This window comes from Triticum urartu, chromosome 4A, assembly GCF_056163025.1.
Source record: "Triticum urartu cultivar PI428250 chromosome 4A, HENAU_Tu73, whole genome shotgun sequence".
NCBI classification, from domain to species: domain Eukaryota; kingdom Viridiplantae; phylum Streptophyta; class Magnoliopsida; order Poales; family Poaceae; genus Triticum; species Triticum urartu.
The window spans coordinates 380,086,285-380,158,373 of NC_141876.1; positions in this window are offsets into that span (position 1 = coordinate 380,086,285).

Genomic DNA, 72,089 nt, shown 5'->3' on the forward strand with positions numbered 1-72,089 from the left:
AATCATTTCTAGTTACATAACTACCTATTTAATCATAAATACATGGTTTTATGGCGATATGTCAAGGTTTGGCGGTGGCCGAGGGCCCCAACTCTAGAGCGCGTAAACTCGCATGCTCGTCGCGTGGTCACAGCGTGACCGTGGCGTTGCCATGTGTTCTGGGTGGCCTAGGTATGTCTAGTGGGTTGGGCACTCCCCACGTATGTGCTAGGAAGAAAACTACAACATAAGATTCTCACGAGGGGACCGATCGATGCTCAAACATGAATTAGCAGCCAAGTGTTTGATTAGCAGTACGGGAAATGTACATGGCTAATGGACGTGAGTTTTGGCTGAGGATGATCAGTTACTAAGAAGACCGTCTTCAAAAATTTTCAGCTCAAAAGGAGGAGCCTAGGTGGTACTTGCTTTGCAAAGTACCACACTGGACATAAATACGAATGTTGAAGCTGGGCTCAAAATAATGAATGGATTGAGCTGGCATTTGGTGGAGGATGGTTATTTGGGCATAGGAAAGCACCATAGAAAATGGATACTATTTGGACATGCCAAAGTGGTACTTCCTTCACAAAGTGTTGTTTTGAACAGAATAGGAAAATGAATATTGTTGAATTATTTTTGAACTAGGCAAGGAAGGTTTTTTACATATTTGCTGAAGATATGACCCAAAGAATTTATGAGATTTTTTGGGAATTTTGGGAATGACAAAAATATAGGTTGCTTCACAACCTGGGGCAAAAATTGCCACAGGGACATGACACAGGCAAAACTGATGAGGTGGCGCCTAGTCATAGCAACCCACCACAATTTACAAGGTTATGACCATCTATATTGGTCGTGATCAGCTAGAAATAATGCAGCGGACCAGTGCTATCTGCTTTATGACCATTTTGTGTAAGTAAATAACGACCTTTCTGACCGAAATGGTCGTTATAGTTTAGGGTTTGGAGCCCCCCGAACAGCTTTTGACCAATTGGTCTGAAATGGTCATAGATCTATGACCAATTCTTCAAGGGTCACTAGTTGACATAGTTCTTGTAGTGAGAACAGGCAGGCTTTAAGGCCCACGAGGAGGCGTTCGATATTCATCACTTCTATAAATGGGCTACAAACTGACTTTCTTCTTCACGCCAACCCTTTCCTCAACCTCTCCAAACTCGAGTTCCAGCACCCAAGGTTCAATCTAATTGCTTCGAGCTTCCCCGTCATGTCAGAACATAGCCTTCAAGGCCGGTGGGTGGCTTCCTCTGTCACAGAGGAGGATATTGCGAAGCACCGGGCGGCAAAGTACCTGACCGTGGAAATCCCCCATAGGCTCCCTGCTCAAGGGCAGATTATTCCTACTACCAGATCCGGTGAGAGGGTCATATTCATCTCCCACTTCCTCCGAGGGCTAGGATCCTTCACGAAATCTTCCAACTTATGGGAACGAGAGTGGTTTTACATCACTGAACCCCGTGGTACCAAGTGGGCAGCTACACCTGCGTTTCGATCCGGCCCTCCAATTCAGCTCGCATCATGGATTAACAAGGGGCTGGATTGGGGATCAATCGACAAAGTGCAGACTCTACGGAGCCGCATTCGAAGTCTCCTTGAGAGCGATACCAGTCTCGTCGACGTGATTCAAGTAATGTTAGTCTGCCTGGTCCTCCCCTGCCAGCGACGGCCCCTTCGTATGTGGGAGTTTAATCCGGAAGGACCAAAAACCCTTCAACAATTCTTCGGTACAACGCATAGAGGAATGTGGAAGTTATTCTTCGGGACACGGAAACAGTGGTCGGACACTACCGAGGACATCTGCCTTGATTGCAATCATCCGGATTCCTCGGTAAGCGCTCGATTCTTGAACAGCTTAACTAAACATCCCGTGATGAGAGGCTGAGAAAACCATCTTTTTCCAGGGTTAGACGAAGAAGGCGGAGAGAATTAGGTGTTCGGCCCCTCTTCCCGAAGACTCAGCTAGTCCTGTGCTAAGAGGGATGCTGGTCCCGGCACCATTCCAGGTGCCGGTGAGAAAGGACAATGAAGAGAGCAGGGAGGCCAAAGGTGGCCTCCATTCCGAAGATACACCGAACACTGTGTTCGGGGAGACTAAAGTTCCTTCTTCCAAAAAAAAGGGAAGGAGAAGCTGACATCCCTTCCCCCATGGTAAGAAAAGGGCCGTCTCCGAAGGTTGGGAGGTAAAGGCTCCTAAGCAAGGTAAGACGCTCCTATCAGGCGATTCGGGTTTAGAAGACGATGCTGTCGCATAGTTCCTTCGTAAGGACAAGCCTTTAGCCGAATGTAAGTGAACAAGGGTGTTTTAAACATATCCCGTTCATTTTCCTGTCACAAGATTAACGTCTAGAATATATGTTTTGCAGTCCGGCGCGCAGTCTTCGAGGTGTCGTCCCGAAGGATTCCTCTCCCAATAGGGCGAACGACTTTGAGTTGTCATCCCGAAGGATCTCTCCCGATTAACAGTAGGTGCAGAGGATGATGAAGACAATGCCCCAAGGTGAAACCTCGGTTGTGCAGGGTCCGAGGTGTATGGTCCCTATGGGGACCAATGATAAAGGACCCGAACTATCCGGTTTACATCCAGATATGACTCTGGGGTTGGGCAGGCATATCCCTTCAAAGGGAGTCCATACTCCCACCGCCACTTCCTAGGATCTGGAGGCGCCGGATACATTGATGGGCATGTTGCGATATTCGTCCGTCTCAGAGGAACATCATACCTTGATGGGTATGGTGGCTGAGAGGATTATGTCCGGGAGAAGCGGATTGAATGAAGCTTTCACGGCCTGCTAAGAGGCTTTGAGGTACGTAATGTAATATTTTCGATCATGCTTTATACGCAAAGTGGACCTGTGTATAGATAGTAGCCCCTGAGACTCTGGTTGGCATCCAAAGGGAGGCATTCAGAGGATCGAAAGAGATATGCACAGGAAACAATCTAATTGGTTGGTACACAGGCTGTTACATCCACGAGGACTGCCCACGCTACGGAGGTTGCAGGTCTGGAGCTGAAACTTGATGCGGCGAATGACGACATCGTGCTTATTAACCTGCGGCTCGACGAGGCACAAGGTATGTTTTTAAGGCGGTCAGTGTATATATGTGTAATAACCTGAGCGCGAAGCTGAGAATTATATGCATAATTGCAGATAGTGCTGCCGCAGTAGAGGCCCTTTGGGCTGAACTTGCCCGAGCCAAGGAGCATGTCCGGATGAGTAACGTGGCTGCCAAGAAGGCAGCTGATGAGTTAAGAGCCGAATAGGCTGCTCGGCGCCAGTGCGAGGAGAGGATGTCTACCATGGCGCGTGAGCTAAAGGAAACCATTGTCCAGTGTGAATTCCTTGAGAAGGATAACAAAGCCAAAATGGCCGATCTTGACAATGCCTTACGAGAGGCGAGGGAAGCACGATCCGAGTCTAGGGCGGCTCGGGAGGAGATCCGGCAAGCTGGGGAGATAGCAACCGGTAAGCCTTTCTTATTACAGAATAAATTCGGCGATCCGAAGTATGCCCCGCTTAATCAAATGTGGAGCTCTCCAGACGTGTTCTTGGACTTGCCAAAGAGCGCCTCCGATGCAGCGCAATTTTACCAAGCACAAGAAGGGTATGCAACGGAGAAGCTTTCTGGACACAATTCGGCATCAAAAGTGCCCGGTGTTGCTAAACGAACAGATGGCCCAGTGGGCCGAGCTCCACAAGATATCCGGTTCTGCCATTAGGGACGTTGTGGTCCGGCTGTGGCCAACTGAGCCAATTCCGAATAGTTATTTCGGTTTGGTACAGCGACTTATGGATGTGGTGTCACGTATCGACACCGTGAAGCGATCAGCATGCATTGAAGGTGCACGGATGGACTTTGCCCGTGTCAAGACATATTGGGCGAAGATGAAGGCCATCGATATTGCGGCGAAGAGTCCACCCGGGCAAGGACAAACACATGCCGGAGCATTATTTTGAAGATGTCCTAGAGGGCGCCCGCTTAATAGAGGTTCAATGCTTGAAGGATATGTTCTTCGAGTGAATGTGCCTAAATTGTAAAAACATATTATGATATTATAAGACTATGCCTAAAAGTTTTGGCTCCTCCTGTGTGGCCATTTTGTATATAATCTGAAAGTTTTCCAGTCGTCGGCTTCAGCCCCCTTGCATAAAAAATAAGGGGGTGTTCGGAAAAGCAGTTGATCACTCTTGACCCAACGTCTTGGTCCATGAAAGAGATGTCAATACGGTGAACTAGGCAATCGGACTATAGGGCGTTAACACTTTCACTTAGCCATAGGAGTTTGATGGTGGGTCTACGATATAGCCCATGGTATGTACGCGGCTATTCTAATACGTTGCGTTACATAGGTGACCGGAAGAACGGTCCTTCGTGTAATACGGAAGGAATCGCAAAAGATTCTGATAAGTCATCGAGTGGTTGACCAGCTCTCGCCGCATCATGCAGTTAGTTTTCGGCTTTCTCTACTGAGGTGCTCATCCGGATAAACCAGGACACAATCGCAGTAGTTCTCCCTTTACTACCCTAGCCAATAGAGCAGAACGTAAGGTAGTAAGCACAGGAGCCGGGCAACCCAACTATTGACCAAAGACATGATTCAGAGCTGATGCACATAAGGCCGAACTCGTGATGCCGAAGTGTGCTATAAAGCTGTTCGGACTTGTTGGCAATTTATTTGTTCCCATATTGAGCCCCTGGAAATTTGTACCGAGGTGCGTGTGTGAAACAACCGGAAAAATTCAGCTCTTTTGTTTAAAAAAAGGTGAATACTGAATACGGATTATGTTTGCTGTAACCTGATTGATATGCCAATTGCCATTTTACATGGAATAACGCCACGACCCAGGCTATTTGACATGCCGATGGTCGAAGGCTGAGGGAGAAGGCACTTTACAGGCTCTAAATAGAGAGTGCGATCTACAAAGAATTACTTGGACCTCCTGTCGCACGTCTGCGCCGCCTTGCCTTGGTGAAAGGAGTCGTTAACAGGAGTAGCCTTTGGGTAGGTGAACAAAGCCGAACTCTGAAAGAGTCCGGAGATAACCACCTGCGGTAAAAGATAAAGAAAGTAGTTAGAAAATAAAATAAAAGGAAAGGAGACTATGGGAGTGCTTGTAGGCATGTCCGTGTTATGCCTCTGCCAATGACCGGGATATTTTAAGTACAGAATTATGTCCGCGCGGTACAAACTTTGCGGGTATATGAGGCAAACGACGGAGGCCGGACTACTAATCCAGCTCTGAGATTGATTTGTCCCATTTAATGGAGACCGTCGACTTAATGGCCGACGAGATATGCGGTTTTATGAGGCTGCTTTGTAGTTCAACTGTGGTAGCCGCAGTATGATCCTCTATATGGGGGAGTGTTTCGTATTTCCATTTATTGTTATGACCCGCATGGACCGGGTTTCAGTATCCTGGTAGAGGAGATTAAGGTTGCATCCGCCATCCATAAGTACTTTCGTGAGATGGAATCCATCGATAATTGGGTCGATGATCAGAGCCTCCGAACCTTCGGGACGGATATTGTGAAATTTTTGGGGGTAACGGCTCTATGTCGTATGAGTCCCGGGGTGCGCGTCTGCGCTCAGCTAGAGGGGTGTGCATCACATATACCATATTTACGGTTTTTACTTTGGGAGGGACATTCCTTCGGACCCTCGATATTCAGCTGGCAAGTCTCTTCATCATCACTGTCACTGGGCGGCCCCTTGCCCTTGTGCTCAGCATTAAGCTTGCTGGCTTGTTTGAATACCCAACAGGCTGTTGGTGTGAGTAGCTGGTTTATCGGGGGTGCCATGAATCTCGCAGGACCGATCCAGTATTTTGTCTAGATTGGATGGTCCGTCTCTATTTGCCTTGAATGGCTTTTTCCGTTGACCAGGCTTGGAGCCGCTGAATCCGGCGTTGACCGCCTTGTCTTGCGTTCTTTCATTGTTATTGCGACGCTTGTGTTTATTGCGTCGTGGCTTGCCGTTGCCGTCTCGGACTTCAGAAGTGCCCGGATCGCTGGCGTTGTTGATTCGATGAGTGAGTCAGCTGTCTTATCCCGCGCAAAAACGGGTCATTAGAGGGGTATGGGCTGCCATGGATTTTGGTTTTTCTTGACCAAGGTGGAGGGCGAGCCACTCATCCCGGCGTTTGGACAATCGACAATTTGGTTCTTTTTAATTTGGAACCTAGCCCAGAGCTTCTTGGTGATTCTCCGGGCTGCTGGATGATGTGACTTAAGTCATCAGCATCTGGTGTTCGAACATATGTACCTTGGAAGTTATCGCAAAAGGCATCTTCCAGGTCTTCCCAGCTACGAACAGAGTTCTTTGGAAGGCTATTTAACTAGTGTCGTGCTGGTCCCTTTAGTTTTAGTGGGATGTATTTGATGGCGTGGAGATCATCACCGCGGGCCATGTGGATATGGAGAAGGAAATCTTCAATCCATACCGCAGGATCTGTTGTTCCATTGTATGATTCGATATTCATAGGTTTAAATCCTTCTGGGAATTCGTGCTCCATTACTTCATCAATGTAGCAAAGGGGGTGTGCGGCGCCTCCATATCGGGCTAGGTCGCGACGTATCTCGGATGGAGTCCATCTGCGATTTTCGGCTCAGATGTAACTGTGCTTGCCATGTTCGGCTCGATAGCCATCGTCGCACGTCGGGGCACGGCCCTGTGATCCATAGATCGATCTGGCCGGACCTGCTTTATTCATCAGGCCCTGCCGGAGATCATATGTGTATCCCTGAGCAGTTTTGTATCTGTCTTTATGGCGAGGTGGTACAGGCTGGTGTGCAACTTGGGTTGCCACTTTGTCCTGACCACGTGGTGGTCGGTCAGCCGCATTGTGCGTTGATGGCACAGGCTCCAACGCCTCGTCATCGAATTGAGGTAGTAATTTGCGCTTCGGGTAACTTTTGAGTGGTCGCTTGAGGCCATACTCCTCGGCTTCTAGGACGTTAGTCCATCTATCGTTGAGAAGATCTTGATCAGCTTGAAGCTGTTGCTGCTTCTTTTTCAAGCTCCTTGCAGTGGCTATTAGCCGGCGCTTGAAGCGCTCCTACTCGAGAGGTTCCTCAGGCATGATAAAATCCTCTTTGCCGAGGCTCACCTCATCCTCGAAGAGTGGAAGATAATTGTTGTCCTCCGAGTCTTCGTGCGCGGCCTGTTCATCAGGGCTGACTTGCCAATCTTCCCATTCATCTTGTTCGGAAGTTTCCTCAACGGGGTCTTCATTATCTTTGGTACCGTCCGGAGTGTTATGTTCTCCTGTGCCGGTGTTGCTGTCTTTGCTGCGGCATGATTTAGAGCGGCGCCGCTGGCGCCGGCATTTTGGTTGTATCCAGGAGGTTTATCCTCAACTGGATATTCCTTGTCATTGCCACTATTCTCGTTTGGTGCATCTACCATGTATACATCGTATGAGGAGGTGGCCATCCATCATTCGGTGAACAGTGGGTTTTCAGCCTGCTTCTCTCCAGCATCGTCGTCCATACCGTCGATGTCTTCGGAGCCGTAATCGAGCATGTCGGTTAAGTCTTCGATAGTGGCTATTAAGTGGGTGGGGGTGGGAAGCGGAATTTTCCATCGTCGGCCTCTAGTTCAAACCGGATATAATTCGGCTGAGAGTCCCCCGCTAAGTAGAGTGTTTTTAATGAGTTTAGCACATCGCCTAAAGGTGAGTGCCGAAATATGTCCGCGGTGCTGAATTCGACGATCGATGCCTGATCAAGCTCGTCGGGCGCGGATGCACATGGTTCGGAACTTGTAGCCAGAAATGGGTCCGAGGTTCCGGTGACACGGATCCTACTCGAGGTTGGGTCGGTGTGCGGCTCTGACACCACTGAGTCTGCGGTTCTCGTGGCGGGGTTGAGCCTCCCGTTCGGATGGCGCAATCTGCTCCGTATCTAGGGCCAGAGCAGTTACAGGCTATATCCCCTGGGCATGGTTCGATGACGGATTTATGTCATGTTCATCATGGCGATAGGGAGCGGCTTCCGTGGTCTCGAATCCGTCGAAGATCAAGTCTCCACGGATATGCGCGATGTAGTTCAAGCTTCCAAATCTGACCTAACAGCAGGGGCGTAGCTATCGATCTGCTCTAGATGGCCATGCGAGTTGGCCCGCAATGCGAAGCCGCCGAACCTGGGAGGAAGGTTTCTCCCTGGACAACTTTGTTGTAGACGATTGACGGGGCCATCGAACCTCCTAACGATGACACAGCAGAACTCTCAATAAGAGCACCAATGTCAGTGTCAAAACTGGCAGATCTCGGGTAGGGGGTCCCGAACTATGCGTCTGAGATTTATGGTAACAGGAGACAGGGAACACAATGTTTACCCAGGTTCGAGCCCTCTCGATGGAGGCAAAACCCTATGTCCTGTTAGATTAATATTGATGAGTATGGGGGTTACAAGAGTTGATATACCACGAGATCGCAATGGCTAAAACCCTAGAAGTCTAGCCTATCTGATTATGATTGTCGCTGCAGACTAAGCCCTCCGGTTTATATAGACACTGAAGGGGACTAGGGTTATACAAAGTCGGTTACAGAGAAAGGAATCTTTATATCCGAAAGCTAAGCTTGCCATCCACGCCAAGGAGAGTCCCATCCGGACACGGGTGAGAGTCTTCGGTCTTGTATCTTCGTAGCCCATCAGTCCAGCCCATGTCCAACAGGCCGGACGCCCGAGGACCCCTTAGTACAGGGCTCCCTCAGGGGACTCCTAAGCATCGCGACTCAGGAGCCTAACTGATCACGTAGCCCCTCACTCCTTGGTCCGTCCTGGTGATCCAGACGGCCCAATGGCGGCCGAGGTATGCGCGGGGTCGGGCCCTGCCGACGTAGAACGTAAAGCACATGGAATGGAAATCGTAGAATTTCAAAGCAAATATTACAAGACATATTGTTCTCCTAAAACCAAACGCGAGTTTAACGCCTCCACGAGGCATGGTGCATATTGCAGAAACTAAACAAGAAAGGAGCAGCTAGCAAAGTCATCCCGTCATCCCTAGACACCGTTGTCGCCTGCAAGGGATGCTTCTCCTTCAGCGGCGTCGCCTTCAGCTGTACCACCAGCCGGAGTTGCAGGATCAGTAGCATCGCCGGTCGGGGGCGCGGGAGCGAAAGCGCGAAACTTCTTCAGCAGGGCTTCCACCTAACCCTTCACGACAGCGGCAGCGGCCGCGAAATGCTCGTCGTCCACAGGCTCAAGCAGCTCGTCAAGGCGGGTGGCAGGATCGCGGAGATGGAGGTGGCTGAAGACACGCGTCAGTGCGGCTGAGGAAACAACACGGGCTTCTTCCTCTGCCATGGGGCCGATACCGCTCACGACGTCCACAAGCGCATCGACCAGATAAGGAAGCAGCTGGGCGGGGCCATCGTCGCTGGCGGCCAGCGGCTCCTCCAAGCCCTTCTCGTAGAGTGATCACGGGACCGTCAAAGACCTCTCCTTAAGGAGCTTGAAGACCGCGCGGTCCTCGGCCAGGACCTTCGCCTTGGCTTCAAGCTCGGCCCTCTCCGCCTTCAGCTTCTGCTCCAGCTCCTCCAGCAGGCTGAGCTCCGTGGCCTACGCCTTCACCAACTGCTCCAGCTCGGCGTCACGATCCCTGATGGCATCCTCTTAGGCCTAACCTAGCTTCCCAACAGTGGTCGACGCCCAAGTCTGGCACAACACAAGGAACCAGCTCCGGAATGCCAAGATAAGTCTCGCGCCTACATCAACCCAGCGCTACAGCATAGGATCCTCACCTGCAGCAGCCTTGTTATGGTGACATCGCAACCCTTTCCTGTCTCTCGGTAGTTGCTTGAGCACTAAAGGCGACCTCTTGAGCATCGCGCCTCAGGAGCTCTTACTGGACCTCAGGCCGCTCACCTCCTGGCCTTGACCACAACATCGCGACCTGGCATACCAGCGACGGTTGCAGCCTTCCTAGGGACCGGGACCTGTCGGCGTAGAGCAGCAAGCTACCGTGGGGTTGGAAAGGGGAGACCAAGCCAAAACAAGACATGCGATCGCAAAATTTCATAATAGGGATAATATGAACAGAAGACATTACAGACCCTTTACACGCCCCCACAGGGTCCATTCGATTCCTCGCAGGGAACAAAAAGAAGGGAGTTCCTAAGAGCTCTATCTACATGCGCCGGGGTAGCTGACGCCATAATCAACAGTGGGCCATGGGAGGCCGGCGCCAACCCCATCCAGATCAGCGATGACGGCGGCTGGACGCTGCAGCCTTGCTCCGGGCCTGGCGAGAGCTTGGGGGCACGTAGCTGTCGTCGCTTGTCTCCGGAGTCTCGACGATCTCGGGAAAGTCACTGTACCACCAGGAGTCACCGCTGTCGCTGGAGGAGTTGCTGGCGAGGCCTGTGGCAGTCTTGGCCTTGGCCGCTGCGCCGTCCTGGTGACCCCCTTCAGGGCAGCACTCCAAGCGGCAGCCTTCCTCGTCGAAGGCCTTGAAGTACATCATGGAGACGCCGTCGTACTCAAAGTGGATGGCGAGGGCGCCTTCCGCACGACAGACTCGAGTGACCTCGCCCCAACCACGAGTCATGAAGATCCTCCCAGAGGAGACGGCTTCAATCTCCGCTCAAGACGCCGGGGCTTCGTAGTCGGCGTGCTGCAGCCAAAGCTCAAGGGCCCCCAGTGGCATCTCGACGGAGAAGAACTGCGGGAAATGGATTCAAGTTCCCAAAGGCATCGTCACCCACATCATGAGTTCGCGCGAGGAGTCCGCGGCGTGGACTCCTGGGGCGACGGCGTGCTTCACTGCAGCACGGTGACCACGGCCCTAGTGCGGGTGGCGGCGCTCATCGCCCTCCCTCCGGAGCCCTCAGCTTGGGCGTACAAAGGCAGCAGGTACCCGGGAGGAGGCCTCTTGTACCATGGCCGCAACACTTCCGGCCTCACGACTATGTCGCGACGATGGGACCGCCTCTTCTTCAGAGGAAGTGGCTCGGGCTTGCCGAGGGGAGTCTTTCCCTTCTCCGTGGCCGAGAACCTCCATATCGGTGCCATGGTCGATGCAGCAAGCGATGAAGCAAAGAAGAAGAAGGAGTGGGAGAAGCGAAGGATGAGTTGGGTGATAGGGGCTCTGCCCCCTATTCCCATTTATTGCCAAGGGGAGGCCAACCGCCAGCCTCCATGATCTAAGGTAATAATTATCTTTTGCTGCATGCAGCAAGGACTCGTCAAGTCAGGCAGTTACCTAGGCGGCGTGGGGAAGCGGAGACTCTATCACAGCCCTAGCCTTAGCCTTTGCTTGACCTTGCATGATCATCATGTCATCATGTTTAAGTTTTATGAAACTCTGAAATGGGGATGATCAAGCCCTAGCACAAATGCAATTCAAATAGTTCCAAATAAAAATAATTTCAATGAACTCAAAATGCCTTTTAAAAATGTTCATCATCTCTGGTTTAAGGTGGAAGCATCTACCCAAGATGATTGGCATTTTTGCTGGACACATTTGGGCTTTGAATTAAATCCCTAGGTATTTGAATTTGGGCATTTAATCAATATAAATATTTGAAATGCTCGAATAATCCTGGAAACAATTTTGGGCAGTTGTAAATATTTCAAATAGAGCCCAAAATATATCCCAGGATTTATGGAAATGAGTTAGTATTATTACTAATTCAAAACAAATCAAATAAATAGAAAACAGAAAACTAATAGAAAGACAGAGAGAGAGTTTCCTTACCTCACGCCCACCTAGCGGCCCAGCTGGCCCAGCCAGCCCACCAGGGGCATGGGCGTCTTCTTCCCCGTGCCAGCGCACGAAGCAGCTCGCTGGAGCACGCCGACGACGCGCTGGCCACCTCTTGCTTGCCGCCGAGCGGTTGGACGCGTGGCTGAACCGCCTCGACGACGACCCGAACCCGCCTGGCCCGTCTTTCCTCTCCATCACTCTCTCCCTCGCCCCTGCTCGCCATGGCCGACGCTGTCGCGTCCGCGTCGCCGTGAAACCGCGGCCACCGCCTTCCCCATGCCCCGCTGACATGCCCATGGGCTCCGCGATGTCGCCCACGTCCTCTCCGTCGAGACGGACAACGCCGAACGCCACGAAACACTGCCACCGCCGTCTCCTTCAACGCTGGCCGCCAGAGATCGCCACCAAGGCCACGATGCCATCTGTGCTTCACCGAGCCCATTGGCCTGCTCATCATGACCGTCGTGAACCCTTGTCCGTTTCCCCTCCATCAATTTCTTGCTTCCCGTACCATAGCACCCTCGCCCATGTGACTGAGCGCTGCCGTCCGCCATTGCTGTCGTGCCGCCGTTGCAGCCACTGCCGCTCGCGTCCGAGCGCGTCGCCGCGCTCCACGTGGTCCCAGGAGCACGCAACGCAATTCACCCACTCTTCTAACACACTACAACACCGTCCCCACTCACGCCCGAACGCGGTCCCAGGAGCTCGCCGGAACTGAGCTCCGGCCACCCTGTGACCCGCTGCTGCCTCTGCTCGATGCAGCCGAGCGAGGGCTCCCCTCTGGTGCCCTCAGCACACCCAGCCACCGCCCCTAGCGCCATTCCGGCGAACTTCCGCCGCATTCCTGGTCGCCGCTGACGTAACTCCGGTGAGCTGATGTGGCTTCATTAGTTTAGCGCTAACCCCTGCCACTTAGGCCTCAACAGACGCTGACAGTAGGCTCCAAAGTGGGTCAAAGCCTAGTTAGCGTCGGGTTTGACCCGAGGTTGACCTCTGTTTGACCCTTGAGTCACTGGCATGCGGGCCTTGCCCGGCTAATGCAGTTAGTTGTAGCTAAACTTAATTAAGTTTGTTTAGTTAGTCACTGACAAGTGGGCCCAGTGTTGTTTAGTTAGTCTAGTTAACCCAAATAGTTAACTATGAGACTGACTAGTGGGGCCCAGCCGGTAGGTTTGACCTGGGCTGGCGCCTTTGACCTGCTGACGTCACTCAGGCATCATGCTGATGCAGTAATGTTTTCTGGGATTTAAATAAATTAGAAATGATTTATTTATTTCAGGAAATGCCCATTACTTCTAAAAATCACAGAAAATAATCTATAACTCAGATGGAAATAATTTATATATGAAAAATTATCAGAAAAATGCAAGGAATCTATTTATGGCATTTTCGTGCATGTTAGAACAACTTATGGTTGCTGTTTAGGGCAAAACACATAAATTGCATCTAAATAATTATATATGGACTTTGAATTTGAATCTTGTATTCAAACCAACTTCATCTAAATCATTGCTAGTTGCATTAGCTCAAATCACAGCATATCACCATGTCATAAACATGCATAATATTGTTGCATTGCATTTTATTGTGTTCTTTCTCAGTTGCCGGTGTTTGTCCCCTCTCGATAGACGTGCTTCCGACGATGAGTTCGATGACACCGATGAAGAACTATACTATCTTTAGAAGTGCCAGGCAAGCAAAAACCCCTTGTTCATTCCGATACAATCCCACTCTCTCGCTCCTGCTCTCTTTTACTGCATTAGGACAACAACGATTCAACTGTTACATGCTGCGTTAGTTGAACCCTTTTCCTCTGCATGACCTGTCATTGCCATAGTAAATAGATGAAACCCACTAGCATGAGTAGGAGTTGTTTGAGCCCTGATGTGCCTACTCATTCATGCTTGTTTGTCATGCCTGCTATTGCATAGAATTGTGTCAGGTCTGATTCATCGGGGATGAATCGGAGGTGTGTGAACATGTCCTACTGTGTGTGAGCTAAGTGTGTGAACACAATTTGGTAAAGGTAGCGGTGAGAGGCCATGTAGGAGTACATGGTGGGTTGTCTCATTGAAACCGTCCTTAGGAACTGAGTTCTGTGTTTGTGATCCATGAACAGCTACTACCATGCATTGGGCCCGAAACCAATGAACCCTCTCGACTTATTAACTACCCTTGCCCTCTGTCCAGGAGTTGCAACTAGTTTCTGGTGTTTGTAGGATATGTGTTGGCGGCCGTGCGTAGCGCTGACCCTAGGGGTGGGCTATGATGCGGTAGATACACCGTGGCACGGTGTACCGGGCGCCTGTTTGGTGTCCCGGGAACCCTGCACACATCGTTTGGGGCTGTGAGCGAAACTTCGGCCGGATCTCCTCGCGGATGGAACCCGAATAGGCGATAAACCTGGACTAGAGACTTGTGTGGTTAGTCTGGTCATGGCCGACTCCCTCGCCAGGCTTCTGCTTGAAGGTTGCCGAGATACACGACGTGTACATGGTGGTAAGTGGCGAGAGCGTGTGTGAAGAAGTACACCCCTGCAGGGTTATAAATGATCTATTCGAATAGCCGTGTCCACGGTAAAGTACTTCTGGGTTGCCTATAACAGTTCATAGACAAGTGAAAGTGGATACTCTAAAACTCGCAAGATAAGTGTGAGTGTTGTGGATGGCCTTCTCGTAGGGAGACGGGAGCGGTTCCATGGTGGTGTATTGAATGGTGAATATGTGGACTCGTGTGCGCCACCTCAAAAGAGTTGCTGGCAGTCATAGTTCAGGTTAGCCACTGAGTCAAAGCTGGCTTGCTGCAGTTAAACTCCACTACCCCCTTTGTTGATAGCGATGCATATGTAGTTAGTTCTGATGTAAGTCTTGCTGAGTACAATTGTACTCACGTTTGCTTAATTTATGTTTTGCAGAGAGACGTCAGTCTCGCTAGTAGTTCCGTGTGGGCTTTGACGATCTTGTGCCCTCAGCGGGATCTGGTAGATAGTCAGGCTTCTTAGCCTTTTTCATTTGTAGATGTTTGTACTCAAACATGTTAAGCTTTCGCATGTGCTTAATTTGTATGCTATGATTGTCGGGTCATGAGACCCATGTTTGTAATATCTCGCTCCTCGGAGCCTAATGAATAAATGTTTGAGTCGTAGAGTCTTGTTGTGATGCCATGTTGTATTTACACATGTCGAGCATATTGTGTGTATGATTGAAATGCTTGGTATGTGTGGGATCCAACAATATAGTTGTTTATCCTTGGCAGCCTCTCTTATGGGGAAATGTAGTCTTGTGCTTCCATGAGCCATAGTAGTCCGCTACAGCCCGGTTCACCAGAGTCCTGCTAGCCCACCACTACTGCTCTGGAACACTTGACTGGCCGGCATGTGTTTCACTTTGTTCCTGTGTCTGTCCCTTCGGGGAAATGTCACGCGGTGACGTCCGGAGTCCTGCCTAGCCTACTACAGCCCGGGTTCCCGGAGTCCTGTTAGCCCAGTGCTATAGCCCGGATTCAAACACTGCTAACCGACATGCTCGATGTGATTCATGTATGCCTGTCCCCATAGGTTAGTGCCGCTTCGGGTTCACGACTAGCCATGTCGGCCCGGGTTCTCTATCATATGGATGCTAGCGACACTATCATATACGTGAGCCAAAAGGCGCAAATGGTCCCGGGCCATGGTAAGGCGACACCCATGGGAATACCGTGCGTGAGGCCGCAAAGTGATATGAGGTGTTACCGGCTAGATCGATGTGGCTTGGAATCGGGGTCTTGACAGCTTTGGTATCAGAGCCTGACTGCCTGTAGGATTATCAAGCCGAACTAGTCGAAGTTGAGTCTAGAAATGCTTTAGTTATATAAGGAAATTGATTGTGGGATGGAACGTAAGGCTCTTTTTACTCCTTATATCTCATGCCCTCTGATCTGAGTCACCCTCTTCCTTTCTACGGGCTTAAGAAACTAGGCCTTCTCATCTATCTATCAGGATGACGTGTTACTAACCCGTTGACTTATAGGATTGATGGATTCATGCCGCAGTTCAGTTTCCAGTACTTCCGTGTGTTCATAATTGGTCTCGGAACCTTTATATTGTGATATTGAGTGGTTATGCCACCATTTTGCAGGATGTCTCAAATCTTTTGAGCATTTACAGCCGTTATGCTGTCCGGGTCATCCCAGGTCTCTAACTAGTCTGATGCATTTGCAATCCTTTCTTCCCGTTTTCGATGTCCTTTTGGGCCAGATTAAGCACACTAACGGTCTGTTGAGGTACTCTACTACCTCGACATATATGTTGGAGCTATTATTATGACCCTAGGTGTTTTAGGGAGTCACCTAGTAATCTAGCCATGTTTTGTGTTCCCGGTGTGATGATTCTGGCCACCATTCTCGAAAGCATCCCGTGATTCCATTTAAAGTAGGTATTCTACTCCTGGGTTCTTGACCCAAGATTCACCCTACTTACCTCATGTTGATAGTGTTGCTAGTTCCTTTAGGATATTAGTAACCTTTGCGATAGTCCTCGAGGTTCGTGGTACATCCTTCTTCCAATTATCATGAACCATTCTTGGCAGGAGTTCTTTTGAACCAAAAGGTCATGTCAGAGTGCTCCTGATGAGTTCTCCATTCTATGTTGTGACTCTGCCAACCCTACCTTTCTGCATGGGTTATCCGGAAGAAATATGTTGAACTCGTTCGACATAGTAATCTATGCATCCACAGCTCAGAAAGTTATATGTTCCTTTGATTTGTCCCCCTTCCATTATATTCCGACCTTCATCTATCAATTGATAGTCAAGAATATGTGAGCATTCGTTCATCGGTGCCTATCATTCTTGTGGTCCGTCGAGCCGTTCTATTTCAGAATGACTAGGAGAAACAAACCCCAGTACCTCATCCATATCTAGGAATGGGTCAAAGTAGTTGTATCCCATAGATCAAAATGCCAATCCAGCTTTTTTTCTGTTCTACCTTGGAGTGTTGCCCTCTTTATGTCAAGAATATCATAGGAATTGTGCCATCCCTTATGAATTCTTGATGCAGTGATACTTCTCACCATCATCATTCATTCCTCGGTCATCGTGTTGTCGTAACCGGAATGCCGACAAGTGAATCGTGATGTGTGAAATCAATACTCCGAGCAACTCGTTGCTTGGTAGTAAATGGACAATATTCTCATTCTTAGCGTGATGGTTACTGAATCATCATTCTAAGATTGATCATGCTACCTAGTCCTTATTTTCGGTGCACTCTCCGATCAATGAGATAGGATTTTGGAAATCCATCACTCTCTTGGTCCCATCGTCTTGCCCTGAAAAGCAAGAATGTTCTCGAGTTTAGTAACATATCGGTGGTTCATGATTTTCTGAATATCTTCTCGGAAGTATCACCAGGTTGTTTCCCGACTGTTATGTTGAGCTCGTGATCAAGTTGGTTTTCTTGTAAGCCACCCTTTCTCCAAGAATCTGTGCTGGACACCCTGAGCTAGTTGGTTAAGCTAAACAACAAATTGGAGAGTTGGAAGATAAAAGCTTGTCTGACTTAGTTCATGTTAAGGGATATCTTTTGTGCATGTGTGTGTGTTGAAGAAAGATGATATCTCCATCGATTGGTCCTCATGATCAGTTGTTGGATCTATTGCCTTGTCAAGACTTTGACTTGAGTATGGGCTATCGCCAAGTCAAATCAGAACAAACGATTTTCATAATGTTGCCTTACTCGTGGTTGATCCCTTGAGCATACACCATTACATCTTTTGGTCTGACCAATGCTATCACCGTGTTCACATGATGGTGGAAGTCCAGTGATATGGAAAATTCTGATGAGTTGTTGTTGAGCCCATCAGCAGCATTTTGTCTCCCCCATGATTCATGTTGAACATCAACCTAGTGTTCAAAACCTTCTAAGCAATGCCTTCGTGTTCCGTTCATGAAGCTTATGCTTGGATGAAAGAAGTGACTTTCTCCAAGTTCACGTGCACTAGGTGTAAGTTGCCGCCATGAATTTGAGAAAGGTTTGTTTTGTTTCCCTTGGAATCATCCCAAATCAGTCATGCATACGTGCGAAGTATTCTATGGTTTGGAGACTTGCAACCTTCATTCTATAGGTATCCCTAGCACACCAAGCCACTGATTGATTTGTTCAAGGAGAAGAAGTTTCTTCTTAAGAGCTAGACTTATGCAAGGACTTCGATATCCTCGATGATGGTTCCCCATCTTGACTCGGTAGCATTTTATTATAAGAACTACTATGTGGTCATGCTTGTCTGGGACAGCATGTTCACAGGTTTGTAGCAAAACTGCTCATGTTTTGGAGCTTACTATCGTAGTTCATTTTCTGAGAATCTTGCAACATCATCTCGTCGGTTTGTGTTGCAAACTTTCTTTTCTAGACATGTTGTCTGAAATATCCTATTACCAACCAGATCTGAATCTCAGGCAGATATGATGGTTGGAACTTTTCCAGGATCTATGATGTAGGTCCCGGCAGGGTTGATGTTCTGGTCAACACACCTAGCCGGGAGACCTATTATTGTAGTATCTTGATTTGAAAAGTTGGCCACCTCCCCATAAGGATTTCATAGGATTTACTCCGATAGTTATTCCTTATGGATTTTTGTGCTCCCGAAGTCCGACCTTGTACTTGATGTTCTAGATATCAAACCATATCTATAAATGGGTTAAGCTAGAACATCAAGGGGAACATTATAAGCGGAGTGCTAAATGTCTCTCGGTCGATCGTCCAGATTTCGTTCCCTTGGCCTCGCTAAGGTGAAATCTGGGAAGGTGTCGTCTTCCTTTGCATCTGCATTGTCCACCACCAGTCATCGTGGTAGTAAGATGTGTTGCCAGGATCCTCGTCATGGATGTTGGTAAGACCTTGATGAGTATGGGAATGCTCAAGTTCTTGAGAGCACGCTCAGGCACTAAGTTTTGTCACTGGCATTAGCTGGAACGTGCCTCCGTTCTCTCAATTGTCTATAGCTATCCAACTGGTGGAAGCACCCTCTACCGGTGAACCCTCTCCCTAGTTACTAGAATCATTCCCAGCACTTGCATTTTGTTCCCAGCCTGCACCGCCATGGTGCAATTCTACTGTGGTCCGACTTTCAATAATTGTTTAGGATCATTTTCAAAGTGGTCTTACTTTGGGTCCTAATCATTCTCGATGATAAGCAGAAATCCTCCATTGTGTTGTCTTCAAAGAGGTAGTCCACATCGTCCACTCGAGTCAGAGTGTGCCATTCTTTCCAACTCCATCAAACAATCGTTTGTGATTCGCCTTAAGCTGGTATAAAGAGTTTCAATGATCTAAGTATCAAACGTAATTCTTTTTGCCACTTAAGGGAATAGTTCTACGAGTCACCTTCCCTAAGGTGTCCCGTTATGGAATCGTGGCAACTTATCTCCTCGCCACGTTGGCACATACCCACCATCTACATAAGCGTGGAATTGTTGCCTACCAATTTGAACCTTCGACGTCTGTTCCCTCCATCCCACTTATTGTGTGATTTGTGTCCCAACTCGAGAGATGTTATCATGTCTCACACCATGAGTTGGTCGTGAGTTGCTCGAGTTTTTGAAAGATTGATTCCTAGAGATTTTCTTTCTGTCATCATCGTGTTGGGTGAAACCCTCGAAGGCAAAGACGTCAAGTTCAAGATGATGTAAAGATTCAACATCTTCAAGAAGGGAAGTGGGATCATGAAGATTGTGTTACCTTGTATCCCCTCTGTCTTCTCACCCTACGTCTGAATCTCGGGACGAGATTCTTGTTTAGTGGGGGTGAGTTGTCACAGCCCTAGCCTTAGCCTTTGCTTGACCTTGCATGATCATCATGTCATCATGTTTAAGTTTTATGAAACTCTAAAATGGGGATGATCAAGCCCTAGCACAAATGCAATTCAAATAGTTCCAAATAAAAATATTTTCAATGAACTCAAAATGCCTTTTAAAAATGTTCATCATCTCTGGTTTAAGGTGGAAGCATCTACCCAAGATGATTTGCATTTTTGCTGGACACATTTGGGCTTTGAATTAAATCCCTAGGTATTTGAATTTGGGCATTTAATCAATATAAATATTTTAAATGCTCGAATAATCCTGGAAACAATTTTGGGCAGTTGTAAATATTTCAAATAGAGCCCAAAATATATCCCAGGATTTATGGAAATGAGTTAGTATTATTACTAATTCAAAACAAATCAAATAAATAGAAAACAGAAAACTAATAGAAAGACAGAGAGAGAGAGAGTTTCCTTACCTCGCGCCCACCTGGCGGCCCAGCTGGCCCAGCCAGCCCACCAGGGGCACGGGCGTCTTCTTCCCCGCGCCAGCGCACGAAGCAGCTCGCTGGAGCGCGCCGATGACGCACTGGCCACCTCCTGCTTGCCGCCGAGCGGTTGGACGCGTGGCTGAACCGCCTCGACGACGACCCGAACCCGCCTGGCCCGTCTTTCCTCTCCCTCACTCTCTCCCTTGCCCCTGCTCGCCATGGCCGATGCTGTCGCGTCCGCGTCGCTGTGAAACCACGGCCACCACCTTCCCCATGCCCCGCTGACATGCCCATGGGCTCCGCGATGTCGCCCACGTCCTCTCCGTCGAGACGGGCAACGCCGAACGCCGCGAAACACTGCCACCACCGTCTCCTTCAACGCTGGCCGCCGGAGATCGCCACCAAGGCCACGATGCCATCTGTGCTTCGCCGAGCCCATTGGCCTGCTCATCATGACCGTCGTGAGCCCTTGTCCGTTTCCCCTCCATCAATTTCTCGCTTCCCGTACCATAGCACCCTCGCCCACGTGACCAAGCGTTGCCGTCCGCCATTGCTGTCGTGCCGCCGTTGTAGCCACTGCCGCTCGCGTCCCAGCGCGTCGCCGCGCTCCCCGTGGTCCCAGGAGCACGCAACGCTCTTCACCCACTCTTATAAAACACTACAACACCGTCCCCACTCGCGCTCGAACGCGGTCCCAGGAGCTCGCCGGAACTGAGCTCCGGCCACCCTGTGACCCGCTGCTGCCTCTGCTCGATGCAGCCGAGCGAGGGCTCCCCTCTGGTGCCCTCAGCACACCCAGCCACCGCCCCTAGCGCCATTCCGGCGAACTTCCGCCGCGTTCCTGGTCGCCGCCGACGTAACTCCGGTGAGCTGATGTGGCTTCATTAGTTTAGCGCTAACCCCTGCCACTTAGGCCTCAACAGACGCTGATAGTAGGCCCCACAGTGGGTCAAAGCCTAGTTAGCGTCGGGTTTGACCCGAGGTTGACCTCTGTTTGACCCTTGAGTCACTGGCATGCGGGCCTTGCCCGGCTAACGTAGTTAGTTGTAGCTAAACTTAATTAAGTTAGTTTAGTTAGTCACTGACCAGTGGGCCCAATGTTGTTTAGTTAGTCTAGTTAACCCAAATAGTTAACTGTGAGACTGACTAGTGGGGCCCAGCCGTCAGGTTTGACCTGGGCTGGCGCCTTTGACCTGCTGACGTCACTCAGGCATCATGCTGACGCAGTAATGTTTTCGGGGATTTAAAATAAATTAGAAATGATTTATTTATTTCAGGAAATGCCCAAACTTCTAAAAATCGTAGAAAATAATCTATAACTCAGATGGAAATAATTTATATATGAAAAATTATCAGAAAAATGCAAGGAATCTAATTATGGAATTTTCATGCATGTTAGAACAACTTATGGTTGCTGTTTAGGGCAAAACACATAAATTGCATCTAAATAATTATATATGGAGTTTGAATTTGAATCTTGTATTCAAACCAACTTCATTTAAATCATTGCTAGTTGCATTAGCTCAAATTACAGCATATCACCATGTCATAAACATGCATCATATTGTTGCATTGCATTTTATTGTGTTCTTTCTCAGTTGCCGGTGTTTGTCCCCTCTCGATAGACGTGCTCAAGATGATGAGTTCGATGACACCGATGAAGAACTATATTATCTTCAGAAGTGCCAGGCAAGCAAAACCCCCTTCTTCATTCCGATACAAACCCACTCTCTCGCTCCTGCTCTCTTTTACTGTATTAGGACAACCATGATTCAACTGTTACATGCTGCGGTAGTTGAACCCTTTTCCTCTGCATGACCTGTCATTGCCACAGTAAATAGATGAAACCCACTAGCATGAGTAGGAGTTGTTTGAGCCCTGATGTGCCTACTCATTCATGCTTGTTTGTCATGCCTGCTATTGCATAGAATTGTGTCAGGTCTGATTCATCGGGGATGAATCAGAGGTGTGTGAACATGTCCTACTGTGTGTGAGCTAAGTGTGTGAACACGATTTGGTAAAGGTAGCGGTGAGAGGCCATGTAGGAATACATGGTGGGTTGTCTCATTGAAACTGTCCTCAGGAACTGAGTTCTGTGTTTGTGATCCATGAACAGCTACTATCACGCATTGGGCCCGAAACCAATGGACCCTCTCGACTTATTAACTACCCTTGCCCTCTGTCCAGGAGTTGCAACTAGTTATGGTGTTTGTAGGATATGTGTTGGCGGCGGTGCGTAGCGCTGGCCCTAGGGGTGGGCTATGATGCGGTAGATACACCGTGGCACGGTGTACCGGGCGCCCGTTTGGTGTCTCGGGAACCCTGCACACATCGTTTGGGGCTGTGAGAGAAACTCCGGCCGGATCTCCTCGCGGATGGAACCCGAATAGGCAATAAACCTGGACTAGAGACTTGTGTGGTTAGTCAGGTCGTGGCCGGCTCCCTCGCCAGGCTTCCGCTTGAAGGTTGCCGAGATACACGACGTGTACATGGTGGTAAGTGGCGAGAGCGTGTGTGAAGAAGTACACCCCTGCAGGGTTATAAATGATCTATTCGAATAGCCGTGTCCGCGGTAAAGGACTTCTGGGTTTCCTATAATAGTTCATAGACAAGTGAAAGTGGATACTCTAAAACTCGCAAGATAAGTGTGAGTGCTGTGGATGGCCTTCTCGTAGGGAGACGGGAGCGGATCCATAGTGGTGTATTGAATGGTGAATATGTGGACTCATGTGCGCCACCTCAAAAGAGTTGCTTGCAGTCGTAGTTCAGGTTAGCCACTGAGTCAAAGCTGGCTTGCTGCAGTTAAACTCCACCACCCCCTTTGTTGATTCTGATGCATATGTAGTTAGTTCTGATGTAAGTCTTGCTGAGTACAACTGTACTCACGTTTGCTTAATTTATGTTTTGCAGAGAGACGTCAGTCCCGCTAGTAGTTCCGTGTGGGCTTCGACGTTTAGCTTGCTACCGCAGCTACGATCTTGTGGCCTCGGTAGGATCTGGTAGATAGTCAGGCTTCTTAGCCTTTTTCATTTGTAGATGTTTGTACTCAAACATGTTAAGCTTCCGCATGTGCTTGATTTGTATGCTATGATTGTTGGGTCATGAGACCCATGTTTGTAATATCTCGCTCCTCGGAGCCTAATGAATAAATGTTTGAGTCGTAGAGTCTTGTTGTGATGCCATGTTGTATTTACACATGTCGAGCATATTGTGTGTATGATTGAAATGCTTGGTATGTGTGGGATCCGACAATCTAGTTGTTTATCCTTGGCAGCCTCTCTTATGGGGAAATGTAGTCTTGTGCTTCCATGAGCCATAGTAGTCCGCTACAGCCCAGTTCACCGGAGTCCTGCTAGCCCAGCACTACTACTCCGGAACAATTGACTGGCCGGCATGTGTTTCATTTCGTTCCTATGTCTGTCCCTTCGGGGAAATGTCACGCGGTGACGTCCGGAGTCCTGCCTAGCCTGCTACAGCCTGGGTTCCCGGAGTCCTGTTGGCCCAGTGCTACAGCCCGGATTCACACGCTGCTGACCGACATGCTCGATGTCATTCATGTATGCCTGTCACCACAGGTTAGTGCCACTTCGGGTTCACGACTAGCCATGTCGGCCCGGGTTCTCTGTCATATGGATGCTAGCGACACTATCATATACGCGTTCCAAAAGGCGCAAACGGTCCCGGGCCATGGTAAGGCGACACCCGTGGGAATACCGTGTGTGAGGCCGCAAAGTGATATGAGGTGTTACCGGCTAGATCGATGTGACTTGGAATTGGGATCCTGACAGCTTTGGTATTAGAGCCTGACTGCCTGTAGGATTATCAAGCCGAACTGGTTGAAGTTGAGTCTAGAAATGCTTTAGTTATATAAGGAAATTGATTGTGGGATGGAATGTAAGGCTCTTTTTACTCCTTATATCTCATGCCCTCTGATCTGAGCCACCCTCTTCCTTTCTACGGGGTTAAGAAACTAGGCCTTCTCATCTATCTATCAGGATGACGTGTTACTAACCCGTTGACTTATAGGATTGATGGATTCATGCCGCAGTTCAGTTTCCAGTACTTCCGTGTGTTCATAATTGGTCTCGGAACCTTGATATTGTGATGTTGAGTGGTTATGCCACCATTTTGCAGGATGTCTCAAATCTTTTGAGCATTTACAGCCGTTATGTTGTCCGAGTAATCCCAGGTCTCTAACTAGTCTGATGCATTTGCAATCCTTTCTTCCCGTTTCCAATGTCCTTTTGGGCCAGATTAAGCACACTAACGGTCTGTTGAGGTACTCTACTACCTCGACATATATGTTGGAGCTATTATTATGATCCTAGGTGTTTTAGGGAGTCACCTAGTAATCTAGCCAAGTTTTGTGTTCCCGGTGTGATGATTCTGGCCACCATTCTCAAAAGCATCCCGTGATGCCATTTAGTAGTAGGTATTCTACTCCTGGGTTCTTGACCGAAGAGTCACCCTACTTACCTCATGTTGATAGTGTTGCTAGTTCCTTTAGGATATTAGTAACATTTGCGATAGTCCTCGAGGTTCGTGGTACATCCTTCTTCCAATTATCATGAACCATTCTTGGCAGGAGTTCTTTTGAACCAAAAGGTCACGTCAGAGTGCTCCTGATGAGTTCTCCATTCTATGTTGTGACTCTACCAACCCTACCTTTCTGCATGGGTTATCCGGAAGAAATATGTTGAACTCGTTCGACATACTGATCTATGCATCCACAACTCAGAAAGTTATATGTTCCTTTGAGTTGTCCCCCTTCCGTTATATTTCGACCTTCATCTATCAATTGATAGTCAAGAGTATGTGAGCATTCATTCATCGGTGCCTATCATTCTTGTGGTCCATCGAGACGTTCTATTTCAGAATGACTAGGAGAAACAAACCCCAGTACCTCATCCATATCTAGGAAATGGTCAAAGTAGTTGTATCCCGCAGATCAAAAATGCCAATCTAGCTTCACCAGGCTAGCTCGTGAGGGGCGGAGAGATCGAGGCAAGGGACACCTCGCGAGGTTTCTATGACGCAAGCCATGATGACCAAGGCCAGGCGGCCGCTAGTGTGCGCAGTGTCCTCGTTTCCTCTTTGGTGATAAAGAGGCAAGCGCAGGCGAGGAGTCCCGAGGCATCAGACAAAGGTTTCTATATCGGTGCAACAAGACCAAGACCAGTAGGACGGCAGGACGGAGGTCACCGTGGAGCCAAAGACGGCGTCACCACTAGAGCCTTTGGTAGGCAAAGACCACCTTTAGTCAGGATAACTTGTACTAGTTGTCTCCCTTCGAATTTGGCTGTTGTGGGATCCCTTCCTGCTCAATATTTGGGAAGAGGACCAGGGCCTCTATAAATAGGACTAGCCACCACCATAACGAGGGAGATCATCCAGATCATCCTCAACCACACAAGTTCACCAAGCAGAAGAACACCTCTCCTCAGGAGGTTGTTCTTCCCTTGTAACTGTTCATCCTCAGCCCAAGAGGCAATCCACCACACCACACTAGAGTAGGGTATTACACCACATCGGTGGCTCGAACCAGTATAAACTTTTGTGTCTCTTGTTCTTTGGGTTCATCGAGCTAGGCCGTGAGATCATAATGTGTGCGCGCTAGAGGGGGGAGAGATCTTCGTGCGCACCCTAATTTTCGAACTTCAAGGGTTTTGCCGGAACCCAAAATCCAACACCCATTATTCTGGCCCATGTTACATAGCTCGGACGCCCGAGGACCCCCCCTAAACCAGGACTCAGTAGCCCCTAAACTAGGCTTCAATGATGATGTGTCCGGCGCGCAGATTGTCTTCGGCATTGCAAGGTGGGTTCCCTCTCCGAATACTTCAAAGCAGTTGACCGTCAAGAACTATGCCCGGATCTGGTTTAACAGTCACAATTTCGCGGCCGCAAGGGCATAATACTTAATCCAAAAACACAATATGTCTTTACCTGATAGCTTTTGCCGGAGAGACGTTACGTCTGGCCTTTTTATTATTTTGAATCACTTTTTAATCTCCTGTTTCGTTTTTCGAGGCGCAGTCTCTAGCAACCCGTCTTGTCAAAATAGAGATCGTGCCCCCTTATCACGGGATCTCCATCAATACGGGCTTGGGTAATCCAACCATGTCGTTCGCATGACCCCTTGGGAATAGGTGAGTTTTAAGGCTCCTGGAGGGACGCTCTATATTCACTGCCTTTCTAAGCAGATAAGAATCCACCTTTTCACCCCACGCCTTCTTCTTCCACAGCCCATCTGCCCTCAAGCTCCAGAGCCCAAGCTTCGATTCCTTCCGTCCCCAGAGAACATTCAAGTCATATCCAGATCCGGAGCACAGGGAAAGTGCATGGCCTCCTCCTCACGGAGGAGGACATCAAGGGGATCTGGGAAGCGGGGTACTTGGCCAAGAAATCGCCCACCGGCTTCCGGCCAAAAAGCAGATCGTCCCTACTCCGAAGCCCCAGGAGAGGGTAGTATTTATCCCCCATTTCCTCTACGGATTAGGGTTTCCCCTCCATCCTTCCGTACGTGGCCTTATGTTTTACTACGGGCTATATTTCCATGATCTAGCTCCAAAATCCTTCCTGAACATTTTGGCGTTCATCATCGTATGTGAAGCATTCCTCCACATCCCTCCCCACTTCAGCCTATGGCTCAAGGTCTTCAATGTGAAGCCAAAAGTGGTGGATGGTCAACACGCGGAGTGCGGCGGCGCCATGGTGAGAAAACTTCCCAATGTCAGTTGGTCGAAAGGCACCTTCGTGGAGACCGTGAAGGGGTGGCAGCAGGGGTGGTTCTATGTGAACCCCGCGACTCCAAATGGGCCGCTCCTCCCGAGTTCAAGTCCGGGCCTCCACTACGGCTGACATCCTGGCTCAACAAGGGCCTGGACTGGGCGTCACCCGATGAGGTGACGATGTTGCAGAAGTGCATCAAGAGTATGGTAGACAAGGATACCAGACTTGCCAGTGTAATCCAGGTTATTCTCTTTCGCTGAATTCTCCCCTGCTAAAACCGGACTTAGCACATGTGGGAGTTCGACCTGGTCGGTCCCCGGACCCTGCGGTGATTCCTCGGCATGGAGCATGAAGATATGTGGAAGCTGTTGTTCAAGGCCCAAAAGACGTGGCCAAAAACGACCGAAGATCTCGGCCTCGAATGTACCCACACATCGTCTCCCGTGAGTTTTTATGACGATTGCATTATTTGCAAATCCAAGGGGATCACCAAGCTTTCCATTCTTCTCACAGGGCTGGACGAAGAAGGCGGAGCAGATTCACTGTCCGGCTCCGCTACCCGAAGACCCAACCATCCCTCTTCTAACGAGGATGATGGTTCCGGCACCATACCAGGCGCCGGAAAAGCGGGCCAAGACAAAGGGCAAGGAGGCCAAACGTGGCCTCTGCCGTAAAGGTGCTTCGGACGTAGTGTCCGAAGACGCCGAGACCCACTCCCCCTTGACAAAGATGAAGGGGAGGAGGAAGAGAGTAAATCTCCCCTTAAAGGGTGAAAGAATAAAAGGGGGCTCCCGCGGATCTGGAGGCAGAGGCGTCCAAGAAAGGGAGAATCTCCCTCATGGATGACTCTGAATTGTACTTATATATATATCCGACTTTCTGCCTTATGATCATATACTAGCCTTCTGAGAAAGTGATGACTATACTAGCCTTCTTTCCAAAGCTAAGCACTTCTCCCATGGCAAGAACTACCAATCTAGTTGGCCAAACCAAACGGATAATTCGAAGAGACATGCAAAGATAACCAATCATACATAAAAGAATTCAAAGAAGATTCAAATATTATTCATAGATAGACTTGATCATAAACCCACAATTCATCGGTCTCAACAAACACACCGCAAAAAGAAGATTACATCGAATAGATCTCCACAAGAGAGGGGGAGAACTTTGTATTGAGATACAAAAAGAGAGAAGAAGCCATCTAGCTACTAACTATGGACCCGAAGGTTTGAGGTAAACTACTCACACTTCATCGGAGAAGCTATGATGATGTAGAAGCCCTCCGTCATAATGGCCTTCTCCGGCGGAGCTCCGGAACAGGCCCCAAGATGGGATCTCGTGGATACAGAAAATTGTGGTGGTGGAATTAGGTTTTTGGCTCCTGTTCTGATCGTTTGGGGGTACGTAGGTATATATAGGAGGAAGGAGTATGTCGGAGGAGCACCGAGGGGCCCACGAGGCAGGGGGTGCGCCCTAGGGGGGGCGCCCCCCACCCTCATGACCGCCTCTCCGATGCCTTGGCGTAGGGTCCAAGTCTCCTGGATCATGTTTGGTGAGAAAATCATGTTCCTGAAGGTTTCATTCCGTTTGGACTCCGTTTGATATTCCGTTTCTTCGAAACATTAAAATAGGCAAAAAAACAACAATTCTGGGCTGGGCCTCCGGTTAATAGGTTAGTCCCAAAAATAATATAAAAGTGGAAAATAAAGCCCAATATAGTCCAAAACAGTAGATAATATAGCATGGAGCAATCAAAAATTATAGATACGTTGGAGACGTATCACTATGCGATAGAGCCAGTCGCCCCAAAATTCAACCCATGGTCGGCCTGTCCGGTCACCTTCAACCGCAGGGACCATCCGACCAGTATCCGTCATGGAGGTTCGGCCGCACTGGTCCTAGACCCAATCATTGACGGATTCCACCTTACGCCAGTCCTCATGGACGGCGGCGACAGCCTTAACCTGCTCTATCAGAACACAGTCCGCAAGATGTGTATTGATCTGTCAAGAATCAAGCCTACCAAAACTACCTTTAAAGGAGTAATACCCAGTGTAGTGGCCCGATGCACAGGCTCAATCACATTGGAGGTTGTCTTCGGTTTGCCAAACAATTTCCGAAGTGAAGACTTGATCTTCAACATCGTCCCCTTCCGCAGTGGCTACCATGCACTGCTCGGACGAACTGCGTTTGCTCGCTTCTATGCGATCCCACACTATGCCTATCTCAAACACAAGATGCCCGGACCATGCGGCGTTATAACGGTAAACGCAAACATGGAGCACTCCCTCCGCATTGAGGAGCACACCACGGCCCTGGTAGCAGAAGTACAGGGTGGCCTTATCAAGCCGACAATCACATCGGCGGCGAAGTCCCCGGAAACTGTAAAACAAGTCCAGACTACCCCATAGTATGACAGTCCAGCTCGTCAAGAGCTCGATTAGCAATTCGGCCTCCATCTCAGTCCCTATCAAATTTTGGCATATGTACCACGCGTGCATAATTACGCACTAAAGATACCATGGGAAAGGATGGAGGCATAATAAATATAAAGTCCACAATACGGCTAGACCCTATCTGGACACTCATATTTCCTTCTTTATTGTGATTTTTTCAGGTTCCTTACAACCCATGTCGCCGTTTTGGCGGCACCAAGGCCTCTTTTTGAGGCCTATAATGAAAACACCGATCGATGATCCTCTCGAAGGACAATACACCAAAGGGAAAAAGCAGCGTAGACGCGTGTTAGAGTACCTACAGGGTCTTTAAAGATCACCTCGTCCATTTTCAAGACATATACACAGCTTTCGCCTGTGCTTGGCATGTAAAATAGCCTTGTTGCTTACTGCATTACGTGTACCAATACACTTTGACATATTAATCAGGCTATAATAGAAACAGTTTCTGGCCCAACCTATGCAGTATGGGCCTATTTCTTAATCTGTGTCTCCCTGTTTTTGTCTGATTGTCATGTACACCTCGGCACGACTTAAATCGCCAGGGGCTATATTAGGTCAGGTACGTTATTTTTAAAACAAAAAAAGTCCAAACACTTTCACAGTGCAATTCGGCGTCCCGAATATAGCATTATATGCATCGGCTCCGAATCATGTCTTTGGCCAATAGTTGGGTTGCCTGGCTCCTGTGGTTACTAGCTTACGTTCCGCTTGCTCGGCTAAGGTAGTAAAGGGAGAACTACTTCGATTGTGTTTCCGGTTCATCCGGACAGACACCTCATTAGAGAAAGCCGAAAACTGACTGTCATGATGTGGCGAGAGCTGGTCAGCTATTCGGTGACTATGTATAAATCTCTTGTGATTTTTTTCCGCATTACGCGACAGGACGGCCTTCAATCGGCCCGACACACACATCGCTCAAGTTCAGATAACCGAACAATACTAGGGGTCACGCCTGTACTGCCATTATAAAACTCCTATGGGTAAGTGAGAGCGATAAAGCCATATAGTCCGCTTGCCTTGTTCGCTGCACTAACATCTCCTTCACGGACCAAGACACTGGGTCAAGTGTGTTTAGGTGCTATCCCGAACACCCCCATACTACCTACGTGGGGCTGAAGCCGACGACTGGCCAACTGTCAGATATCGCAAACGGCCGCACAGGAGGACAATATTTTAAAATAAAGCAAGCAACATATCATACATAAGCCTTGTTTCATAATACAGGATCGGATAACATAGGACTCATTCATTCAAAAATGATGTCCTTCAAACACTGGAACTCTATATTGCGGGATCCTTCTAAGACATCAACAAAATACCACTCCGGCGTGATGTGCTCTTTGCCTAGGGAGGTCCCTCGGTTGCGAGCTTGACAGCGTCCATCTTCGCCCACTGCATTTTAACACGGGCGAAGGACATCCGCGCACCTTCTATGCAGACTGACCGCTTCATGGTATCAAGCCAGGGGCAGGCACTAACCAGCCGCTTCACGAGCGCAAAGTAGCTGTTGGGTATGGGTTCGGCAGGCCATAGGCGGATTATAAAGCCCCTCATGGCCAATCCGGCCACCCTATGTAGCTCAGCCAACTACTTTAGCTAATAGCTAAGGGGTACAGGATGCTCGGGCGCAAGGTACTACGACCAGAATAACTTTTCCGTCGAGCTCCCCTCTTCAGCTCGGGAGAACTCTGTAGCATCGGCAACACTCTGGGGCAGGTCTGCAAACGCTGCTGGAGAACTCCAAACCTGGGTCAGTAAGATGTATTTTTTCCTCACAAATCTGCTCTGCATGTTAAAGGCCTTACTAGCCGCAATTTCCTTTGCCTCCCGGATCTCCCGGCAGGCGTTTTGGGTGTCAGTCCGGGCCTCCTGATCACTTTGGACGGGCTTTGCAAGCTCAGATTTTTGATACGACACTTTATGCTCTAAGGACTCACATTTGCTTATAGCATCCTTGAGCTCTTGCTGGACTTCCTCCAACCTTGACTCATGTCTTAGGCGGGCGGCTTGTTCCTCCTCCGCCTCTTTCTTGGCCTCGGCCAGTGCACTCTTGAGGGTATCGACCTCAGACGCATCATCTATGAGCAAAATTATAAGACTCATTCAGATGGCAAAGTATTACTTATATTGTTTCAAGAGCATTTTCGGTTTCACATACCTTGCTTTTCCACTTACTTCCACCTCAACTCAGATGCTTCAGCGGCCTGGGTAGCTAACGCCTGCGTCGCAGCCTGATTGGTTCAAATAGATATGTGTGTTAAACTCCTGATTGAGACATTAGATCCTCTGTTCGTCCTTTCCTTGTGAATACCGAATAGAGTCCCAGGGGCTACTATCTATACACAGATACTTTTTCTCATATAGCCAAAAGGTATTATATTACTTACCTCAAAGCCTCTCAGAAGGCTAGTATAGGCCTCATTCAATCCGCTTTTGGCGGACCAAACCCTTTCAATCACCGTACCCATAAGGATACGATGTTCTTCTACAATGATGGCACTTTGAAGTGCTTCCATTAGGGTATCCGACGCCTCTAGATTGACATAGGTTGCCAGTGGGATTTGCGCACGCCCTTCTTTTCAAGGAGGATGCCCGCTTGATTCCGGAGCCATATAGGTCTCCGTAATAACATTCGGTTGGGGCCCGAATTGTACATGGCCCCCGCCATCCGTCTCCCTGGCTGATGATTCCCCCATGTTTCCAGTAGCAAGGATATTTCCCTCTGACGCTGCCGTGGTAGCTCCCCACACCTTCCCCAGGCCCAGAAGGGTCCTTCGGGACAACACTTCAGCATTATCTGTAACTTTAGGGGACGAGGACGGCGGAGGCGACCCGCTGTCCATCACTTTTGGATCCAGCGAATTCCCCGAAGATGAGGATTGTTGGGGGAGGACGCGGGCCGGACTGCAGCACGTAATACAATTCAGAGTCATCCATATAGATCATAAGGCTAGTATATGATCACAAGGCAGAGGCATCCAAAAGCAGATTGAATGAGGCCTATATGTGAAATTGCGGCTGGTAAGGCCGTTAACATGCAGAGCAGATTTGTGAGGAAAAAATACATCTTACTGACCCGGGTTTGGAGTTCTCTAGGAGCGTTTGCAGAACTGCCCCGGAGTGTTGCCGATGCTACGGAGTTCTCCCGAGCTGAAGAGGGGAGCTCGACGGAAAAGTTATTCTAGTCGTAGTACCTTGCGCCCGAGCATCCTGTACCCCTTAGTGATCAGCTGAAGTACTTGGCTGAGCTACATATGGCCTGCCGAACCCATACCCAACAGCTACTTCGGCTCGTGAAGCGGCTGGTTAGTGCCTGCCCCTGGCTTGATACCATGAAGCGGTCAGTCTGCATCGAAGGTGCGCGGATGTCCTTCGCCCGTGTTAAAATGCAGTGGGTGAAGATGGACGATGTCAAGCTCGCAACCGAGGGACCTCCCCAGGCAAAGAGCATATCACGCCGGAGTGGTATTTTGTTGATGTCTTAGAAGGATCCCGCAATATAGAGTTCCAGTGTTCGAAGGACATCATTTTTGAATGAATGAGTCCTATGTTATCCGATCTTGTATTATGAAACAAGGCTTATGTATGATATGTTGCTTGCTTTATTTTAAAATATTGTCCTCCTGTGCGGCCGTTTGCAATATCTGAGAGTTGGCTAGTCGTCGGCTTCAGCCCCCACGTAGGTAGTATGGGGGTGTTTGGGATAGCACCTAAATACACTTGACCCAGTGTCTTGGTCCGTGAAGGAGGTGTTAGTGCAGCGAACCAGGCAAGCGGACTATATGGCTTTATCGCTCTCACTTACCCATAGGAGTTTTATAATGGCAGTACAAGCGCGACCCCTAGTATTGTTCGGTTATCCGAACTTGAGCGATGTGTGTGTCCGGCCGATTGAAGGCCGGCTTGTCGCGTAATGCGGAAAAAAATCGCAAGAGATTTACACTTAGTCACTGAATAGCTGACCAGATCTCGCCACATCATGATAGTCAGTTTTCGGCTTTCTCTACTGAGGTGTCTGTCCGGATGAACCGGAAACACAATCGCAGTAGTTCTCCCTTTACTACCTTAGCCGAGCAAGCGGAACGTAAGGTAGTAACCACAGGAGCCAGGTAACCCAACTATTGGCCAAAGACATGATTCGGAGCCGATGCATATAATGCAATATTCTCGACGCTGAATTGCACTGTGAAAGTGTTCAGACTTTTTTTAGTTTTAAAAATAACGTACGTGACTTAATAGAGCCCCTGGCGATTTAAGTCGTGCTGAGGTGTACATGAAAATCGGACAAAAATAGGGAGACACAGATTAAGAAATTGGCCAATACTGCATAGGTTGGGCTAGAAACTGTTTCTATTATAGCCTGATTAATATGTCAAAGCGTATTGCTACACGTAATGCAGTAAGCAACAAGGCTATTTTACATGCCAATCACAAGGGAAAGCTGTGTATATGTCTTGAAAATGGACGAGGTGATCTTTAAAGACCCTGTAGGTACTCTAACACGCGTCTATGCTGCTTTTTCCCTTTGGTGTATTGTCCTTCGAGAGGATCATCAATCGTTGTTTTCATGATAGGCCTCAAAAAGAGGCCTTGGTGCCGCCAAAAATGCGACGTGGGTTGTAAGGAACCTGAAAATATCACAATAAAGAAGGAAATATGAGTGTCCAGATAGGGTCTAGCCATATTGTGGACTTTATATTTATTATGCCTCCATCCTTTCCCATGGTATCTTTAGTGCGTAATTATGCACGCGTGGTACATATGCCAAAATTTGATAGGGACTGAGATGGAGGCCGAATGGCTAATCGAGCTCTTGACGAGCTGGATTGTCGTACTGTGGGGTAGTCCCGACTCGTTTGACAGTGTCCGGGGACTTCGCCGCCGATGTGATGGTCGGCTTGATAAGGCCACCCTGTACTTCTGCTGCCAGGGCCGTGGTGTGCTCCTCAATGCCGAGGGAGTGCTCCATGTTTGCGTTTACCGTTATAACGCCGCGTGGTTCGGGCATCTTGTGTTTGAGATAGGCATAGTGTGAAATTGCATTGAAGCGAGCGAACGCAGTTCGTCCGAGCAGTGCATGGTAGCCACTGCGGAAGGGGACGATGTCGAAGATCAAGGCTTCACTTCAGAAATTGTCTGGCAAACCGAAGACAACCTCCAATGTGATTGAGCCCGTGCAGCGGGCCTCTACACCGGGTATTACTTCTTTAAAGGTAGTTTTGGTAGGCTTGATTCTTGATAGATCAATACACATCTTGCGGACTGTGTTCTGTTAGAGCAGGTTAAGGCTGCCGCCGCCGTCCAAGAGGACTCGCGTAAGGTGGAATCCATCAATGATTGGGTCTAGGACCAGTGTGGCCGAACCTCCGTGACGGATACTGGTCGGATGGTCCCTACAGTTGAAGGTGATCGGACAGGCCGACCATGGGTTGAATTTCGGGGCGACTGGCTCTATCGCATTATGATACTTCTCCAACGTATCTATAATTTTTGATTGCTCCATTCTATATCATCTACTATTTTGGACTATATTGGGCTTTATTTTCCACTTTTATATTATTTTTGGGACTAACCTATTAACCGGAGGCCCAGCCCAGAATTGCTATTTTTTGCTTATTTCAGCGTTTTGAACAAACGGAATATCAAACGGAGTCCAAACGGAATGAAACCTTTGGGAACGTGATTTTCTCACCGAACGTGATCCAGGAGACTTGGACCCTACGCCAAAGCATCAGAGAGGCGGTCACGAGGGTGGGGGGCGCCCCCCCTAGGGCGCGCCCCTGCCTCGTGGGTCCCTCGGTCTCCTACGATGTACTCCTTCCTCCTATATATACCTACATACCCCCAAATGATCATAACAGGAGCCAAAAACCTAATTCCACCGCCGCAACTTTCTGTATCCACGAGATCCCATCTTGGGGCCTGTTCCGGAGCTCCGCCGGAGAGGGCCGTTTTATCACGGAGGGCTTCTACATCATCATAGCCTCTCCGATGAAGTGTGAGTAGTTTACCTCAAACCTACGGGTCCATAGTTAGTAGCTAGATGGCTTCTTCTCTCTTTTTGGATCTCAATACAAAGTTCTCCCCCTCTCTTGTGGAGATCTATTCGATGTAATCTTCTTTTTGCGGTGTGTTTGTTGAGACCGATGAATTGTGGGTTTATGATCAAGTCTATCTATCAATAATATTTGAATCTTCTCTGAATTCTTTTATGTATGATTGGTTATCTTTGCAAGTCTCTTCGAATTATCTGTTTGGTTAGGCCAACTAGATTGGTAGTTCTTGCCATGGGAGAAGTGCTTAGCTTTGGGTTCGATCTTGCGGTGTCCTTTCCCAGTGACAGAAGGGGCAGCAAGGCACGTATAGCATCGTTGCCATCGAGGATAACAAGATGGGGTTTATTTCATATTGGATGAATTTATCTCTCTACATCATGTCATCTTGCTTAAGGCGTTACTCTGTTTTTAACTTAATACTCTAGATGCATGCTGGATAGCGGTCGATGAGTGGATTAATATTAGTAGATGAAGAATCATTTCGGTCTACTTGTCATGGACGTGATGCCTATATACATGATCATGCCTAGATATTCTCATAACTATGCTCAATTCTGTCAATTGCTCAACAGTAATTTGTTCACCCACCGTAGAATACTTATGCTCTTGAGAGAAGCCACTAGTGAAACCTATGGCCCCCAGGTCTATTCTCATCATATCAATCTCCATCACTTTAATCTTGCTTTGCTTTTTACTTTGCTTTTACTTTTCACTTTGCATCTTTATACCAAAAATATTATATCTATCAGATCTCACTCTCGTAAGTGACCGTGAAGGGATTGACAACTCCTAATCGCGTTGGTTGCGAGTAGCTATAGTTTTGTGCATGTACGAGGGACTTGAGCGTGGCCTCCTACTGCATTGATACCTTGGTTCTCAAAAACTGAGGGAAATACTTACGCTACTCTGCTGCATCATCCCTTCATCTTCGGGGAAAACCAGCGCAAGCTCAAGATGTAGCAAGAAGGATTTTTGGCGCCGTTGCCGGGGAGTCTACGCAAAAAGTCAACATACCAAGTACCCATCACAATCCCTATCTCTCGCATTACATTATTTGCCATTTGCCTCTCGTTTTCCTCTCCCCCACTTCACCCTTGCCGTTTTATTCGCCCTCTCTCTCTCTATCTTCCCTCTCTATTTGCCTCTTTTGCCCGTTTGCTCTTGTTTGCTCGTGTGTTAGTTTTCTTGTTTGTCGTGATGGCTCAAGATAATACTAAATTGTGTGACTTCACCAATACCAACAACAATGATTTTATTAGCACTCCGATTGCTCCTCTTACCGATGCTGAATCTTGTGAAATCAATACTGCTTTGTTGAATGTCGCGACTGGTTTTCCGGGCTCTAATTTCCAGAAAAGGGCCGTTGTGCTCACCAGCCCCAGGATTACTGTTAGCTGATGAGGCACCGACTTGTTACAGAAATTCCAAGCAAAAGTGCAAAATATGTAGTACAAGACCATTGTGGCCTATGAGTACATCAAATGGTTTCTAGTGGTTGAGGGCGGAAGCGGTTTGTGGATCACCACGGTCTATGGGACTCCATTTCCCACAGGAACAGCTGACCAGGTTAACTCCTATCTTCGCGAGGCTGCTATCACCATTGCTTAGGTTCCGAGGCTGTCATCGCAACGCTCCTCTCCAAGCAAGCAATCTGGCCAAGACAATAGCCAGGGACAAGCCAGTGAGTACTTTTGAATGTACTCGCAAACATTATGAACACGGGTATAATATAGCAAACAATATTCATGCTCTGAAAATATTCTATAATCACAACGTCAATCATGAAAATAAAATCCCGATGCATGCAAGCAGGTTATTTATATGCAATAGGAATAGGTAATGACAGAATAGTAATAAAATGCACCGATCGGATGTCTGAAGCGACGTCTCGAAAGGATAGTAAAAGTGAGCATGCCTCAGTCGGGCGTCTTAGCGACACCACATAAAGGGCTTATAAGGTAAATAAATAACAAGCATGCCACAGTCGGGCGTCTCAGCGACACCACATAAAGGGCTTATGAAGTAAATAAAATAACAAGCATGCCACAGTCGGGCGTCTGAGCGACACCGCATAAAGGGCTTATGAAGTAAATAAAATAACAAGCATGCCACAGTCGGGCGTCTGGGCGACACCACATAAAGGGCTTATATGAAAATGAAATAACGAACATGCCATAGTCGGGCGTCTGAGCGACGCCACATAAAGGGCTTATAATCAAAGTGAATATCCAGGAGGTGGTACCGTCCCAGGGATATTCATTATTTCAAACAATGCAAACGGTTAGTCCATAATGATAACAATCATAACCATCATATATCACATGTCATCATCAATATTCGAGTTTAGTGGTTTCTCCTCCGAAGACCGACACTAAGACCAACACTTGACCCATCCCAGACTGTAATCCTTAACCATGGACACGGCTATTCGAATAGGTTTAATATCTCTGCAGAGAGTGTACTCTTTACCCACGAGTAACGGATTCCTTTAGTCCATCGGACTAATTCTGTCTACGGTCTTTTAATTGAAACACACCTGACTTGAACACACCAGCTTTTACTCGTGTCTGGAATCACCCATGACACCTGTTAAGCAAAACTCTAAGTGGGGAGGCTACAACCTCGCGTAGCATGGGATCAAATTTCTATCGCGCGCTCTAAGGGGTGCCCCCTCTCGGTCCCAACCGGATACACCCATGCCCCCGGACCAGGTGGCATGCCTACTGGCTACAACCGGTATCTTCCACCATGGCCTCTCTGTACGGTGTGTGCCAAGACAAGGGTTAACAACTTACTGAACCATACCCCACCTACGGTAGGGACCAGTGGCAGTACGAAACAAGTATGGGGGTTACCGGAACAAGACTCGATCTATGGCCGACTCAGGAGGCTTATGAGTTCCCTGCATGACATGTATATCAAATATATTTCAACCGACGAAATCACCACCCATTATACCTTACTATGCCATACCGGACATAACCGTCCCGACGGGGACCGGCGACAAGCTCACTCCTACCCAAGGCAGAGGCTTTCCCGGATTCCTTTCCGGCATGCATGCAAGGCACATGAGGATGATTACCATCACAAGTATATTCATTCCCAACAGCAAGGAAAATCACTAATATGCATTCATGCAAATGATCGCATCATCACATAAAATAACGAGTTCTCCGAAATAAGGTGGTGTTATAATCGTGTCAACCAACACATCAAAAATATTATGCCAGGGTTCAAGATGCTTGCCTTCATGGTGTGGAAAGGCAGGGTGCACTCCAAATCTTTTGAAAGCTTTCTTCTCTTCAAAAATCCTATTTTCAAAAATATGTAAATAACACATATTTCAAAAACAGTACAAAAAAGTTATTGGGAAAATTTTCAAATAAATCTTAAAATAAACTAGACAGAATTTGAGAGATGTAGGAAAAAGAATCAATTCATTTGGAGTTATATTTAAAAAACTATAACCAGTCAAAGTTCTGGTCAAAATCTGTTTTTAAAAATAAAACAAAAAGAAAACGTTTCAGCCACGAATACGCTTTCTAAGTAGGGGTTACGTACTTGGGGGTTTTACGCTTTCACTTAACACGCGTGGCGGCGGGGTGGGTCACTGACAGTGGGTCCAAGGGGCCCACTGGTCAGGTTTGACTAGTCCTCTCCCTCCTCTTCCTCTGTCCTGAGCGAAGGCGGAACTCCGGCGATCGTCACCGGCGATTGGCGGCTCCTCACAGGGCCCCGAGGGCGGGGATGGATCCGCCACTCCAGGGCGGTCCTCCCGGTGGTCGTCAGGCAGGAGGGGACGGAGGGAGCTGCCGGCGGCGAGCTTCGCGGCGGAGGAGGTTTCAGGGGAAAAGTGAATTTTCGCCTGCGGCAAGTCCCGAATAAAATTGAGTGGGGTTTTGGACTCATGAGAGGGAGAGGGAGTTCCTGGTGAAGAGAGTGGAGAGGGGGAGGTCCTGGTGGCGCCGGAACGGCCGGGGCAGTGGCGGCGGTAGAAGTTGCCGGAGAGGAAGAAGGTGACTCCTCGGGTCGATCCATTGCTACGGGAGGGTCAGTGAGGGAGTGAGAGAGGTTGCTTGAGGCCTGGACGAGCTCGGGGGTACTATATATAGCGCATCCATGGCGGTTCCGTGGTCGAGGATAAGGTCGCCGGCGAACCGACGTTCAGTAGCTTGCAGGGCAACGTGGCGGGGCTGGGGATGGCGGCAGGAGCTAGCGGACGAGCGGGCACTGCTCCAGGGGGCAGGTGGCGAGCGGGAGAGGCTCGGGCGGCACCGACATGAGCAGGGGCTGTCGGGCGGCCGTGGCGGCTAGCTCCTGGCTTGCCGGAGCCGTGGCAAGGGGCTCTTGGCGTGTTGCGGTGAGAAGGGGAGCGCGTGGCGCGGCTCTGCAGAGCGGGCCAAACCCAGGGGCGCGACGCGGCGGCTCGGGCGCGGCACGTGCAAAACGCGTGCTCTGCTCGCGCCCAGAGCACGCACGAAACGTGCTCGACAAAATTCCAGGGCATGCTAGAGGTCTCGGGTGAGGTTGGGGTTTAACAGACCTAGGTTAAAGTCATCTAGAGGCTTAGTGGACAGGTTAGTTTGATCAGAGGTGCAAGTTCACTGTGCAATGACAAAATTCACGTCAAAGCTGTACATGCACTCTAGGTGTTTGACAAAATGCCACAGGCACCTAGGCATTTCTTGGAGTGGCCAAAACTTCCAGAGTGGGGTCTCTTTAGATTAATAAGAGGGTGGTGAGGTTAGTTTGTGAAAAGCACAAACTTGTTAGTGCAAGTTTTGCAAAACTACAATTCTGGACAGGAGATAAATGGCATTATTTCATGAACCAAAAATGTTCCAATGGTTGCAAACTCCTGGACTTAGGGGTTTGGTAGGGCTGTCTACAAGTAGGAGAAAACACAAGATCATTGGAGCAAAATTAAATAGGGTTGTAGTAGAAATCACAAGGCTGGACCAGAATGAAAATGAGGTTGATTCACTCAAATTTTTCAAAGAACAACACTAGGTTTTTGCATAATGTTGAATCATATGCTACTATCAACATCCCATAATTTTGGTGGAGGCTAGAAAGAAATATTTAAATGAGTTGTAGTGCAAAATTGCACTCTGGACAGAGAAGAAAATTGGGTGTAGAGCTTAAATTATTACAAGAATAAAATATATTTTTGCATAAAAGTGATTTAAAAACATCACATGACATCTCCAAATTTTGGTTGGAATTATGAAAGAGTTTATCAAATGGTTGCAGTTTAAAATATGGCCATATAACCTTGAAAAACCATTTTTCAAGAAAATAAAGATCAAGCAAATTAATTATGTAATTAGTTCTACTAATAAAAGAAAAGTTTTTCTTGAGAGGTTAAACAAGTCCAAAAACATATTTGAAAAGTTTTCACTTTGGGGGAAAACTCCATAATAACAAGGGAGAAAAAGGTTCAAAATAAAAAGGGAGCCCAGAAAATAAAAGTTTTAATTTCCTGGCAAAATTTTAATTAATAAAACAAGGCCAAAAATTTGGGGTGTCACATTGAATCTTGTTATGAAAGATCAATTCACCGGCCTTCCTAGTGAAGATGCCGCTACTCATCTGAATAGCTTTGTTGATTTGTGTGATATGCAAAAGAAAAAAGAAGTCGATAATGATGTCGTTAAATTGAAGCTATTTCCTTTTTCACTTAGAGATCGTGCTAAAGCTTGGTTTTCGTCTTTGCCTAAAAATAGTATTGAATCTTGGAACAAGTGCAAAGACGCTTTTATCTCTAAGTATTTCCCTCCCGCTAAGATCATCTCTCTTAGAAACGATATTATGAATTTTAAGCAAGTTGATCATGAACATGTTGCAGAAGCTTGGGAGAGAATGAAATTAATGATACGTAATTGCCCTACTCATGGTTTGAATTTGTGGATGATTATACAAAATTTTTATGCCGGATTGAATTTTGCTTCTAGAAATCTTTTAGATTCGGCCGTGGGAGGCACTTTTATGGAAATAACCTTAGGAGATGCTACTAAACTCCTAGATAATATTATGGTTAATTATTCTCAATGGCATACTGAAAGATCATCTAATAAAAAAGTGCATGCGATAGAAGAAATCAATGTTTTGAATGGAAAGATGGATGAACTTATGAAATTATTTGCTACTAAGAGTGTTTCTTCTGATCCTAATAATATGCCTTTGTCTACTTTGATTGATAATAACAATGAATCTATGGATGTGAATTTTGTTGGTAGGAATAATTTTGGTATCAACGCTTATAGAGGGAATTTTAATCCTAGGTCATATCCTAGTAATCCTTCTAATAATTATGGGAATTCCTACAACAACTCTTATGGAAATTATAATAAGATGCCCTCTGAATTTGAGAATAGTGTTAAAGAGTTTATGAACTCACAAAAGAACTTTAATGCTTTGCTTGAAGAGAAATTGCTTAAAGTTGATGGTTTGGCTAGGAAAGTTGATAGAATTTCCCTTGAGGTTGATTCTTTAAAGGTTAGATCTGTTCCTCCTAAGGATGATATTAATGAGTCTCTCAAAGCCATGAGAATTTCCATTGATGATTGCAAGGAAAGAACCGCTAGGATGCGTGCTTCCAAAGATGCCTTTATTAAAGCATGTTCTTCCAATTCCTATGAAAATCAAGATGAAGATCTAAAATTTATTGATATGTCACCTATTAAATCTTTGTTTTGCAATATGAACCTTGATGAAACTGAATATGATCTTCCTTTACCTAGAAGGCGTTCTAAAAATTCGAAGTATTTAGATCTTTATGATGAAATTGATGAAAGTGGGATTGAAAGAAATAAAAATCTAGATGTTGCTAAACCCACTATATTGGATTTCAAGGAATTTTATTATTAAAGTTGCTCTTTAATTGATTGTATTTCCTTGTTGCAATCTGTGCTAAATTCTCCACATGCTTATAGTCCAAATAAAGCCTTCACCTAACATATTGTTGATGCCCTGATGCGATCTTATGAAGAAAAACTTGAGTTGAAAGTTTCTATCCCTAGAAAACTCTATGATGAGTGGGAACCAACTATTAAAATTAAAATTAAAGATCATGAGTTTTATGCTTTGTGTGATTTGGGTGCTAGTGTCTCTACTATTCCCAAGACTTTGTGTGATTTGCTAGATTTCCGTAATTTTGATGATTGCTCTCTAAACTTGCATCTTGCGAATTCTACTATTAAGAAACCTATGGGCAGGATTAATGATGTTCTTATTGTTTCAAATATGCATTATGTGCCCATAGATTTCATTGTTCTTGATATAGATTGCAATCCTTCTTGCCCTATTATTCTGGGTAGACCTTTCCTTAGAACGGTTGGTGCGATTATTGATATGATGGAAGGGAATATTAGATTTAAATTTCCATTAAAAAAGGGCATGGAACACTTCCCAAGAAATAAAATAAAATTACCATATGAAACTATCATGAGAGTCACTTATGGATTGCCTACCAAAGATGGCAAAACCTAGATCTATCCTCGCTTTCATGCCAAGCTAGGGGCATTAAACGATAGCGCTTGTTGGGAGGCAACCCAATTTTATTTTTATTCCTTGCTTTTCGCTCCTGCTTAGTAATAAATAAATTATTTAGCCTCTGTTTTTTTGTGTTTTTTTGTGCTTAATTAGTGTTTGTGCCAAGTAGAACCGTTGGGAAGACTTGGGGAAAGTCTTGTTGAACTTGTTGTAAAAAACAGAAACTTTAGCGCTCACGAGAACTGCTGTAATTTTTATTTCAAGAGTGATATTTAGTTAATTCTTTTTGAAGATGATTAACAGATAAATTCCTCACTTCCAGCAATTTATTTTAGAATTTTTGGGGTTCCAGATCTTGCGCTAGCTACAGATTACTACAGACTGTTCTGTTTTTGACAGATTCTGTTTTTCGTGTGTTGTTTGCTTATTTTGATGAATCTATGGTTAGTAAAATAGTTTATAATCCATAGAGAAGTTGGAATACAGTAGGTTTAACACCCATATAAATAAATAATGGGTTCATTACATTACCTTGAAGTGGTCTTTTGTTTTCTTTCGCTAACGGAGCTCACGAGTTTTCTACTTTAAGTTTTGTGTTGTGAAGTTTTCAAGTTTTGGGTGAATTCTTTTGATGGATTATGGAACAAGGAGTGGCAAGAGCCTAAGCTTGGGGATGCCCATGGCACCCCCAAGATAATCCAAGGACACCAAAAAGTCAAAGCTTGGGGATGCCCCGGAAGGCATCCCCTCTTTCGTCCACTTCCATCGGTAATTTACTTGGAGCTATATTTTTATTCACCAACATGATATGTGTTTTGCTTGGAGTGTCTTGTATTATTTGTGTCTTTGTGTCTTAGTGTGCCACAATCATCCTTGCTGTACACACCTTTTGAGAGAGCCATACATGAATTAAAATTTGATAGAATACTCTATGTGCTTCACTTATATCTTTTGAGCTAAGTAGTTTTGCTCTGTGTGCTTCACTTATATCTTTTGAGCGTTATAATTTTGCTCTATGTGCTTCACTTAGATCTTTTAGAGCACAGTGGTGGATTTTTTTTAAAAAAACTATTGATCTCTCATGCTTCACTTAAATTATTTTGAGAGTCTCTTAATAGCATGGTAATTTGCTTAATAATAATATGCTTGGTATTCAAGATTTGTGAAACTTTCTTTTGAGTGTGTTCAATACTAAGAAAAGATTGAAGCATGATAATTGTTTTGAAATATGGAGGTGATAATATTAAAGTCATGCTAGTTGAGTAGTTGTGAATTTAAATAATACTTGTGTTAAAGTTTGTGATTCCCGTAGCATGCACGTGTGGTGAACCGTTATGTGATGAAGTCGGAGCATGATTTATTTATTGATTGTCTTCCTTATGAGTGGCGGTCGGGGACGAGCGATGGTCTTTTCCTACCAATATATCCCCCTAGGAGCATGCGTGTAATACTTTGCTTTGATAACTTCTAGATTTTTGCAATAAGTATATGAGTTCTTTATGACTAATGTTGAGTCCATGGATTATACGCACTCTCACCCTTCCACCTTTGCTAGCCTCTATAATACCATGCACTTTTCGCCGGTATCATACACCTACCATATACCTTCCTCAGAACAGCCACCATACCTACCTATTATGGCATCTCCATAGCCATTCTGAGACATATTGCCATGCAAGTTTCCACCGTTCCGTTCATGACACATACATCATTGTCATATTGCATATCCCGGTACACCGCCGGATGCATTCATATAGAGTCATATTTTGTTCTAAGTATCGAGTTGTAATTGTTGAGTTGTAAGAATAATAAAAGTGTGATGATCATCATTATTAGAGCATTGTCCCAGTGAGGAAAGTGTGATGGAGACTATGATTCCCCCATAAGTCGGGATGAGACTCCAGACGAAAAATAAATAAATAAAAAGAAGAGGCCAAAGAAGCCCAAATAAAAAGAGGCCATGTATATATAAAAAAAGAGAAAAGGCCCAAATAAAAAAATGAGAGAAAAAGAGAGAAGGGACAATGTTACTATCCTCTTACCACACTTGTGCTTCAAAGTAGCACCATGATCTTCATAGTAGAGAGTCTCTCATGTTATCACTTTCATATACTAGTGGGAATTTTATATTATAGAACTTGGCTTGTATATTCCAATGATGGGCTTCCTCGAATTGCCCTAGATCTTCATGAGCAAGCAAGTTGGATGCACACCCACTTAGTTTCTCTTTGAGCATTCATATACTTATAGCTCTAGTGCATCTGTTGCATGGCAATCCCTACTCACTCACATTGATATCTATTGATGGGCATCTCCATAGCCCGTTGATACGCCTAGTTGATGTGAGACTATCTTCTCCTTTTTGCCTTCTCCACAATCACCATTCTATTCCACCTATAGTGCTATATCCATGGTTCACGCTCATGTATTGCGTGATGATTGAAAAAGTTTTGAAAAAGTTAGCGTATGAAACAATTGCTTGGCTTGTCATCGGGGTTGTGCATGATTTAAATACTTTGTGTGGTGAAGATAGAGCATAGCCAGACTATATGATTTTGTAGGGATAACTTTCTTTGTCCATGTTATTTTGAGAAGACATAATTGCTTTGTTAGTATGCTTGAAGTATTATTATTTTTATGTCAATATAAACTTTTGTCTTGAATCTTTCGAATCTGAATATTCATATCACAATTAAGAAGATTTGCATTGAAATTATGCCAAGTAGCACTCCGCATCAAAAATTCTCTTTTTATCATGTACCTACTCGAGGACGAGCAGGAATTAAGCTTGGGGATGCCTGATATGTCTCCAACGTATCTATAATTTCTGATTGCTCCATGCTATATTATCTACTGTTTTGGACTATATTGGGCTTTATTTTTCCACTTTTATATTATTTTTGGGACTAACCTATTAACCGGAGGCCCATCCCAGAATTGTTGCTTTTTGCCTATTTAAGTGTTTCGAAGAAACGGAATATCAAATGGAGTCCAAACGGAATGAAACCTTCGGGAACGTGATTTTCTCATCGAACGTGATCCAGGAGACTTGGACCCTACGCCAAGGCATCGGAGAGGCGATCACGAGGGTGGGGGCACCCCCCCATAGGGCGTGCCCCCTGCCTCGTGGGCCCCTCGGTGCTCCTCCGACGTACTCCTTCCTCCTATATATACCTACGTACCCCCAAACAATCAGAACAGGAGCCAAAAACCTAATTCCACCGCCGCAACTTTCTGTATCCACGAGATCCCATCTTGGGGCCTGTTCCGGAGCTCCGCCGGAGAGGGCCGTTATCACGGAGGGCTTCTACATCATCATAGCCTCTCCGATGAAGTGTGAGTAGTTTACCTCAGACCTTCGGGTCCATAGTTAGTAGCTAGATGGCTTCTTCTCTCTTTTTGGATCTCAATACAAAGTTCTCCCCCTCTCTTGTGGAGATCTATTCGATGTAATCTTATTTTTGCGGTGTGTTTGTTGAGATCGATGAATTGTGGGTTTATGATCAAGTCTATCTATGAATAATATTTGAATCTTCTCTAGAATTCTTTTATGTATGATTGGTTATCTTTGCAAGTCTCTTCGAATTATCCGTTTGGTTTGGCCAACTAGATTGGTAGTTCTAGCCATGGGAGAAGTGCTTAGCTTTGGGTTTGATCTTGCGGTGTCCTTTCCCAATGATAGAAGGGGCAGCAAGGCACATATAGCATCGTTGCCATCGAGGATAACAAGATGGGGTTTGTTTCATATTGCATGAATTTATCTCTCTACATCATGTCATCTTGCTTAAGGCGTTACTCTGTTTTTAACTTAATACTCTAGATGCATGCTGGATAGCGGTTGATGAGTGGAGTAATAGTAGTAGATGCAGAATCGTTTCGGTCTACTTGTCACGGACGTGATGCCTATATACATGATCATGCCTAGATATTCTCATAACTATGCTCAATTATGTCAATTTCTCAACAGTAATTTGTTCACCCACCGTAGAATACTCATGCTCTTGAGAGAAGCCACTAGTGAAACCTATGGCCCCCGGGTCTATTCTCATCATATCAATCTCCATCACTTTAATCTTTCTTTGCTTTTTACTTTGCTTTTACTTTTCACTTTGCATCTTTCTACCAAAAATACCAAAAATATTATATCTATCAGATCTCACTCTCGTAAGTGACCGTGAAGGGATTGACAACCCCTAATCGCGTTGGTTGCGAGTAGCTATCGTTTTGTGAAGGTACGAGGGACTTGAGCGTGGCCTCCTACTGGATTGATACCTTGGTTCTCAAAAACTTAGGGAAATACTTACGCTACTCTGCTGCATCATCCCTTCCTCTTCGGGGAAAACCAACGCAAGCTCAAGACGTAGCACATAGATGTCCCTTAGCGCGCACTTGCGCTCCCTCTTGGGTATAAGAGTGGCGTATATCATATTTACCGTTTTGACCTCAGGGGGGGAATTACTTCTGTCCCCCAGTGTGTGGTTGATGAGGCTCCTCATCGTCGTCCTCGCTCGGCGACCCTTTCTCGTTATGCTCGGTATTTAACTTACCGGCCTGTTTAAAGACCCAACAACTTCGGTTAGTATGATAGACAGGCTTAACGGAGGGGCCATGAATCTGGCAGGGTCATCGAGTATTCGGTCCAGGCTGGATGAGCCCTCTCTATTTCTTTTGAATGGCTTCTTCCGCTGACCGGTCCTAGTGCCGCTGAATCTGGCGTTGACCGCCGTGTCTTCGGTATTGTCATTATTGATGCGGCGCTTGTGTTTGTAGCGTCAGGGCCTGCCGTTGTTATTCTTAGCTTCAGAAGTGCCAGGATCGCTTGTAGTATTACTGCTATGGGCTAGCAAGTTGTCTTCGCCCATGCAAAAGCGGGTCATGAGTGCCATGAGGGCTGCCATGGACTTCGGCTTCTCTTGGCCGAGGTGTCGGGCGAGCCATTCGTCATGAATGCTATGCTTAAAGGCCGCTAGGGCTTCGGCATATGGACAATCGATAATATGGTTCTTTTTAATGAGGAACCTAGTCCACAATTTTCGGGCGGACTATCTGGGCTGCTGGACAACATGACTGAGGTCATCAGCATCTGGAGGCCGGATGTAGGTTCCTTGGAAGTTATCTCTAAAGGTTTCCTCTAGGTCTTCCCAGCTTCCGATAGAGTTTTCTAGGAGGCTGTTTAACCAGTGCCGAGCTGGCCCCTTAAATTTTAGGGGGAGGTATTTGATGGCATGTAGATCATCACCGCGAGCCATGTGAATGTGGAGAAGAAAATCTTCAATCCATACTGCGGGATCTGTTGTGTTGTCGTATGATTCAATGTTCATGGGTTTAAACCATTCTAGGAACTGGTGCTCTATTACCTCATGGTGAAGCATAGAGGCGGGCCATGTCACGACGCAGTTCGGATGGAGTCCGTTTGCGGTTTTTGGCTCGGGCGTGGTTGTGCTTGTCACGCCAGGATTGATAACCGTCCTCTCACGCCGGAGCACACCCCCTTGATCAGTAGATTGACCTAATCTTGCCAGCTCTATTGTCCAGGTCCTGACGTAGGTCATAGGTGTATCCCCGAGTTGTTGTTTCTTTGCTTTTACGGCGAGGTGGTGCGGGCTTGTGTTTGGCTTGAGTTGCCGTTCTGTCCCGGCCACGTGGTGGTCGGTCATGTCCGTCGGTCGCATTGCGCACAGGTGGTATTGGCTCCAACGCATCATCGTCGAGTTGGGGTAGCATTTTGCGCTTCAGGTAACTCTTTATTAGGCATTTGAGGCCGTATTCTTCGGCTGCTAGGACATTAGTCCATCTATCATTGAGCAGATATTGGTCAGCTTGAAGCTGCCGCTACTTTTTATTTAGGCTTCTTGCCATGGCTATTAGCTGGCGCTTAAAGTGCTCTTGTTCGATGGGTTCTTCCGGCACGATAAAATGTTTGTTGCCGAGGCTCACGTCGTCCTCGGAGAGTGGTAGATAGTTGTTATCCTCCGAGTCTTCGTTCCCGGCTTGCTCATCAGGGTCGACTTGCCCGTCCTCCAGATCATCCTATTTTGATGTTGGTTCGATGGGATCTTCTTGGTCTTCGGCCTTTTTCCGGAGTATCATCGTCTTCGGTGCCGGTATTGCTATCCTTTTTGCGACGAGATTTAGGGCGGCGCCGCTGACGTCGACGCTTTGGTGGTATCTCAGGAGGTTTGTCCTCGACTGGACCCTTCTCATCATCGTCGTCGCCTTCTTTAGGTGTTCCCACCATGTACACATCGTATGAGGAAGTGGGCGTCCAGCGTCTGGTGAACGACGCGTTTTGGGCCTTCTCTTCTCCCACATCGTCGTCCATACCGTCGATGTCTTTGGAGGCGTACTCGAGCATGTCGGTTAGATCCTCGACAGTGGCTATGAACTGGGTGGCAGGTGGGAAGTAAAATTCCCTATTTTCAGCTAGGTTTAAGAGCCTCGTTTAAGAGCGAGGTTTGGATGGGGATCGAAGTTCCCCGGCCCGGCTTGCAGGACGCGGACTTCGAGGGATCGGAGCTAGTGTCCGGAGATGAGTCTGACTTTGTGATGACTGCCGGTGGCGCTATCCTCTCCAGTTCTCTAGTGTTGAGTTCTATAGCCGCAAAGAGTCCAGCGGGCTCTAGACTCCCGTCTTCGGTACTGGTGACGTGCTCCGCATCTAAGGCCGGAGCGGTGGTTGGAGCCGCGAACCCTTGGAAGATAAAGTCTCCTCGGATATCAGCGACATAGTTCAGATTTCCAAAGTTGATCTGGTCACCAGGAGCGTAGCTGTGGATCTGCTCTAGGTGGCTAACAGAGTTGGCGCGCAGTGCGAAGCCGCTGGATAAGAAGATCTGGCCGGGGGGGTAAAATCTCCTTCCCAACCTTATTGTTCCATCGAGCCTTTTGATGATGGCGTAGTGGAACTCTCAATGAAAGCACCAATGTCGGGGTCAAAACCGGCAAATCTCGTGTAGGGGGTCCCGAACTGTGCGTCTAAGGATCGAGGGTAACAGGAGGCAGGGGACACGATGTTTACCCAGGTTTGGGCGCTCTTGATGGACGTAAAACCCTATGTCCTTTTCGGTGGGAACGACACCTATGGGATCACTGGGATCCCTTCTACGGTTGGCGGGCGCGGGGTTGTGCAAAGAGCGGGTCTAGTAGCTAGCGCAAAGATCGTTTACCGAGGTTCGGGCCGCAAGGATGCGTAATACCCTAGTCCTGCTTTGGTGTATATTTGAGTGTTCTTGAGCTTTCGAACTAGCTACGGTGCATGCGTAGTTCAAAAGATCCGAATCCTTCTCAAGTACGCCTCGGGCCTCCATTTATAGTCAAAAAGGGGTCGCCACAGTGGCACGCGGGAGGTGGAAAGGTAAATAGTGTACAAGCTTATCTCCTGTCATTATGGGACAAGGCGCATTAAATGCACCTCTTAGGTGTCCCATTGCTTTATTGGGGACGGTAACAAGGCCCCTCCCATCCGTCGCTGTTCCACCTTGCTCCGACGCGCGTCCGAGCTAATGAGGCATGCAGCACCACGTAAGCTGGCAGGCTGCTGACATGGCGCGGTGGTAGGGTCTTCACGAAGATCTGCATGCCACCACGTAGGTGTTTGCAGAGTTGTCCTGGAACCCGTGGGCGTCGCCATGCAGTTTCCTACCCAGCTGGTTGGGCTGGCAGCTGTATGGGAACGGCGGTGGGGTCTTGGCAGACGTGGGCCTGGCTATGGACCCGCAGGTGTCCTTGGCAAGGGTATAGCCGGGTCCCCGGCAAGGGTCTTGCCGTGGCATCGCGGTGTCGGGGGTCTCGTGGATTTCCTCGGCAAGGATCTTGCCGAGGATCGTCGCCTTCTGGTCCTCATCTGATCTTGTGTGCCTATGATCTTTTCGAAGATCTGCATGCCACCATGGAGGTGCCTCGCGAGCCTTGGTGTGGGGACCCCAACTCATAAGTCGTGATCACCGAGTGCATGTGTACAGTGATCCCAGAGATCAATGCTCACTGAACACACAGAAGTTGAATAACAAGAGTCTTACATCCATACATACCGTATTACACAAGTAGGATCGTTATGGTCAAGTCTTGAGTATAGCATCGCAGCGGAAATCTTCGTCAATAACTTGGACCCATGCCATCTGCCTTAACCCTACACGCATTCTGACTGGGAAGCGTCCTAGCTCGCATGCTCGTCACCGAAGTATTCTTCTTCATATCATGTTCTTTCATGCCTGGCCAATAAAATAACCAGTGGCAAGCCAATGAGTACTTTGAATGTACTCGCAAGCAACCCAAGGGTGATAACAGAATAATTATGCAAGGCACTACTGCTAATTTGGCATTTTTGTGGAAAGCTAGTTTTTCTCATGCAAGTATGATCAACATTTATCAAGGATATGAATGCGTCTGCAACAAGTATCAGGAGGTTACAGACATCAACATCGGGATAGAGTTGTGAACAACTCATACTCAAGCTCATCGTGACTTCCTCACGAATCACATCAACAGATTTACCAAATCGTGTTGTTTGTCAGAAACATATGGACGTAGTCTAAGCAGCACCACCCAACTGTCCTTGACCGTGGACACGGCTATTCGAATAGTTTTACACTCTGCAGAGGTTGCACACTTTACCCACAAGATCCGGGGAACTTCCATGTCATCCACGACCCGCGGTACCTCAAGTACCCGGGGTAAGCACCCGATCACTATCTTTCCCTAGACGACACTAACAAGGAGTCCACTCGTTTTTCCGTATCCTCACGATGTACATCATACGAGACTCACTCGAGATCGTAACATCCGAGAGGGGACACAACGGTGTATTCGGTGCCCTGTGAAAACAGTCGTGGCCGCCCTACCTGGCACGACCCTGTCCCGAGAGAGCGCACCAACAACTCTCCCATCACTAGTGATGCGGGCTCCAAGCTAGTATCGGCCTAGGTAATCAATAATGCCCTTTCCCATATAAGGGTAGAGTGGTTGCGCATGTAAGGTTGGGACAGTCGACAAATCTTAAATCTAATCCGTCTCTGTAAACAACACTTTTATCGAGCCTCGGTACACTACCTCTCCACCAAGTAGTGACCTAGTTCATCATCATCTCCCAGGGGCATTAGTGGCACCCACTGGGCTGTTTGCAAGTATGCCAACCCATACTTGTTTCTTTCCATGCATAACCCTGACCCACTTTGTGTAGCCATCTACTATAGCATATTTCTACAACCCACCAACACAACTCTAAGCAAGGGTAGAGTCATGAACAATTCAAGTATCAATGGAGTATGCAACGGAGGCAAGCCTAGCAAGGTTGCCATTCAAGATATATATCACGCACTTGATGAAACAACGAAAATGCTATTATGATGAAAAATGGTTCATCATGGTCAAAGGGCTGCTTGCCTGTTTTAACCAAGTCTTCGAGGTCTTCAAATATCTCTGGTCCAACTCCAAGCATTTCATCTACTTCGTCAACTATCGTCGAAAGCAACCATAATAAGCAACACAACAAGGCAGGAAATGGAAGTGCTCTAAAAATATTGATTTGACTTTTCTAGGACATCTCTGGTTATATGAAAATTAACCAGAGTGGTTTCATTGGAACTGGGTCAGTGGATATTTCTAAACATTTGGATATGATGGAATCAAGGGGTTTATGGATTTGCAAGAGGTGTACAGAAATATTATTTTGAAAAATGAGCAAGGATACCCATTTAACAAGGCATGATTTTAGAAGCATCTAGGAGTTAGGAGTTGGTTTCACTGGATTTGGAGTTCAAATGATTTCTCTATGAATTGCAAAGATGGCTATATATGAAGGAATAGACCACTATTTGTGGTGATACAGAAAGTATTAGTAAAAATGTTCAAAAACTAAGTTTTGAACTTATAGACATCTAGGATTTTGAATCATGGAATTTGGATAAAAAATGGGCTCTCTGTGATTTTCTAAAATTTATCATAGAAATGGAAAAAATAGGATTTGCTAATTATTTGTGAAAGAAATATAAAAATGTGCAAGTAGCACCATGCGATAGGGAATGAATTTAGAAACTACTAGAAATTTGAATCATCAAATTTGGACACTGTTTGACTTGTTTAGAGATTTTTGAAGTTCACTGGATAAAGAAAATGAGAAAAAGGGTTTTATACCTAATCTCACGCGCTGAGCGTAATTTAGCCGGGCAGCACACTAGGCCTGGCCCAGCTCCTCGCGGACACCCGATGGGAGGCCACGCCGAAGGCGTATTCCCCGGTGACGCTTTCGCCGAAGGGAAGCGTAGAACGGTTGGCCCGTCTCCACTTAAATGACGTGGCCGGCCGGCAGGGTGACTGACCTGCGGGGCCCACCCGGAGGTTCTTCTTCCTCCTCCCGCGCTCGCGACAGGAGGGGATCGAGCCCCGTCCGCGCGTCGGCCGGCGCCGGCCAAGCCGCGACCACCGGAGGGGTCGCCAGGGAGCGGCGCATCAGGGGCTCCCCGGGGATGGCAGGGAGGGTGGCTGAGGCGCGGCGGGCACTGGCCAAGGCGGGCGGACACCCAGGCGATGATGGGCAGGGGCACAGTGCCCCGGCAGTCAGGGAGATGGGGGGAAAGGGTCGCCGGACCCTGGGTGCTTTCCTGGTGAGGAGAGGAGGAGGGGAGAAGCCCGCCCTTGCCCGAATCGGAGTGGAGGCCGGCAGCGGCACTCTGGCCGTGGAAGGTGCTGGAGGGCACGAGGGGGGAGAAGGAGGATGTCTGGGAGGTGCACGGGAGAGAGGGGGACCCAACCGAGGCGAGAGAGAGCTCGGGGTAGCTTAAAATGGGCGAGGCCGCGGTGCACCATGGGCAGCGTCCATGGACGTGCTCGGGTGAGCACGTGGAGGGATAAGGAGGGCGAGGGAGGAGGGGCCCGACAATGTTGCGTGTCGTGGACGCCGAGGCTGCCTCGGGGGACACGATTCCAGCGCCCAAGATCGACGGGAGGCCTTGGAATGGGTGTGCTATAGTGCCGGAGAGCACTGTAGCATGCTCCAAAGCGCGAGCTCTGCACGCCATGGCATTGTGTATGTGCCAGGGGCGTGTCCACTAGTGTCTGGGGCTTTGTGGGGTGAGTAAACAAAGGGGAGGTGGCCTTGGATGCCCTGGTGAACCACTAGGACAGGAGAGAGGTAGAAGAAGAGGGAGAGAGGGGCTGTCCAGGGAGGTAAATGGGGGTATTTTACCCCTCAACCATTGAGCAATGGCCAGGGGAGAGTTACTGGAGGTAGGAGAAGACTAGGAGGGGCTGTGGTAAAAAGATAGGGTCATGGAGATTAGTGGAAGTGGTCAAAAAGGTGGTTTTGGAAATTTTGCAGAAGGTGTTTTTTGTAGGTTTGGGCAACTAAATTAACTCCACTTGACATGAGAATTAACAGGATCAAGTGCCACACATAATTGAGGTTGACCACCAAGTTTGAGTCCATTTTAAGAAAGTTGCCAATGCAACTTTTGTAAACCCTAGAAATCAGCAGAAATGGCTTTACCAAGATTTAGTCATGCAAATCTATTCTCCTTGATGCACCACTTGGTGTAGTGTCATCATTTGAGGATTTGAACATGTCCACAAAAATTCAGATGAAAAGGACACACTTGGCAATGTAGGGTTGTTCAAATTTGGTTCTGGACAGAAAGGGTTTTGGGGTACTTTGATCAAGATAACATTCTCTCCAACTTGTGCCATTTGGTCTAGGGCAGATTATTACACCATTTGAGCATGTGCACCAAGTTTGAGAGTATTTGGACATGTTTGACAGTGCAAAAATGTTCAAACTTGAAAAAGGACAGAAGTGGTTTTGAGAGGGTTTCATGGGGTTATACTATTCTCCATGACATGGTACTTGGCAAGATCATCAAAAATGTCATATGTGACATGTTAGAATTTTCTTGGATTTTTATGAAAATATTTCGTGTAGAAATATTTCAAATCCTTGAAATGAGCAGAAATGGTTTTGGGAGGTTTTGTCCAATATTTTGATCATGACCATGTGTTGAAACTCATATATATGGAAAATATATGTCCATTGAGTCTCCCTAATTTTTCTCAATTATTTTTAAAGCTTAAAAATAATTTTAACCTATTAAAGACCATTTCTGGACTTAAGAAAAATCCTTTAAATAAAATAGGAAAATAACTTCTAAAATTATATTTTTGTGGTTTCTGGGTATCCTATATCTAATAGGAGTCAAACATATTTTTGGAAAGATTTTTACTGCCCTTAATTAAGTACTTGCAGTGCAAACCTCAATTCAGGGGTTTTTGAAAAACTAATTTTTGAAAATACTATTTGGCCAGATTATTTTTGTAAGAAATTATTTTTATGTCCTATACACATGGAATGATCATTGGTTCAAGAGTTTGGAGCAAGGAGATGAAGTATAGGAGTTGGAGGATTTATTTGATTTTTAGAGCACATGCAAACAACAGACAAAAATCCAATCAAGGCAAGGTCCAAAACACTCAAAAGTTTTTGTCAAACCACATTTTATCATGATTGTTAGCTTAAGTGTTGTGGCATGAAAATCAGGGTGTGACAGACCTACCCCCCTTACAAGAATCTCGTCGCCGAGATTCCCAAACTAGGCATGGAAAGGAATATGGAAACTTGGATATGGGATAGTCTTCACATCCCCATACTGCTTCTGCTTCCGAAAGGTGCTGCATTTAACCTTGAAGTACTTGATGGTGTGGCTTCATGTATGATGTTCTGCTTGATCCAGATTGCAATTGGGGTCTCTAGCGTAGGTCATATTGGGCTGGAGGTCGATGGCTCGGTGATCGATGTCCTCGTAGAGATCGGGCTTATCAGGAAGTTGGAAACACTTCTAGGGTTGTGATGTGTGGGAAAACGTTGTGCATAGTGGGTAACTCAGGTGGTAACCCCAGCTGGTAGCCGCCTATTCTTCATCTTGCAGTGATCTTGGGGAAGGCCGATAAATCTTGGTGTGAGTTTCTCTTGACATGAAAATGCTTGGTTCTCTTGAGAGAAGTGGCTTGCAGATACACCTGGTCTTCGACGAGAAAGTTCACTCCTTGACGATGGTGGTTGGTATAGTTATTCCTCCTTGGCATGGCGGTCTTCAAATGTTCCTTGACCAGCTGAACGGCTCTTCTTCCATCTTCGGGTAGACAAGTAGGTCACCAAATGATGATGACAACTATCTTGTCTAAGTACTCCATGAAGACTTTGTTCACGGGCTACATAAAGTAGGATGCGGGTATTGGTGGTGGTCACGGTTGAGTATGGTCCAAGGTGTTCTCGATCTAGAGTCAAGACCCATGGTCATGATCCAACCATGTTGTAGCTTGGTAGGGCTTAAGGGTTTCAAGGATTCTATGGTGCTAGTGAACGTTTATCATCTTATCCTTGAGCACGGCTTTTGAGATGCCAATAGTCTATCTAGTCCTTCAAACAAATAACCTTATACCATCGAAAGGATCATCTCGTATAGGCCAAATCCAATCATCACTCATGATTTACCAAAGTCTCAGATAATTCCTCAGGGTCACTGATACAAACTCATGAAGTCATTTGTCCTCTATTCCTATATCCTCAAATTGGTCTTCCTTATGGCATTGTCAGTTCTCGTGCTATATTAGGGTGACAATGTGCTTGCTCACTACGTCCACTAGTTCCATAATGAGCCCAGTGATAAGCAAGGTTACGGAGGCTTAACTGGTTCTCTTGCATTTCTGTGGGTCAAACACATGGTTAAAGATTTGATATGGGGTATCTTGTGAAGTCTCGAAGGGTCTAGGAATGGGTTTCTAGTCTGGAGGGTTAAACATAATTCTACGGGGTTGCACTTGGTCGTGGAGATTGTAGCAGAAGTCTTCATCGCTAGTTGGTTGCCGAGGTAGAATCCTTGGTGTAGCTTGTCTTGCTGGTCTTCAGTTGAGGAGAGAGATGACAGGGAAAAGTATCATAGAGGAGGGGAATGCCTAAAGGGGGTTCTATAGTGCAAGTGCAAACAAACAAGGGCTGAAAGGGCCAAACACAAACAATAAAATAAGGCAGGTGATATAGCCGCATACTAGTTGCTTAGGGCAAAAGGGTGGCTGATATCCAAACATAATCAAATAAAAACAAGCAACACACAATCATGGTTCTATTCGAACCATCATACGGACTCGACTGCGCATAGGGGGGGGGGTACACGACTCATCCTACCCTAGGGGTTCTCGGACTCAGTAGTCGTGCCTTGTGCCTCGTGCAGTCTTCTGAGTTTTCCTCAGGTGTTGCTACGTCTCTTGTAGTTGTTCGATAAAACGATCTGGGTTGAGCCTGAAGAGTCTTCAACAACTTCTCGCATTTTGAAGTGATGGGGTGAAGGTGGCTCCTCGTAGCTGGTATTGACTCGGTCTTCTGTTGTCTTCTTAATCCTGACGACCCCGTTTTGTCTTCTAAGGCGTCGATGGTACCATGTAGGTAATCCTTTATGCAATGACATTAACAAGGCATAGTAGAGGTCCAACATGTCGGTTGTGTTGATGACAACATCGACACCAAGAGCAGGGGATGAAGAGAACCGTTTTCCTGCTCACTATAGTGAGGCGGACCAAATGGCGAGGTTCTCATCCATCGGTGGTTGTCGATACAACAACGGTAAGGACATGGTTGCTCTATTAGCGATGTACATCATGATCTTGCATTTCCTATGCCCTGATCATCATAGGCTAAGGTCGCATCATCTTGGAGCAATGTCAAGGGTGTCACCATCTTGTGGGCCTTCATGTCCTCATTCCTCAAGGATGTATCTTTTGCTGGTATCGTCTTGTTGTGGTGTCACCAATCTTGTGTTCAGAAGAGGTGGGTGAGTGTTCGACAAGGCATCTTCCTTCTAGGTTACCCACGAGGGTTACAGGGAATCCTGTGGTCAGGGGCTTAAAGGTACTAGCATCCATAAGTTTTGAAGGGGAAGAGATCAATAAGGAAAATATACCTTAGTTTTTCAGAAAAACATAGAGGGGAAGGGAAGTATAGATAGTTTTGAAAACTAGTAATAGTTTTGGAAATAGTTTTACCCTAACTAACGACCATGCTAACTAAGGCTTCCTACAGTCAGGATGGCTCTGATACCAGCTCTGTGGGGATCCCGACTCATAAGTCGTGATCACCGAGTGCACGTGTACAATGATCCCAGAGATCAATGCTCACTGAACACACAGAAGCTGAATAACAAGAGTCTTACATCCATACATACCGTATTACACAAGTAGGACCATTATGGTCAAGTCTTGAGTATAGCATCGCAGCAGAAATCTTCGTCGATAACTTGGACCCATGCCATCTGCCTTAACCCTACAGGCATTCTGACTGGGAAGCGTCCTAGCTCGCATGCTCGTCACCGAATTATTCTTCTTCATATCATGTTCTTTCATGCCTGGCCAATAAAATAACCAGTGGCAAGCCAATGAGTACTTTGAATGTACTCGCAAGCAACCCAAGGGTGATAACAGAATAATTATGCAAGGCACTACTGCTAATTTGGCATTTTTGTGGAAAGCTAGTTTTTCTCATGCAAGTATGATCAACATTTATCAAGGATATGAATGCGTCTGCAACAAGTATCAGGAGGTTACAGACATCAACATCGGGATAGAGTTGTGAACAACTCATACTCAAGCTCATCGTGACTTCCTCACGAATCACATCAACAGATTTACCAAACCGTGTTGTTTGTCAGAAACATATGGACGTAGTCTAAGCAGCACCACCCAACTGTCCTTGACCGTGGACACGGCTATTCGAATAGTTTTACACTCTGCAGAGGTTGCACACTTTACCCACAAGATCCGGGGAACTTCCATGTCATCCACGACCCACGGTACCTCAAGTACCCGGGGTAAGCACCCGATCACTATCTTTCCCTAGACGACACTAACAAGGAGTCCACTCGTTGTTCCGTATCCTCACGATGTACATCATACGAGACTCACTTGAGATCGTAACATCCGAGAGGGGACACAACGGTGTATTCGGTGCCCTGTGAAAACAGTCGTGGCCGCCCTACCTGGCACGACCCTGTCCCGAGAGAGCGCACCAACAACTCTCCCATCACTAGTGATGCGGGCTCCAAGCTAGTATCGGCCTAGGTAATCAATAATGCCCTTTCCCATATAAGGGTAGAGTGGTTGCGCATGTAAGGTTGGGACAGTCGACAAATCTTAAATCTAATCCGTCTCTGTAAACAACACTTTTATCGAGCCTCGGTACACTACCTCTCCACCAAGTAGTGACCTAGTTCATCATCATCTCCCAGGGGCATTAGTGGCACCCACTGGGCTGTTTGCAAGTATGCCAACCCATACTTGTTTCTTTCCATGCATAACCCTGACCCACTTTGTGTAGCCATCTACTATAGCATATTTCTACAACCCACCAACACAACTCTAAGCAAGGGTAGAGTCATGAACAATTCAAGTATCAATGGAGTATGCAACGGAGGCAAGCCTAGCAAGGTTGCCATTCAAGATATATATCACGCACTTGATGAAACAACGAAAATGCTATTATGATGAAAAATGGTTCATCATGGTCAAAGGGCTGCTTGCCTGTTTTAACCAAGTCTTCGAGGTCTTCAAATATCTCTGGTCCAACTCCAAGCATTTCATCTACTTCGTCAACTATCGTCGAAAGCAACCATAATAAGCAACACAACAAGGCAGGAAATGGAAGTGCTCTAAAAATATTGATTTGACTTTTCTAGGACATCTCTGGTTATATGAAAATTAACCAGAGTGGTTTCATTGGAACTGGGTCAGTGGATATTTCTAAACATTTGGATATGATGGAATCAAGGGGTTTATGGATTTGCAAGAGGTGTACAGAAATATTATTTTGAGAAATGAGCAAGGATACCCATTTAACAAGGCATGATTTTAGAAGCATCTAGGAGTTAGGAGTTGGTTTCACTGGATTTGGAGTTCAAATGATTTCTCTATGAATTGCAAAGTTGGCTATATATGAAGGAATAGACCACTATTTGAGGTGATATAGAAAGTATTAGTAAAAATGTTCAAAAACTAAGTTTTGAACTTATAGACATCTAGGATTTTGAATCATGGAATTTGGATAAAAAATGGGCTCGTTGTGATTTTCTAAAATTTATCACAGAAATGGAAAAAATAGGATTTGCTAATTATTTGTGAAATAAATATTTCTGTAAAAATGTGCAAGTAGCACCATGCGATAGAGAATGAATTTATAAACCACTAGAAATTTGAATCATCAAATTTGGACACTGTTTGACTTGTTTAGAGATTTTTGAAGTTCACTGGATAAAGTAAATGAGAAAAAGGGTTTTATACCTAATTTCACGCGCTGAGCGTAATTTAGCCGGGCAGTGCACTAGGCCTGGCCCTTCTCCTCGCAGACACCCGATGGGAGGCCACGCCGAAGGTGTATTCCCCGGTGACGCTTTCACCGAAGGGAAGCGTAGAACGGCTGGCCCGTCTCCACTTAAATGACATGGCCGGCCGGCGGGGTCACTGACCTGCGGGGCCCACCCGGAGGTTCTTCTTCCTCCTCCCGCGCTCGTGACAGGAGGGGATCGAGCCCCGTCCGCGCGCCGGCTGGCGCCTTCCCCCGGCGACACAGGCCACCCCTGGCCAAGCCGCGACCACCGGAGGGGTCGCCAGGGAGCGGCGCATCAGGGGCTCCCCGGAGATGGCAGGGAGGGTGGCCGAGGCGTGGCGGGCACTGGCCAAGGCGGGCGGACACCCAGGCGATGATGGGCAGGGGCACAGTGCCCCAGCAGTCAGGGAGATAGGGGGAAAAGGGTCGCCGGACCCTGGATGCTTTCCTGGTGAGGAGAGGAGGAGGGGAGAAGCCCGCCCTTGCCAGAATCGGAGTGGAGGCCGCCGGCGGCACTCCGACCGTGGAAGGTGCTAGAGGGCGCGAGGGGGGAGAAGGAGGATGTCTGTGAGGTGCACGGGAGAGAGGGGGACCCAACCGAGGCAAGAGAGAGCTCAGGGGTAGCTTAAAATGGGCGAGGCCGCGGTGCACCATGGGCAGCGTCCATGGACGTGCTCGGGTGAGCTCGTGGAGGGATAAGGAGGGCGAGGTAGGAGGGGCCCGACAGTGTTGCGTGTCGTGGACGCCGAGGCGGCCTCGGGGGACACGATTCCAGCGCCCAAGGTCGACGGGAGGCCTTGGAATGGGCGTGCTACAGTGCTCTCCTGCTCCAGAGCGCGAGCTCTGCACGCCATGGCATTGTTTATGTGCCAGGGGCGTGTCCACTAGTGTCTGGGGCTTTGTGGGGTGAGTAAACAAAGGGGAGGTGGCCTTGGATGCCCTGATGGACCACTAGGACAGGAGAGAGGTAGAAGAAGAGGGAGAGAGGGGCTGTCCAGGGAGGTAAATGGGGGTATTTTACCCCTCAACCATTGAGCAATGGCCAGGGGAGAGTTACTGGAGGTAGGAGAAGACTAGGAGGGGCTGTGGTAAAAAGATAGGGTCATGGAGATTAGTGGAAGTGGTCAAAAAGGTGGTTTTGGAAATTTTGCATAAGGTGTTTGTTGTAGGTTTGGGCAAGTAAATTAACTCCACTTGACATGAGAATTAACAGGATCAAGTGTCACACATAATTTAGGTTGACCACCAAGTTTGAGTCCATTTTAAGAAAGTTGCCAATGCAACTTTTGTAAACCCTAGAAATCAGCAGAAATGGCTTTACCAAGATTTAGTCATGCAAATCTATTCTCCTTGATGCACCACTTGGTGTAGTGTCATCATTTGAGGATTTGAACATGTCCACAAAAATTCAGATGAAAAGGACACACTTGGCAATGTAGGGTTGTTCAAATTTGGTTCTGGACAGAAAGGGTTTTGGGGTACTTTGATCAAGATAACATTCTCTCCAACTTGTGCCATTTGGTCTAGGGCAGATTATTACACCATTTGAGCATGTGCACCAAGTTTGAGAGTATTTGGACATGTTTGACAGTGCAAAAATGTTCAAACTTGAAAAAGGACAGAAGTGGTTTTGAGAGGGTTTCATGGGGTTATACTATTCTCCATGACATGGTACTTGGCAAGATCATCAAAAATGTCATATGTGACATGTTAGAATTTTCTTGGATTTTTATGAAAATATTTCGTGTAGAAATATTTCAAATCCTTGAAATGAGCAGAAATGGTTTTGGGAGGTTTTGTCCAATATTTTGATCATGACCATGTGTTGAAACTCATATATATGGAAAATATATGTCCATTGAGTCTCCCTAATTTTTCTCAATTATTTTTAAAGCTTAAAAATAATCTTAACCTATTAAAGACCATTTCTGGACTTAAGAAAAATCCTTTAAATAAAATAGGAAAATAACTTCTAAAATTATATTTTTGTGGTTTCTGGGTATCCTATATCTAATAGGAGTCAAACATATTTTTGGAAAGATTTTTACTGCCCTTAATTAAGTACTTGCAGTGCAAACCTCAATTCAGGGGTTTTTGAAAAACTAATTTTTGAAAATACTATTTGGCCAAATTATTTTTGTAAGAAATTATTTTTATGTCCTATACACATGGCATGATCATTGGTTCAAGAGTTTGGAGCAAGGAGATGAAGTATAGGAGTTGGAGGATTTATTTGATTTTTAGAGCACTTGCAAACAACAGACAAAAATCCAATCAAGGCAAGGTCCAAAACACTCAAAAGTTTTTGTCAAACCACATTTTATCATGATTGTTAGCTTAAATGTTGTGGCATGAAAATCGGGTTGTGACACTTGGTTCCAATGTGGTTGGTGGTGCTGGAACCCTTGGGCTCAAGGGTGGCATGCTCTGTTGGCATTGGGCAAGTTACCCCGGCAAGGCTCTTGCGGGGGCTGCGGAGGACGCCCCGGCAAGGGTCTTGCCAAAGGATTCCACCTTGCCCTCTTGTTGTTTGTTGTCTCTGGTCTTGGCGTCGTTCTGGTGTCTTGTACTTCTGCTTCCTCTGCCCTACTAGGTATGGCCGTAGGCGCGGCTCTAACTGTCTGCGCACAAGTAAAGGGGTACAAAATAGAGCTCCTACTTTTGTGCAACGATAGGAGTCCTCGGGCCTGGGCCATACATAAGCGTGGCGCATTGTTGGGCTAGGCCCAAAACGGTGCCCGGGCATGCGGGGCCGAGTTTTACTACTGTAACTTCCTCGCCCGTTGCACTTCCCCACAACCCGCATCGAATACGTGACGTGGGGGTCGTCCGTGACGTGTGGGTCATGCGTGGGGCAGTTGCTGCCCTCATGCGTCACTTCACAGTAAATGGTAAAGAGGCGGCCCGTGCATTCCCCATAAGAAAAAAGGGAGACTGCGGGCGCGCTGCTCATTTACCCTCCGTGTCTCTCCAATTTTGGAACCGGCGTCCCCCCTTCTTCTTCCTCAAGCGAAAAATCCAAAACCCCCGCCTCCATCCGCTGCCACCGCCCCCCCCATTGCCCCCAATCTCTAGCTGCTCTAGATTCTTCATCTCTTTCCCGGCCGCCATGGCACCCAAAACCAGTAAGGGCAAGGGAGTGGCCAAGGACTCCGAGGAGAAGGAGATGCCGGAGAGCGAGTCGGTGGTGCTTCGGACGCAGCTTGCCTTCTTCCCCTCGATGGTTTATGAGGTCCACCTCAGGGACTACTTCGAGCCTCTGTGGGGGGTGAAGACGACGGGGCATGTGGCTACACATATCATCCCCGCCGATTTTGCCAAGGCCGGCCCGAATCGGTATCCTTTCTTCATTGACTACTTTTCCTGCGGGCTTTGCCCCCTTTCTCTGACTTTTTCAACGATATCATGCACACCTTCGGCTTCCATCTTCTTGATTTCATGCCGAATGCCGTGGCGTGCATGGACATCTTCGCCCACCTCTGCGAGGGTTTTGCCGGAATGCTTCCCAGCACGGAGCTTTTCCGCCACTATTTCTTTCCCCGTATCCAGGCGGGGGTGCCATCTCCGGCTACATCACCTGGATCCCACGGACCTTGGAGAAAGGGACGTATCCAGAGGGTGCCCAGAAGGAGAGGTGGGAGGAGTGGCGGGGACAGTGGCTATGGATCGAGGAGTAGGATCCACAGGAGTTCTGCCAAGTTCGTCAGAGCCTGCCAGTCCGGCACAAGGACTGGAGCGACGTCGACGTCAATGACAAGAAGCTCGGGATTGCTATCACTAGGATCCACCGCCTCACTATGGCCGGGCTCACGCTTGAGATGATTGGGGCCGATTTCATCCGCCGCCGCATCACCCCACTGAATAACAAGGGAAGGCCGGCCTGGCTCTTCAGGAACGCAGCCGATGTCATGAGGCTTTGCCCCGGCTTGCAACAAAACTTCACGGTGATGGGGCACACTCATTTTTGTCAGCAGCTTTTCCAGCTCGATGTAGGTGACGACGGTAGGGCTGAGAAAGCTGGCAAGGCCGCAAAGGCCGGCAAGGTAGTCAAGGGCCCTCTGTTCGGGTTGCTGGTGGGAGTGGTCCCGCTGTGCAACAATTCTCGCCAAGACGACATCAGCGCCATGATGTCGGACTTCAAAGCGCACGGCCTTGACCCAAGGTGGACCGAGCCGGAGGAGGAGCGGTGCAGGAGTTCTTCGACAACCTGTCAGACAGGTATGTCTATGATGAGCCACTTCTTATCAAGGTCACCACCAAGGAGGAGCTAGACTACATCGCCGCTAGGGCGGTGGAGGCGGCGCTTGCCAGGGAAGCTGGCAGCGTTGGCCACATGGAGAATGAGGCCGAGGTGGCCGCGGAGGAAAAGGAGCTTGCCGGATGGGCAGAGTCTGCTGGGGAGGCCAGGACCGCTGGCACCAAGGCCCCTCTCATCGAATATGTGGTCGAGGAGTCGACCGAGGGAGTGGTTGGGGCTGACAACCCTCCGGCAATGGGGAGTAAGCGTGTCCTGTGGCGGGCCAGCTCTGGCGAGGCGGTCCGGCCCGGCAGGACAGGGCAGCGGCAAGAGGCCTAGGAGGAGTCTGTGCGCCTGATGTGAGCCGCGGTAGCAAGGAAGGTGGTGAAGGCCGCGGTGGCAAAGAAGAAAGCAACCGCCTCTTCTTCGTGCAAGCATCGCCGGACTCCATCCCCTTCCCCTCCTCCTGCAGACGTCAATACGGAGGTTGCCTTCGATCTTGGGTCTCTCAGCCCAGGGAGGAAGAGGAAGGCAGCGGAAGAGGAGGTGGACGATGAGTAAGCATCTGGCCTTTCATCATCTCCGTTCCTTCAGACCGCGCCGGTTTCCTTGACTTGTTTTTACTCTTACAAGTTGTTGACACCAGATTTTGGCATGGTCAAAAACATAATTAAGAACGCTTCAAATGGAAAAGTGCTCAAAGTGAGAAAGTTCCGTATCGTCAAAAGGAGAAACTTTGATATTTGGGTTGTAGCCATCCGAGCTAATCTCTAAGGCTGAAGTTGTATTTGAAGTACTGAGATTTTGCATTCAGAACACTATTCGGCTGATTATTCCCCCAAGATGGACTCATATGAGTAATGTTTCTACATGAATTGTCTTCATCTCGTCGAGGCGATCGATTTGGATTTAAAAAACGTCTAAATCGGAGTTTGTATGCAAACGTTAGAGCCAAAACAGTGTGTTGCATAAGTTTGCCCCGGAAGTTCCGGGCAAAACTTTCGGGGAGGTTCCAGGCTAAACCGAAAGTTTGCACGCGGTGCGCCCCGAAAACTGAAATTTTAACATTATTTGCAGATTTGCGGGGCCGACTTCGACATCAAGATGACCTCGGATGAAAAAGTGATCAACTGAAGAGTTTTTGTCCATTGCAAGATCTACAACTTCGCTTTTGGGACCATCATCATCCGAAGTAGTATGCAACCTGCAGATTCAGCGCAATAGGGCTACTTGATGTAATTTCAGCCCGGAAGTTCCGGGCTGACCGGAAGTTCCGGCCCTCGTAGTCCGAGTTAGGTTATCTTTTGATGTTTTGGACGGGATTTGAGTCCTTTTCTTGTACGGGAAGTCCAGCCGCCTCATATATATGTAAGGGGTGATGGCCGATTGAATAACAACACAAAATCGCAAAACACATCTACTTTTTACCCTAATTTTACATCCCTCCTTTGTTATTTCTTTCTCGTTCTTCGTTCGTTCTTCGTGTTGAAGGGCAACAATCCTCGAGGCTCTAGGGGCGGACGAACCGACCTAGGGCAGCCCATAGCCGCCGCACGTCCAGACGGGGTCCCTCCCGGGCGCGTGGGGTTTCGTGTCCTGAAAAGCACCCGTCGGATTGCTTGCGTACCGCGCTTCCGGACGGGTCTCCTTCGGCGTGAGCTGCGGTGCATCACCCTCGGCGTTGGAGGTACACGGTGACGTGTTCGTGTGCGAACACACTTTTTGGCGACTCCGCTGGGGAAGAAAGATCAAGAATCATCATCAACCATGTCTAATCTCCCCAAGCCCTCACAAGTTGACGCCGATAACATCATTAAGCCCGGTCTTGATGAACTATCGGATGAACATCGCCAAGCCTACAAAGCACGCAAGAAGAAGCATGAAGAGGCTTTTGAGGCGCTCAAGAAGACGCGCGAGGAGGAGGATTTGGAAGTGTTTATTTCAAGTTTCAAGAAGGACCGTCAAGGCAACATCACTCCGGCTGGAAACGTCAATTTTCCTCCCCTCATCGACGAATAAGATGTGATCACTGTGAGTAAAGTTTTTTCTCCAGATCAAGTGGCTGTGATTGAAAGTCTTGTTAGTAAGGGTAATTTGATGGCATACAATTCTTTTGTGGCTAGTGCTAATGCTCAGAAAAATATGCCTCCATCATCTAATGGTACTGTTGGTATATCCGAAAGCCCTAGTACAATTTTACCTATTTCATTGGCACCACCTATGCAATAACAATATAATATGCCGTTGAATTTCACCCTACACAGACCAACCAGCTTGTGGCTACACCTACATACCCTAATCCTATTATGAGTGTGCCCAATTCGGCGTCAACGCCGAATCACTTTGTCACACCACCCATAGGCACAAGCATGTTTGGTCTTCCTCCGAGTTATGGTTCGGCGCCATCTCACAAGTTGCACCAATAGCTAGTACTCAGGTTGCTCCTATGTCATTGCCACAAACATCGTCATCTACCTCGGATCCAATTTTAGCTAAATTAAGGGAGGATTTGCATAAGATGTTTCTAGAAACTTTCGGAAACGAGCCAAAAGTAAAGACTCGTGTGTACCTAAAGCCTTATCCTGAACACTTCGATGCAATTTCTTACCCTCAAGGTTATAAGGTTCCTGATTTTGTTAAATTTAGTGGTGAGGGTACGAAAACGACTTGGGAGCATGTGAGTCAGTATCTAGCACAGTTGGGTGAAGCGGGTTCCATAGAAGAGTTGAAAGTGTGTTTATTTCCCTGTCTTCAACTGGCACCGCATTTTCATGGTTTGCTGCTTTACCACATGGTTCAATTCTCTTATGGTCGCAATTAGAGCAAAATTTTCATGATCACTTTTATAGCGGCGATAATGAGCTTAAGTTGTCACATCTTACATCGGTTAGGCAAAAACATGATGAATCGGTCACCGATTATGTCAAGAGATTTAGAGATATAAAAAACCGATGTTATAGCTTAGTGATAACTGAGAGAGACTTGGCGGATCTTGTTCTTAATGGTTTGAAAACTCACATTAAAGAGAGGCTAGAAAGTTATGAGTTTTTGAGCATTAATCAAGTCTTACAAAAAGCTTTGGCCCAAGAGAGTCGAAGTAAAGAGGTCCATAGGTCAACAACTGATCGTCCTAGAATGCATATGATTGAACACAATGATGATAATTCGGACGATGAGGTTGATGTCTATACTACTGAATTTTTTTGGTCCTCAAAGGCCAAACCCTATATGTGCAATGCTCTTAAGCCGATTCGCAAGAATCGTGATGAGGAGATGAGTTTATTTTTGATATATCAAAGTGTGATAAAATATTTGATGCTCTCTTGCAAGATAAGATGATTAGAATATCACACACCATACCGCCGTTTGAAGAGCTGAAACGGCGTGCTTATTGCAAGTACCATAATTCATTTTCTCATGCTACTAACGATTGCAATGTTTTTCGACGACAGATACAATCGGCCATTAATGACGGACGATTGAATTTTGCTGAGATGCAAGTTGATAAGCAGCCCTTCGCCATAAACACCATAGACTTGGAAGGGAAGAAAATGTTAATTCGACCTAACATAGTCGAATCCGCTAATAAAGATAATGTTGTTATTGGTGAACCCAGGAATAGAAAGGAGGGCGACAAGGTCTTGGGAAGAAAGATTGTGCTTGAGAAGCAACCCGATGGTAAGGAAGTGTTGAAGATTACTATAAAAAATGCTACACTCGGGGGGCAACCACAAGTACAAGAGGATGCTCATGTTAAATTGATCAAGCCCAAGAATTCAGAAGTTGGCAAGTGGAAAAAGAATGAAACTAAGAACAAGAGAATCAAGCCAACTTTTAATATGTTGCTATCCAAATATGCAAGTCAAGCGGCCGGTTCTAGCTCTAATCGGCCATCACATTTAAAGCGTTCAAGATTGCCTCCGGAGCAAGAGTTTCGACGATATGCAAGGCCATATGGGTCATGGGCACTGACACCATGGATGTCACAACCCTCCTATGCGCCATATTACATGAGAGGCTTTAGTGGAGGATGGGGGCAGCCCCCAATGGCTCCTTATTCTTTCCGTATGGGGTGGGAAGCACCTAGAAGGCCTACTCACGAGAGGCTTTATTATCCCACACAAGGCCGTTTGAGCTATGGTGCTAATCGGCCAACAAAAATTTCTCCAAGTAAGGCCAATAAAAAAGTGTGGCGTGTTAAGTCATCTAATGCGGAAATTTTAGAATGCGACAAGCAAAAGGAGATCGAAAAGCCGGTTGTTGGTAATCTGGCTACTTCTAATGGTGATATTTTTATTGTTAAGTAGGGTTCCATGGTTAGTGATCATGAGGCGAGCACAAGCAAGGCCAAACCAAGGGATCCCAAATATACTCAACCTAAGTGGTGTCCTCCCGATTTAACCAAGACCATGAAAAGGAGATTACAACGCATGAGGAACCACGAGAAAGTAGAGCACAAAGAGGAGAGGCAAAGGGACGAATTGTTAAGTGAAATTCGGCCTGTGGCACTCACAAAACAAGTGTGGAGGCCTAAACAAAAACAAAACACAGATGCTTCTACATTAGCTGCAGCAACACCTTCACCACCAAAAGAGGATGATGCGACCCCTATTACATCGTCCACACCACCTGAAAAATCCCCTTCAATTGAGGAAACTTTGAGCCCAATATACACATTGGGGGATGAAGATGAGATGGTGGATTACGACTCTACGCCGGTTCGGGAAGGTATGGATATTAATATGGTGTATTACTTCGTGCTATAGGTGAAGAAGGGGAGGTGGCTCAACTGGATTTTGGTCCAAAGAACGCTATCTTCGAGAAGCCAAAAGAACTGGTGAAACACTTGAAGCCATTGTACCTCAAAGGTCATATTAACGGATCGCCGGTTGCTAGGATGCTCGTTGATGGTGGTGCAGTGGTAAATCTTATGCCCTACTCGGTCTTCAAGAAGTTGGGATTAGATAATGATGCATTGATGAAGACCAATATGGTACTTAATAGATTTGAGGGTAAAGAAAAGACAGAGGCCAAAGGTGTGATGTGCATGGAACTCACCGTGGGAAGCAAAACTTTGGCCACCACATTCTTCATCGCCGAGGTGCAAGGTAACTATAATGTTATATTAGGCCGCGATTGGGTTCATGCATCAATTCTTAATACAATGGGTCGATGATGAGGTAGAAGTCATTCACGCGGATAATTCGGCTTGTGTTGCTTTGGCCGATGCATCGGTGGATTGGAATCATCCGGATGTTACTTGCTTAACAGGGCGTGACCTCTCAGAGTTTGATTTCCTTAGTGCTACGAGGAACGGGTTCATTCCCATCTCTTTAAAGCCGATTGGTGGTAATCGGTTCTAGGGTATGATGTAAACAAGAAGTTAAACATGGCCGATATAGAAATTATCGCCCTAAGCACATAAAATGGCCGATGGAGTGTTGACATCGTCCTTAGGAAAATCATCGTGCAGGTTATTTTTCGGCACGCAAGTTTTGCCGAAAAACAGGGGGGCATGTGTTGACACAAGATTTTGGCATGGTCAAAAACATAATTAAGAAGGCTTGAAATGGAAAAGTGCTCAAAGTGAGAAAGTTCCGTATCGTCAAAAGGAGAAACTTTGATATTTGGGCCGTAGCCATCCGAGCTAATCTCTAAGGCCGAAGTTGTGTTTGAAGTACTGAGATTTTGCATTCAGAACACTATTCGGCTGATTATGCCCCCAAAATGGACTCATATGAGTAATGTTTCTACACGAAATGTCTTCATCTCGTCGAGACGATCAATTTCGATATAAACAACGTCTCAATCGGAGTTCGTATGCAAAAGTTAGAGCCAAAACAATGTGCTGCGTAAGTTTGCCCCGGAAGTTCCGGGAAAAACTTCCGGGGAGGTTCCGGGCTAAACCGAAAGTTTGCACGCGGCGCGCCCTGAAAACTAGAATTTTAACATTATTTGCATATTTGCGGGGTCGACTTCGACATCAAGATGACCTCAGATGAAAAAGTGATCAACTGAAGAGTTTTTGTCCATTGCAAGATCTACAACTTTGCTTTTGGGGCCATCGTCATCCGAAGTAGTATGCAACCTGCAGATTCAGTGCAAGAGGGCTACTTGACGTAATTTCAGCCTGGAAGTGCCGGGCTGACCGGAAGTGCCGGGCTGACCGGAAGTTCCGGCCCTCATAGTCCGAGTTAGGTTATATTTTGATGTTTTGGACGGGATCTGAGTCCTTTTCTTGTACGAGAAGTCCAACCGCCTCATATATATGTAAGGGGTGACGGTCGATTGAATAACAACACACAATCACAAAACACATCTACTTTTTACCCTCCTCGATCTATTGGGGATGGTAACGAGGCCCGTCCCATCCGTCATCGTTCCGCCTCGCTCCGACGCGCGTCCGAGCTGATGAGGTATGCAACACCACATAAGCTGGAAGGCTGCTGAGATGGCCTGGTGCTAGGGTCTTCACGAAGATCTGTAGGACACCACGTAGGTGCTTGCTGAGTTGGCCTGGAGGCCGCGTGTCGCCATACAGGTGCCTACCCAGCTGGTTGGGCTGGCAGCTGTATGGGAACGGCGGTGGGGTCTTGGCAGACGTGGGCCTGGCTGTGGCCCCGCAGGTGTCCTTGGCAAGGGTCTTGGCGGGACCCCAGCAAGGGTCTTGCCGTGGCATCGCGGTCGTCCCCGGCAAGGATCTTGCCGGGGGTCTCGTGGATTTCCTCGGCAAGGATCTTGCCGAGGATCGTTGCCTTCTGGTCCTCATCTAGTCTTGTGTGCCTATGATCTTCTTGAAGATCTGCATGCCATCATGTAGGTGCCTCCAGAGCCTTGGTTCCAATGTGGTTCGTGGTGTTGGAACCCTTGGGCTCAAGGGTGGCGCGCTCTGTTGGCATTGGTCAAGTTGCCCCGACAAGGCGCTTGTCGGGGCTGCGGAGGCCGCCCTAGCAAGGGTCTTGCCGGGGGAGTCCACCTCGCCCTCTTGCTCTTTGTATCTCTGGTTTTGGCGTTGTTCTGGTTGTCTTGTGCTTCTTCTTCCTCTCCCCTGCTAGGTATGGCCATAGGCGCGGATCTAACTGTCCGTGCACAAGTAAAGGGGTACAAAAGAGAGCCCCTAATTTTGTGCACCGACAGTCCTTCTTGATTGACTTTGATGAGTATAGGGGTTAGAAGAGTTGATCTACCATAAGATCGTAATGGCTAAACCATAGATGTCTAGCATGTATGATTATGACTGCCTCTAAGGAAAAAACACTCCAGTTTATATAGACACCGGAGGGGACTAGGGTTATACAAAGTCGGTTTACAGATAAAGGAATCGTCATATCCGAAAGCCAAGCTTGCCATCCACGCAAAGGAGAGTCCAACCCGGACACGGGAGATAGTCTTCAATCTTGTATCTTTGCAGCCCATTAGTCCAGCCCATGTTACATAGCCCGGACGCCCGAGGACCCCCTAATCCTGGACTCCCTCAAGGGGGCCTAGAGGGCTGGCCGGGGCGGTGGTGGACCGGCGGTGGGGAGTGATTTTGGGGCGGGCGGGGCGGCGATGAGGCGTGGATGCGCCGCCGGCGTGGGCAGCGGGGGCCGACGGTTCAGCCGGTGGTGGCTGGCAGCTCAGGGGGTGGAGGTTGAAGACGAACTGCATGCCCTCCCTAAACTACATGTGAAGTGCCTCTCTGTTTCCAGTGCATTCAGTTTCGACAGTAACATTCAGATTCCATAGTAAATTTCAGTTTCGATAGTTAAGTTTAGAGTCAATAGTTTTTACCTCATCT